Here is a 60,948-nt window from a genome sequence, read left to right as displayed (position 1 = left end):
TAGGGGTTGCCACAGCAGATCATCCATTTCCATTTCTTCCTGTCCTCTGCATCTTCCTCTGTCACACCAGCCACCTGCATGTCCTCCCTCACCATATCCATAAACCTCCTCTTTGGCCTTGCTCTTTTCCTCTTCCCTGGCAGCTCCATATTCCGCATCCTTCTCCCAATATACCCAGCATCTCTCCTACACATGTCCAATCCATCTCAATTTTGCCTCTCTCGCTTTGTCTCCAAACCGTCCAACCTGAGCTGTCCCTCTAATATACTCGTTCCTAATCATGTCCTCCTTCGTCACTCCCAATGAAAATCTTAGCATCTTCAAGTTTTCCACTTCCAGCTCCGCCTCCTGTCTTTTCGTCAGTGCCACTGACTCCAAATCATATAACATAGCTGGTCTCACAACCATCTTGTAAACCTTCCCTTTAACGCTTGCTGGTACCCTTCTGTCACAAATCACTCCTGACACTCTTCTCCACCCACTCCACCCCGCCTGCACTCTCTTCTTCACCTCTCTTCTGCACTCCCCATTACTTCGGACAGTTGACCCCAAGTATTTAAACTTATACACCTTCATCACCTCTACTCCTTGCATCCTTACCATTCCACTGTCCTCCTTCTCATTCACGCATATGTATTTATTCTTGCTTGGTAACCTCTAGAGCTATTTTTTTGTATTTTGCTATATGTTACTGTTGTCATTTTTTGTTGTGGGGAGTAGTTGCAGGATGGAGCCACACCCCTCCTATCCCCGATTCACCACCTATGTATACCTGCAATAGCACACTTGCTAGAAATTACAAAATGTCACTTACTCGGTCTGCATCACTTTTCAACTTTTAGAGCTCTCCATCTTTCGAAAGCAGGGCTTATATTAATTCAGTGGTCAGAATGGTCATGGGCTTGCTTGCACCAAACTTTGGCACGGTACGAATCAACAAACGATGCATGGAAAGAGGTGATACGGCACAACAAGCCACTTTTTTGTCCTGAGAGAGGTGAAATGTGAGAAATGGTCGTTCATTCAAGTTGAAAGATGGTCAAACTGAGCGACAATTCTACGTATGAACCAATCAGTACAGCTCCCTCTCAAAGTCATTTGGATTCCAAAGGTCTCGGTTGGCGTTCCCATAAAGTTTCATAGACTCACTTTGAGAACGTCAGCTTACCGTTGTTTTGACAGCTATATGAATAGATCGGTACATAATATTGTTCCTATCTCAAAATGAAACAGCAGCTTGATGTATCAACTCTTTCCATTCATGAACACACTACAAGTGTGGGCGCTTTCAGATTTTGCCATTATAGAAACTTTGTCACTCACAGCTTACACTTCCTCACAGACTGTCATGACCCCGACCAACTCCCCATCCACAAATCCAACCCATACAGCACAGCAAATTTAAATGGTCAGGTGTTATTGCACAGAGGTCGGTAATTCCCCACATTACACATTCTACTTCTAAAAACTTCAGCCAACATAATACAATGTTTCTGTGAGTCTGAAAAAGTATTAGGATGCACAATTTATCATCTTACTATTTTGAGTTGCTGTTTCTTTTTTTTTAACAGGATCAACATGCAGAAAACCTCCAGTATGCAGCTGTAAATTTAAAGAAGACCAACAGGCCAAGCAGACAGGGACAACAGCAATGAGCAGTGTGTGAACTCCAGTTGTGTTTACTCCAGTATAAGACAGTAGACCTGGACAGGTTTCTCTGCATTTGATTGTTCAGCTCTTGTTACAGTGTAACTGGTTGATTTTAGAATAATTTAGAACTTCCGGAAATTTATTTTTTAAAATCATCTTTTCAAAGTGTTTAGGTCTAAATCATTGCTTTGCCAAAACATAATATGGGTTACAATGTACAGAGAAAAACTACTCTTGTGCTCTGTGGTGGTGGCTGGCTTTGGCTGTTGTAAAGCAAGCTCCTTGTAATGAAAAATAAGTACTAGCAGACATTACATACTAGTTCTTCTTTCTCTGACATTGAAAACTGATACTAACATAGTTGGATGCTAACTGGGGCTCATACATACCTGTCAACATTGGGCTATAAAAAATGAGAAAGAATTTCCGCTGCATTAATAAACTCATAGCTCATCTTCAGCCGCTTCTCCGGGGTCAGGTCGCAGTGGCAGCAAGCTAAGTAGGGCACTCCAAACGTCCCTCTCCCCAGCAATGCCCTCCAGCTCCTCCTGGGGGATCCCAAGGCGTTCCCAGGCCAGATTGGACATGTAGTCCCTCCAGCGTGTTCTGGGTCTACCTGGGGTCTCCTCCCAGGTGGCCGTGCCCGGTAAACCTCCAAAAGAAGGCGCCCAGGAGGCATCCTAATCAGATGCCCAAACCATCTCAACTGGCTCCTTTCATTAATAAACTACTGCTTTATAATACTATAGCAAAGAAAAATTAATTCAAAGCTCACGTGAGTTTCTGACATTACATACATCATTAAAGGTTAACTGTAATCTGAGGAATGTGGCCAGGAATGGGAAAAATTTGGCCTGATCTCTGGATGAAATCCACAAGATATTTTAAAATTTTCATAACCTTTTGTAAAGCTGGTGTTTCTGTTTTTTTGTTTTGTTTTATTTTTCAATTCCTCTTGTGTGGGGCACATTGCATATTCAAATAAAGTTTACTTGATTGACTGAATAACAGCCAGTGAGCAAATCATCTAATATCCATCCATCCATCTATTGTCTTAACTGCTTATCCTGCTCTCAGGGCCGCGGGGATGCTGGAGTAGGGATGGGTATCGTTAGGATTTTATCGATACTACTACTCTTATCGGTACTGCTTATCGGTTCGGTACTTTATCGATACTCTTATCAGTTCTTTTTGATTATTATGCAAGAAAAAAAGACACTTAATTAAGAACAGAATCGACATTGCTTTATTATTCTATTATATAACTTTATATAAATATAAACAAATATTATTTATTCAGCAGAAACAGCAGCAGCAATGTTTTAAATGCGTCTGAATTACAGACTTTATAATCAACATTCAACAACAACAAATAAGATAAAAAATACAAGTAGATAAAGATAAAGAAAAAAAATATATTAAAAATAAATTTCTACAGCAAACGGCTAACGGAAGTTCAAACAAACAAGAACCTAGAACATTATCCTAACAGTTCTTCTGCAGAAAAATCAACATATCTGCCTTCTCCGGCAGGAGTCGTGATCTCTCCTGACTTATAGTGTCCCCGGCTATTAGCCTAGCTAACTCCGTATCTATGGCTTATATATTTGTAGCTAAACAATTAGCTAAGCAATTATATTTTATTTATTGGCCTATTCGTAATAATTCGTTATTAGCCTAGCTAACTCCGTATCTATGGCTCATAGGGCTTACCTGAAGTGGACGTGGATGGAACACTACGAGCAAAGCAGTGGAAAACGCCGCATTTCTGCAGATTAATACCATGTTTCGACAAAAGATGTTTCGACAGATTGCTTGTATTGCCACCCTTACTGGCAAATGATTTGTTGCACTTGTGGCAACGAGCGTTGTTGTCATCAACTTTTGAAAAATATACCCAAACTTTTGAACGTTTAGTTCTCTCCGCCATGATGAGCCCTTGAGCAGAGCTGTCTGTGCGTGTGTGAGCGAGTGTGTGGAGCACAGCACAGCCCCGCCCCTCGCGCAGTAAGAGAGAGAGACAGAGAGATGGAGAAAACGGCAAACAAGATTATGTTCGCGACGTTTAAATTCCTCGAAAAACACAATTGCCACAATATAAATCTCACTCCATGATTTCTCGAGTACCTACCGACTACCGATAGCAGAACCGAAAACGTCGGATCTTAAAAATGCTCCGGTTTTTACTAATTTAGAACCGGTTCCCGTTTAGAACCGGGTTTCGGGGGGCATCCCTATGCTGGAGCCTATTCCAGCAGTCATTGGGTGGCAGGCGGGGAGACACCCTGGACAGGCCGCCAGGCCATCACAGGGCCAACACACACACACAGACACACACACACCCATTCATTCCTAGGGGCAATTTAGTACCACCAATTCACCTGACATACATGTCTTTGGACTGTGGGAGGAAACTGGAGCCCCCGGAGGAAACCCACACAGACATGGGAAGAACATGCAAACTCCACACAGAGGACGACCCAGGATGACCCACCAAGGTTGGACTACCCTGGGGCTCGAACCCAGGACCTTCTTGCTGTGAGGCAACCACACTAACCACTGCTCCCCCCTGCCACCCAAATCATCTAATATACAAGTTTAAAAGAGGAACATATATGTCACCATGTCAGCATGCTTTTCAAAGTTGTACAAAATGTGCTGCCTTACTCTCTATCGATGGATCGGCAATAGATGCACTATGATTGTTGGTGCCGACTGTTGTTGTTTTTTTTAAGTGTAATTTTTGCCCCAGGTTTGAGCCCAACTGAACCCATTGCATAATTGTGAAAAATGCTAAAAAGCGGACAAGGGTCAATGTATGAAACAGCAGGAGCCAGGGAGATCCACGAGAAGGGCCTGGCACGTGTCTATAATCACCATTGCACAGCACTGTGGTTCCCCCCACTGGCCCGCCTTCCGGCATGGCATCACTCACCATCCCACAGAGATGCCTCAACCGTCACGACACATATGTGCCACAAACAGAAGGGGGAGGTGGGTCACCCACCTCTGATTAGAGGGCGTTAACTTTTTTATTTTTTTTATTTCATGATGTAGATAAGTCCCAACCGGTCAACTACAAGTCAGCATTGGCGTTGCAAAGTTCAGGGCTGATTTAAAACAGCAGATAGCGTGTTGAGCAATTTTAAACAATGGAATGCCGATTTTCATAAATTTGATAAGAAATGTCATTATTATCACCAGCATTAATGTGTTTCATCACCATATATTCATATCATTCAGTTTACATCTCAAAAAACACATTCAAGTGTTTAGTACCTCTTTAATAATTATAGAGGCTGTTTTGGGTTCATTAAGAGGTTAAGAAACTTAAAGGATGAAAATAAGCTATGATTCAGAATCATAACTAGTTTTATTAGATTATGAAGAGTGTACATGTCAAAAACAGACATTTTCTTTTCTTAAAGGTAGAATCTTTAATAATGTCAGAAAATGAGCCTGACCTAGTAACTGTACTTTCCTTACATTTTTTTGTTTTGGTCTGATTGTACAAGTAAAAATAAATAAATAAATAAATAAAACTAGCAATAATTATTTCAATTAATTAAATTCAATTAATGCATTATGCATCAAGAATAATCCACATTTTATTGCACAAAGTTATGGAAATCACTTCAAAATCTCGGAATTAATCTTTCAGATTCAGCTACTTATTAATGCATTGGCGCCCACTGCCACAGGTTTGAATTTGGAGAGGGAGTGATTGTCATTGTAAAAGGTTCAGATTTAATGACAGAAGCTATTATCCATCAGCCAACTTTTGAATTGGCCCAGTAAGGAGACTCTGTGACTCTGAGCTATACCACATACACTGAGACCTGTGATGGAAAAGTAAGTGTCTACTGGTTCACCAGCTCAGGAAAACCGCTTCATGGAATTGTTTACACCAATGGAGTCAAGAAAAATGTATGTTCCTTACAAGATCTGCATCTCAGTAACTATCAGCTATTGAACAAGGACCATGTAATCCAGGTCATTCATGTGCGTGAACACCTGCAAAGCAGCTGGCTCAGACAGCATTCCAGGCTAGGTGATCAGAGCACGCGCAGCGCAGCTGGCGGGTGTCTTCACGGATATTTTCAACCTCTCCCTTTCCCTGTGTGTAGTCCCCTCGTGTTTTAAATTATCAGTCATTGTACTGGTGCCGCAGAAGACCAAGGTAACATGCTTGAATGATTGGCGTCCTGTTGCTCTCACTCCCATAGTGAGTAAATGCTGTGAGAGGCTTGTTAAGGGACTAATCTGTAGCATGTTACCGCCCACCCTCGACCTCCACCAATTTGCCTACCGGCAAAATAGATCCACTGATGATGCAATAGCCACTACACTCCATAACACCCTGACCCACCTGGAGAAAAGGAACTCCTATGTTACAATGCTGCCTGTAGACTACAGCTCAGCATTCAACACCATAGTCCCCTCCAGACTCTACACCAAGCTCAGGGACTTAGGACTCAACCCCAGCCTGTGCAGCTGGATCCTGAACTTCCTGTCAAACTGACACCATGTGGTGAGGATGGGCTCTAACACTTCTGCCCCTCAACACAGGAGCCCCCCAGGGCTGCGTCCTGAGCCCCCTCCGCTACTCCCTGTACACCCATGACTGTGTGGCCACACATAGCTCCAACTTGGTGATAAAATTTGCTGACGACACGACTTTGATGGGCCTGATCACTGACGGTGATGAGACGGCATACAGGGGAGAGGTCAACAATCTAACAAAGTGGTGCCAGGAGAATAACATTGACAAAACCAAGGAGCTGATTGTGGATTACAAGAAGAGAGGGGGGAGGCTGGACCCCGTCACCATCAACGGGACTGCTGTAGAGAGGATCAAGAGCGTTAAGTTCCTTGGTGTCCACATTACCGAGGACCTCACCTGGGATGAACACACCTGCCATGTGGTGAGAAAGGCACAGCAACGCCTCTTTCACCTCAGGCGACTGAAGAACTTCAGCATGGGGCCCAGGATTCTACAGGCCTTCTACAGAGGCATGACCGAGAGCATCCTGACTGGATGCATCACCGCCTGGCATGGGAACTGTACTGCCCACAACCACAAAACACTGCAGAGGGTTGTGCGGATGGCCCAGGACATCAGTGGATGTGAGTTTCCTTCCATCCAGGACTTATACAATGGATGTTGTGTTAGCAAAGCCCATAGGATTATCAAAGACCCCAGCCACCCCAACTACGGACTGTTCCAGCTGCTACCGTCAGGCAAGCACTACCACAGCCTCAAAGCCCGGACCAGTAGGTTCCGAAACAGCTTTTCCCACCAAGCAGCCAGGCTTTTGAACAAAGAACATTAAAAGACACTAAGCCCAGTGCCGGACTGATGGTACTGACCTATGGTCTTCAGCGGATCATCAGTTTACACACACACACACACACACACACACACACACACACACACACACACACACACACACAGAAGTAGCTTGGCATACACAAACACACACAAATATGCAAACAACTACACACACATATGCACATTTATTAAGGCTGGGCCTACACACACATAGCACCTTACATACATCACACACTATTAAATATTATTACTGCTTTTTTGTTATGTTTTGTTGTTATTTAATTACTATTGTTGCTGCGGTGTTGAGGAGTTGAAACTCAAGAATTTTACTCTCATACTTTTATAATGAGACGTAACAAATAAAGAATCTTGAATCTTGAAGAGTTTGGAACACCAACTTTTTTTGCAGAAACCATTACACAGTTCAATTCAATAAATTATCTGGTAAATTATTTGAGTGCAGTGTGTTAATACTTATTCTTTGACTTCAAAGAAAGTTGGGAGGTTTGGCAAGGTAAGAAGGAAATGTGTCATCATACTAATTAGATATAGATATACACAAGTAAACCCAGGTTACACCCTTTAGCAAAGAGTAACACCCCCAATAAAGTCCTAGAATTTAACTTCAGTTCACAACCCTGTGATGATGGTGTGAGATGCTGTGAATGTTTCCACTGATGGAAACTAAATTCTTGCATACCATAACCACAGGAAGACTTGACCTGCATCCTCAAATGCTGTGTTATTATGCAGCTTCAAAAGGACAGAGACGTTCATAATCTCATGAAGTGATCCAAGTCAGTATGAACATTGCAGAGCACACATCCATTGACAGAGGAATGGCCAAATGGCCGATACTCAATAGAAATGGAATTTCATACAGACCTTGTTTTTTACCTCTGCAACTTGTTCCACAAGGAACTGCACACCCCACCAGTCATAGCGGTTTTTCAGCATCTTTTTACTGTGGTCTGCGATTGAGGAAGTCAATATGCTCAGGGCTTTTGACCTTTGCCATCTATGCATGGCATGCATGCATTGTACTAAAAGCTGCTGCAATCTCTGTGGTTTTAAAGGGGGGGTGTAGGCTAGCAGGAATAAACATGCTCCCACCCAGGCTACTTTCTTTCCACTAAGCATCTAAAACTAACACTTTGCGTAACACAAAAAAAAGAAAGAACGAGAACCCTCATTAAGCTACCTATCAGATCACTTCATCTAAGAAACAAACATTTTAAATTTGAGGTAACTTTCTATAGTATCCCACAGGCAAGATTCAATACTATTGGAACTGCCTAAACTCTTAAAACTGCATCTGACATTAGTGTGTATTTTCCTAATCAAGTACTGAATATACATGTTAAACTATGTTACAAATAAGTTATAATAGTGTTATATCTTTAGCTTCCTGACCTTTTTTCAGCCTTGGTTTAATTTAATGACCATTTCTAATTTGATGCTGATTAATTATGACAAGTTAACTTATGACTTAGTCAACTTAATTAATGTATTTGTTCTAATCTATTTAACTTGTTACTGTTGCTTTTAAAATTATTTAAAATATAATAATTAAAATAAAGCGGGCTCTATTTTCATGAAGCTGGGTGCAAGTGCAAGTGCTAGCAGACTTGGTAGTACACTTGGGCGTGTCCAATTTGTTTTTGTTAATTTGGTGACTAGAGATGCAAGCGCAACTGTAGCGCAGTGCAGCATAGTTGGATTAGGATGAATACATTTTATATTCTGGTAAAACTGGGGCATGCTTCGACTTGGCCAATCAAATCAGCTCCTTTCATACCCTTTAAATGGACTGTGCCGCAGCGTGTTGTTATTTTCAGATTAAGAAGGAAGCTGATCAGAACAGCTCCACTTTCCTCCTCCGTTAACTTGGAAGTATGAAATTTACCAGCAGCAGTAAATTCCCTCCCTGTAACGCCGCCTTATTCCAACTTTGCACTCTATAGTCCTGTGACACACGGGTTCCTGACCAGATGTCAGACTCCAGTAAAGACAGTTTGTACCAGTGGATGCATCTATGTGTACCAAACAGACATTCACTGCCAAGTTAGGTTGAACTTTCAGTACATCACGCCATCTTTAATTCACGTCAAATTCAACAGCCACATAATGACATTTTCAGAGCATTGCATTGTTGTTGCTACTGGTTTAGTGATTTATTCTGGTTGGGTGAAATGCATCAGCTAACATCAAAACACATTTGGATAGATATTCCCATGCATCCTCACCTGGACTGCTGCACAAAAAATAGCTCACTGCACCTGCATTTGCGTTTAAACTTGGTCTGAGCCAACATAGTCATAAGTGCAATATCCGGACAAAATGGACACAAAAATTGTACCATGCCAGCAGATCTGCATTAATACTTTCCCAGCTAGGCTACCCTACCCATCTCTGCACAGAAGGTTTCATTTCAGGCGACAAAATTACCAAAAAGGCACAGGGGGGAAAAAATTCACCTTGTGTTTGAGGAAAGTGCCAATTAGCCTGTGTTTACGACTCCACCAGCTCTGGGCCAACACGAAAATAGAGAAAATATATCTTGTTATATACACAAATTTTCTCCCTACTCCAACCTCAACACTTTCAACCAACACATATATACAAACCATTTAGAAGTTACACATCCCTAACTTGGTGCCACACACACAAACTCTAACCAGGGTTCATATCCAATCAGGTTAAACCAGACCCCATCCCCATCCAGCCTAACCTGGGTCCATATTGTGCTCCAACACGACCCATTAGTAAACTTGCACACTAACAAACATACCCAAACTTAACATTTTACGTATTTTACTTTATACATCTAAACAAACACACATACAAACATATACTTATCCACTGCACTGGTAAAAGTTGTTTTTTATATTTATATTTATAAGTCACCTTATGTACATTGCATTTTGATGTAAAAAGCACTCTGATAAATGAAAAAAAATTGCCCCACTGACTGAATTAAAGGCAGCGTGCAAGTTTTCGAAGTTCAACTCATGTCTTCATGCCAGCATACTTCTCAAAAATGAACAAAATGTGCTGCCTCACTGCCTATCTGTAGCTTAGCGGTGGATGAGCTATGACTGTTGGTCTCCACTTTCACTTATGTTAACATTTAGTGAGGAATTTTCTGATTCATTAATAACTTAGGTGACTTTGGAGGATGGGTAACTATTAAAGTTCAGAATAATAATTAGTTTTTATCTTGTTAAAATGGATCATATCAAACACATGAACAAAATGACATTTAATTTAAAATATCTGAATGCAGATCGATGTTTCAAGGGCGAAGACTGCCACTATGAGGACAAGGAACATGCACTCTATGCTGTCTAAATAAGGTATTCAAAGTCAAACACTTCTCATGGACCAATCATGCAAGACCCTTGTCTCTTAAGAGAGGAGCACCGTTGAAGAGCTTTTCCATTCAACACGGTAATCATGATGATGCCTTCAAAGTTTGTTTTTCATCTGATATTTCTATTCATGATCAGAAGGGGTAAGTTGTAACTCTGAAGACTGAATACTGACTTTTTTTTTTTACTTTAGATTCAGTCTTAAGGTTCTACATTATATTCAAATTATAAAATATTGTGACATATTGTTTAATAATACAGTACATATAATACAATACATCCCCTTTGATGACATGAAATTAAATGTTATTTATTGTTCTCTTTTTTCCTGCAGTTTATGTAAGAAATCTGGTGCAGTCCTCCCTTGTGAATCAAAAAAGCAATGTAGAGCTAGTTAATGTTGGGGAAAATGTGACTTTGAGATGCACCATTGAAATTACTGATGCCACACAGTTTTACTGGTACAAACAAACACCGGGACAGAAACCACAGCTTATATCTCAATTTCATAAGGGTAGCACGGTCATATTTCATGGTGAATACATAAACAATTCTCGTTTCACTATACGAACAGAAAATAATGGGAATCACTTGAACATTTCAAATTTGCGTCTTTCAGATTCTGCAACTTATAACTGTATAGTTGCCAAACAAAGTCAATTTGAATTTGGAGAGGGAGTGATTCTTAATGTGAACGGTTCAGGTTCACTGACACAAGCTATCGTCCATCGGCCGGTGTCTGACAAGTCAGGAGAGACTCTGAACTGCAACATACTACATGCTGAGACCTGTGATGGAGAACTAAGTGCGTACTGGTTCACCAGCTCACCAAAATCTCATCCTGGAATTATTTACACCAAAGGAATCAAGAACAATCAGTGTGAGAGGAGAGCTGAGACACAAACACACACCTGTTTCTACAATTTACCAAAGAACAAATTTACTGGTTCTGATGCTACAACTCAACTCTGTGCTGTGGTTTCTTGCGGAAATATTCTTCTTGGAAATGGGGCCAAGATAAGTATTGAAAGTAAGTTACGTTCTGGCAGATGTTGTCTCACTTAATAAATAAGAATGTACCTTCACTTCACGAGAACAATTTAAGATGTACTTAAAAAGGCAAAACAACTGGAAACTAAGCTAGGTATCTCAATGGCTTAATTTCTGCAGGTGGAGTGGAAAATCTTTCCTTGGTGTATTTCATGAGTGTGGCGTTGGTAGTGACATCTATTCTGGTGGTTGTCCTGTCTTACTGTGCACTCAAGATGAGGCGGAGAGAGTGTCGCTACTGTTTAAGTAATTCTTTGTATTTGACAGCATGTATTTACAGATCATGGTTTCAAAACAAGGAGGTAACAAAGCTGTTTATTCTGTCAATTATTCAGAACCAGATTCTCAACCAAGAAGTTTTGTTGCTGCAACAAGTGTACGGGTAAGTGTTTCAAATTTAGACAAACGATTACAATTGAATGTATATATTACATTTATTTTACAATATCAACCAGTCCTTCAACTTCAATCTTTGACACACTTTTCAATCCAACAACCTTTTACCACTTTTTTTTTTTACATGCGAGCCAGTTAGAAGTTCAAAATAAAGATAAAAACAAATGTTTCCTTAAGACTCACCCTCTTTAAAATTGCTCGAAAATAAACTTTTTTCCCAAGCACTTTGTAACATTGTGCTTTGAAAAGCTTTAAAAATATAAACACAATAACTATTCTTATTGTTATAAAAACAAAAGCTGAAGAAGAAATTTTAAGTAAAGTAAAGGACAACACACACTGGTTCTAGCCGATACAAGAAAAGGACACTACTATTTCATTTCTATAAAACCCTCTTAGTGGTGGCATCTAGCCTTGACTCGACACACATCTACTTGACGAGCCAAAACCTCATCAGGAGACTTCTACTCCAGGACTCAATGCTCCTGCAGACTCATATTTTCAATGGAAAAATGTGTTTGCTGGTTTTGCAGAGCAGGGGCAAATATTTCATATTTGACATATATAGTGTGGCGCTTCCTGTATTGGTAACAGGCATGGGCGCAAGTCCATGAATACCGGGATGGCATCATCCAGCGCTTTACCTGTGCCCCTGTTCATAGGGTTAGTGGTTGTGTCAGGAAGGGCATTCGACATAATAATTTGCCAAATCATTATGCAGATTGATAAGACCATACCGGATCAGTTGAGTCTCCATTCCAGATCAGTCGATGCCCAGGTTAACAACGACCGCCATTGGTGCCGTGCCCTAACAGGGTACTGATGGAAACTATAAAATCTGCTGTGGCGACACCTGAGAAACAGGAAACAAGCCGAAATAATAATAATAATAATAATAATAATAATACGAAGAAGAAGAGTGGCGCTTCCTGTGTGCGCTACATTTTGGAGTTCAGTCAAATCATTTGTCTCTTTGCTGCTTTTCTTCTGTGCCATTGTGTGCTGGCCTTAAAAGAGAAGGTATACACCAAAGTAAAATGATATAAATATAAGATTAGTTAACCGCCGCTACTTAATGAAGTGTTTCTGTATTCCTCTGATACACAGTTTATTATGTTATAACTGTGGGTTGCTGTTTCGTTTTCTTAACAGGACCAAAATGCAGACAACTTCCAGTACGCAGCTGTAAATGTAAGGAAGAACAACAGGCCAAGCGGACAGAGAGACGACAATAATGAGCAGTGTGTGAACACAACCTGTGTGTACTCCAGTATAAGACAGTAGACATGGGCATGTTTTTCTGCACTTGATTGTTCAGCCCTATTTACAATGTAACTGGTTAATTCTGAAATTATTCTAGAGCTTCCTGAATATATATTTTTGATGTGTGTGTATGTGTGTGTGTGTGTGTGTATATATATGTATGTGTGCCATTTAGAACTGTCTTCTGTACCATGAAATGAATATAAATCAGGATGTATAATGATTTTAAACCATATGATGAACAAAAACCATGAATATAACCGTATAATTATAAACCATGAATAACTGTTTTGTCATGACTGCTTATAAGTGCACTGTCTTGTGTAGGGGCAATGAGAGGCAATATCTCAACGAGTGCTATGGGTTACAATATGCACAGGTAAAACATTCACCTGTCCTGACGGTAGTGGTCAGGTTATGCTATTATAAAGTAAGAAGCTTTTAATGGAAATAAGTACTAGCAATAAGTACAAGCAAAATTAATTTCACTGTCCTGTGGCACTCAATCAGTTGAACTGACTTGCACCACACACACACACACTTGTATTTACAAAATACATCTTCCTCACAGCTCTTCTGCATAAGCACACTGATGAACATAGTTGCACACAAACTCTCTAGTATCCAATATTTCCCTCAACTTATTCGACTTGAGAAATTAACTACAGGCTGTATACTTTAGGCGACGTCTATTCTATTTCATACTGTATCTTGAGTACAGCACACTGTGGTGCATGCTGCATTTGTTTAAAACCACAAACTGAAGTTAATACTCAGTAATGCATGCAATGTGTCAACATGTTCCCTTATCAGTGTTATAGGATGTTAAAGTCATTATCAAATTGTGAATACTGTATAGCCGAGACACACAAAGCATAGATTTTATGTGAGGCACATTTTCTTTTGGTTTTCATTGATACTACACACATTGAAGAAAAAAAAGAGTAGTTTGCAGCTTTCCTCCTTTGCCCACTTGATATCCCCTGGTACACATAGTATGTTTGTAACAGTCCTGCCGAACTAGCCTGCAGCATGGCGTGCATGTGCTGCCCCGTGTCCTCCAGGCCAGGTTTTCCCTTCTGCCCTGTCTCCTGGTTGATGGTCATGTGAGACAGCCAACTATCAGCTCTCTACCACACCTGCTGCCACTCTCCTCGTCAGCCATGGCTTTTTAAATTTATTTCTGATTTTTCCCTTTTTTCTCCCAATTTCGTGGCCAATTGATCCCTATTTTAATTCAAACACCCACCCTCGTACTGCATGCGTTCGCCAACCGCATCTCCCCGGCCGGCAGTCTCGAAGGAGTCGCCTTGCCACTTACTCCGGGCCGAACCACTGCTTTTTCCGACACACACAGACACGCATTCATGTGACGAACACAAGCCGACTCCGCCCCCCTCCCGAAGACAGCGTTGCCAATGATTGCTGCTTCATCGAGTCCGGCCATAGACGGATCTGACGAGACCGGGGCGCGAACCCCGGTCCCCAGTGGGCAGCTGCATCGACACAAAGCCGATGCTTAGACCGCTGCACCACCGCGGAGCCCAGCCATGGCTTTTTAAGCCATGCCAGGAGCTACACTCCTTGCTAGATTGTTGCGTCTCTCGGAGGGAGATCTTGCTCATGCTTACTACTTTTGGACTCCTGATTTTTGACCCACGCCTGTCTCTGGATTGTGTTTTCGCCTATTGTCTTGGGCACTTTGCTCTGCCTTGTCTCTTGTTGCCAATCTCTGCCTGTTTAGCCACGTGAGTCTGCCTGATCCCTGCCTGTACCATTGCTAGGATTTTCCTTTTACTACCTCATCGGTTCCTTAATTCCATGTTTGGCTTCCAAGTTACCTGCTCCCCTGATTAAAACCACCTAAACCTATTTTCTGTCCCTGAGTCCCTGAGTCTGCTTTTGGGTCCGCAGTCTTTACCCGGCCACACCGGCCCTGACAATGTTTGAATTCTTGGGTTCTCTTATCTAGATATACTTATAGTCTCTTCATCTTACAAAAATGTAATGTTATATTATCTTGTGGCTTTTATGTGAGCATCCCACTAAGCCCTAGTTTTTTTAGGTATTAACTATATTGGTGGCTTATCGAACTTGAAAATGAGCTTGAACTTAATGGGAGTTTGGATATACTCAAGTGAAGATGAGCCAAATTTGATACACCAGAGAGATGGTTTGAATCACTCTTACTTAAAACCTTGGATGTTGTAAATGGGATGTAAATTCTACATTTTTAGAGCTGAAAATATTTTCCTAAGGTAATAAAACTGACTGTACTGCTTTTGATGACCTGTTTGAGGGTGAAAAGCTATACTGTCTTTCTTCAGGGGTAAAATGCATATTACTATTCCTCCCAGTAATCCACTGGCAGATGGGGGCTGGTACAGTGAGCCGGGTGAGTTTGGTGTTGAATGCTGAGCTGACGACCACAAACGGGACCCTTGCTCATGTCCCTGGGGAGTCGAGGTGTTGGGAGGTGTATTGCAATCCATGTTGACTGCATCCGCCACTGACCTGTTTGCCCAGGAGGCAAACTGCAGGCAGTCGAGCAGGGGGGCTGTGATTTCCTTCAGGTGGAACAACACCAGTCTCTCAAAGGATTTCTTGACCAAAGACATTAGGGCAATGGGCCTGTAGTCAATCCTGTGATACAGGGTTTCTTGGGGACCAGGATGATAATGGAGTTCTTGAAGCAGGAGGGATCTTCACACAGCTCCAGTGATCTATTGAAGATCAGTGTGAAAAGTTTTGGGGTCTTTTTTTTTTTTTATTTTAACTTTTTGATTCCTCTTGTTTAGGGCACATTGCATATTCACATTATGTTTACCTGACTGACCGGGAAAAAAAAGCCGGTGAGCAAATCATCTAATATACAAGTTTAAAAGAGGAACATATGTCACCGTGTCAGCATGCTTACAAAATGTACTGCCTTACTGTAGTGGTTGTGTCTGCATAAAAATTTTGCCAAATCATTATGCGGATTGACAAGACCGCCATCGGTGCTGCGCACTCACAGGGTACTGATGGAAACTATCAAATCCACTGTGGCAACCCCTGGGGGAAAAGGGAACAAGCTGAAAGAAGAAGACTGTCTATCTATGGATCAGCAAAAGATGAGCTATGATTGTTGGTCTCCACTGTTGTTTTGGTTAAGTGTTGTTTGAGCCTAACTCCACCCACTGCATAATTTTCAAAAATGCTAAAAAGTGGACAAGGAGCAGGGAGGGGCTGAAGGGGGGCGTGGATATGTGAAGCAGGAGTAGCCAAGGAGATCCGCGAGAAGGGCTTGGCGCATGTTGCCTTTGCGGCATTAGCATTAACAGCTTCCCCTGGTAGATGCCCTGACCGTCGCGACGCATATGTGCCACAGATGGAAGTGGGAAGTGGATCGCCCACTTCTGATTAGAGGACGTTAACATCCTTTTTTTTTATGACATAGAAAACAGTTGAGCCATTTTCAACACATGAAATGCCATTTTTTTATAAATTGATAAATGTCAATATCACCAGCATTGTGTTTCATCACCGTACATTAATATCATTTATTTTACATCAGAAAAAAAAAGTTTTAAGTGTTTAGTACCTCTTTATAATTATAGAGGCTGTTTTGGGTTCATTAAGAGGTTAAGAAACTTGAAGGATGGGAAAATAAGCTATGGTTCAGAATCATAACTAGTTTTATTAGATTATTAAGTTTGAACATGTCAAAAACAGGACATTTTCTTTTCTTAAAGGTAGAATCTTTAATAATGTCAATGTCATTTAATGTCAGTGAAGCCTCAATGGTTTACTATTAAAAGCAAACACTGGGACAAACTACAGCTCATAACTAGGTTGTACAAATAAAAAAAAATACTAGCACTAATTATTTCAATTAATTCAATTTAATTAATGCGTTATGCATCAAGATTAATCCACATTTTATTGCACAAAGTTAGTGTTTAAATCACTTCAAAATCTCAGAATTGCATCTTTCAGATTCAGCTACTTATCGATGCATCGATGCCCATTGCTACGGGTTTGAATTTGGAGCGGGAGTGAGTGTCATTTTAAAAGGTTCAGATTCAGTGACAGTAGCTATCATCCATCAGCCAGTTTGTGAATTGGTCCAGTAAGGAGACTCTTCATCTCTGAGCTATGAAATACACTGAGACCTGTGATGGAAAACTGTCTACTGGTTCACCAGCTCCAGTACCAGTACCAGGTAAACTTCTTTGTGGAATTGTTTACACCAATGGAGTCAAGAACAATGTATGTTCCTTACAAGATTTGCATCTCAGTAACTATCAGCTATTAAAAAGGGACCATGTAGATACCTTGGAATTAATATCACCCCATGTACCACAAAATTATACAGTGCAAATTATGAAAAGTTAATAAGGGAGATAAAAGCAAACCTCCAACGATGGGCAATTCTTCCCCTATCCCTGATTGGAAGAGTGGAAGCTATTAGAATTAATATTTTGCCTAAACTTATTTTTTTATTTCATTCTCTACCAAAAGGAGTACCTGTAGCTAAACTCAAACTCTTGGACAAGCTTTTCTCTAAACATAAAGGGGGTCTTAATTTACCCCACCTCAAATACTACTGGGCAGCACAATTAGAACACTGGTAGCATGGATAACAGAAGATAAGGAAACACGTTGGGTGGATACAGAACAAAATTCATGCTTGGATGTACCGTTGGGCATGCTGCCCTTTTTGACCCAAGCACAATGCAAAGAAATTAAAACACAAAATGAATGGATCACATTTACCTTGAAGGTCTGGTCAAACGTAGGAAAACAATTAAACATCCCAACTATTTCTAGGGCCCTTAAAATAGCTAAAAATATAATTTTTTGCCAGCTAAAAATTATATGGGTTTTAAAAAATGGAGCGACAGAGGCCTGTCTAACTATTTGAGGGGGAGATCTTACGATCATTTGACCAACTCCAATAAGAATTTAATCTAACTAGAAGCCACTTTTACAGATTCCTACAAATAAGACACTATTTACAAACACTCAGAATGGCAACAGATATGTAAAGTACCATCTAACCTTGAAGCATTTTTCATATCAACAGTAAAGGGAACAATAAAACAATTTAATATCACATATATATATAAGATACTTCAAGACACATCAATGGGTAACACTCTGGATATTAAAGAAAAATGGGAGCTAGAAATTAATATTATAATTGAAGACGAAACCTGGGAAAATTCATGTAGAGATGGACATAAACTAACAAATAGATGGAAACAAACTAACCAATATGGAAAGAGTTTGACTGGAAGGTCAAAATTAGGTTTTTCAAAACTCCCCTTTTTATAGCAAGATATAGTGGGGCATCAAACTTATGCTGGAGGAAGTACAGATTTAGTGGAGACCACACACACATTTTTTGGGACTGCCCTAAGCTATTTAAATACTGGAAAGATGTCCAGATGCAAAGTCAAAATATTATGGGATTTGATTTACCACTAAACCCAGCGTGCTATATTTTAGGTGTGGTTCCAGATGAACTTGTAAGAAACCAAAAATATCTTCTTAGGGTACTACTGCTAATTGCAAAAAAAATGAATAACTATTAACTGGAAAAATACAAATGCTCCAAAAATACATGATTGGAGGGTGAAAGTAAAAGAATTATATATTATGGAAAGCATAACTGCAAAATTACAACTAAAAACAGATAAATTTTATGTTAAATGGGCCCGTCATATCCAAACTCCCAAGACTGTGTGAAAATGTGATGTACGTGAGTATGACCACAAGCCTTACCTCTCATGAAAGAGATATATATAGCTCCATATAATGTATGTTAACATGTCGACCTCTCTATCAATGGTAATGCCACACTTGATTGACAATGAAGAAACTGTTAAATGTGAATATAATTTCTATACCTTGTAATGCCTCTCTATATATGTAATTATATCATAAGCTGTAACTCTACTGTTTTGATTGTATAGACATAAGTACTGTCCAATCTGGCCTGGGAACACCTTAGGATCCCCCAAGAGGAGCTGGAGGGCGTTGCTGGGGAGACGGACGTCTGGAGCGCCCTATTTAGCTTGCTGCCACTGCGACCCTACCCCGAAGAAGCGGCTGAAGATGAATGAATGAATGAATGAAGTATTGATGATGTAAAAGATTGCTTAAACAATAAATAAAGACTGTTCCAAAAAATAAAATAAAAAAGGGACCATGTAATCCAAAGCATTTGGAACACCAACTTTTTTTGCAGAAACCATTACACAGTTCAACTCGCTAAATTATCTGATAAATTATTTGAGTGCAGTGTGTTAATAGTTATTTACTTATTCTTTGACTTCTAGAAAGTTGGGAGGTTTGGCAAAGTAAGAAGGTAATGTGTCATCACACCAATTAGATATACAGGTAAACCCAGGTTACACCCTTTAGCAAAGAGTAACAACCCCAATAAAGTCATAGAATTTAACTTCAGTTCATAATGGCGTGAGATGCAGTAAATATTTCCACTGGTGGAAAATAAACTAGCAGATCATTACCACAGGAAGACTGACCTGCATTCTCAAACACAGTGTTATCCAGCTTCAAAAGGTCAGAGATGTTCATAATCTCATGAAGTGATCCAAGTCAGTATGAACATTGCAAAGCACACATCCATTGACAGAGGAATGGCCACATGACCAATACTCAGTAAAAATGGAATTTCACATAGACCTTATTTTTTGCCTCTGCAACTTGTTGCACAAGGAACTGCACACCCCACCAGTCACAGAGGTTTTTCAGCATCTCTTTACTGTGTTCTGCAATTGAGGAAGTCAATACGCTCAGGTCTTTTGACCTTTGCCATATGCATTGCGTGCATTGTGCAAAATGCTGCTGCAGTCTCTGTGGTTTTAAAGGGTGGGGGTGGGGGGGTTGTAGGCTAGCAGGAATATACATGCTCCCACCCACACTTGTTTCTTGTCATTATAGTAACTTAAGCTAACACTGCGTGACATAAAAAAAAGAATGAAAGCCCTCATTGAGCTATCCAATCACTTTAACCTAAAAATAAACATTTTAGATTTGAGGTAATTTTCTATAGTATCCCGCAGGCAAGATTCAATATTATTGGAACTGCCTAATATCTTAAAGAGAGACTGACATGCCCTTTCTGAACACATTTTTTAACATTGGGAGTTTGAATCATAACCGAAAATAGGTGTAGTTTTATGAATTCAAAGCTATTGGCTACTGTCTTCCTGGGTGGTCGTTTGAGTGTGGCTCGGTGTTCGCATGGGTGGGGCTCAGTACCGCTCGTCACTTTTCTCCAATGGCTTCACGCCACTGTCTCAGTGTTTCGGGATCTCTCGGAAGGGAGAAAAGGCTAACACCAGGGCTGGCACCGGTGCTCGGGCATCCAGGGACCACGCATTTCGCATGTGACCACGGCATGGTGGTAGGCCTACGGCATGGCAGTGCAATACAACTTGGCGAATAATATGTTCAATGATACAAATAACTGTTAGATAGATAGATGATAGATATTTAGATAAATAGATAGATAGATATATAGATACACAGCAATACGTCGTAGCAAAATCGATAATAAAGTCCCAGCAAAATAGCACAAACTCGAACCAAGTAGCTAGCGGGGGGGGGGGGTGAAAGAATGGCTTCTCCGTGGTTTTATAGCATCTCGCTATGGACACACCCTATATGCAAATTGACTACGTATCCACTGGCACAATTTGTCATTGGACACCATCTACAGTCAATCACAGATCTCTCGGGTGGCCACAGACACGCTGTTTTGGCCACTGAATTTCCCTGTGGTCACATTCCAACTCAGAACATAGCCTATCAATAGGAATTTTCAGATTTTGATGTCAGTATCACTTTAAAAACTGCATTTAATATTAGTGTGTATTTTCCTAATCAAGTACTGAATATACACGTTAAGCTATGTTACAAATAAGCTATACTAGTGTTATATCTTTAGCTTCCTTACCCTTTTCAGCTTTGGTTTAATTTAGTGACCTCTTCTAATTTGGTGCTGTTTAATTATTATTCCATTATCCATTATCAGAGCCACTTATCCCAGTCGGGGTTGCGGGATGCTGGAGCCTATCCCAGCAGTCATTGGGTGGCAGGTGGGGAGACACCTGGACAGGCCGCCAGGCCATCACAGAGTTGACACATTCACAGCCCTGTTTAATTATGACAAGATAAATTATGACTTAGTCATCTTAACTAAATTTGCTGATAATAATGGCAGATACGTATTTGTTGCTGGTTAACTTTTTGGTTCACAGATTGTTTTAGCTAATGTCTATGTTCCAGACTGAGACAACCCACAGTTTTTCTTCTACTTTATAGCTAAAATACCAGATCTCCACACACCATCTAGTTTTGGGAGGTGACTTCAACTGCGTGCTGCACCGAGGCCTGGATAAGTCCAGACCTAGACCCAAAGGCGCGATTTCCAAATGTGGTAAGGTTCTTCTGTCATTTATGGATTCATACAAACTTACAGACCACAGGAGAAACACAAATCCTATTGCTAAACAATACTAATTTTTCTTGCCAGTTCACCGCTCATATTCATGAATTTATTTTTTTCTTGCTCAATAGCGGATCTCTCCCATTAGTCACAAACTGCCAGTACTGTTATGTCTGACCACAGCCTAGTTCAGTTAGACATGCATTTCCCCAATAGTGTAGCGCCGCAGCGCATTTGGCAACTAGATCCTTTGTTGCCGTCCAGTAATAAATTCATCAAGTTTATAAATGATCAAATTGATACTTACCTAGTCATTAACTCAACCCCAGGTATGTCATACACTATAATCTGGGAATCCCTCAAAGCCTACCTTAGAGGACAAATTATCTCTTATTCTGCTTTTGAGAAACAAAAACGCACAAAACATCTTTCAGAACTGTCTACTCAGATAACAGAAATAGACAAAAGATTTTCTACTGACCCAAAACCTGAATTATATAAGGAACAGCTACTGATACGGACTGAATTTGAAAACTTGTCAATCCGACATACTGAACAGCTTTTATTTAAATCAAGACAAACATTTTTTGAACATGACGACAAAACAGGTAAACTGCTATGCCACCAACTTAAAGAAGTGGTGGCTGACATACTGAACAGCTTTTATTTAAATCAAGACAAATTTTATGAACATGACGACAAAACAGGTAAACTGCTATCCCATCAACTTAAACAAGCGGTAGCTAACAGAGCTATTCAAGAGATACGTGTGACACCTGATGTGACTTCCATACATTCTAAAACTATTAATGATAGTTTCAAAGAATTGTATAGTAATCTCTATGCAATAGAGGCAAATGTAGATACTTCCGAGGTTAACACTTTCCTTGACAAAATAAATATTCCAATGACTGACCGGAGGGTGTGTTCCAATTATCAGGACATCACACTGCTCAGCCTCCTGGGAAAGTCTACTCTAGAGTGCTGGAAAGGAGGCTCCGACCAATTGTCGAACCTCAGATCCAGGAGGAACAATGCGGATTCCATCCTGGTCATGGAAAAATGTACTAACTCTTTCCCTTGCGAGAAGTGCTGAGGGAGTCATGGGAGTTTGACCAGTCAGTCTGCATGTGTTTTGTGGATTTGGAGAAGGCTTACGACCTTGTACCCCTGGGCACTCTGTGGGGGGTACTGCAGGAGTATGGGGTACCAGGGCAGTTGATACAAGCCATCCAGTCCTTGTATAACTGAAGTGAGAGCTGTGTCCGCATTCTCAGCACAAAGTCAAACACGTTTTCGGTGGGTGTCGGACTCTGCCAAGGTTGTCCCTTGTCTCCGATTCTGTTTGTGATATTCATGGGCAGGTGTCAAGGGGCAGCCAAGGTGAAGAGTGTGTCCGTTTTGGGAACCTCAGAATTGCATCTCTGCTCTTCGCAGATGATGTGGTTTTGTTGGCTTCATCAGAACGCGACCTCCAGCACACACTGGGGTGGTTTGCAGCAGAGTGTGAAATATTAAACATGTCAATAATCCTGTGATAGAAAGCTCTCTTAGAATTTGGCGTCAATTCAGAAAACACTTTAATTTCAATAGTAAATGCAGCCATATGCCCTTGACACACAACCATCTTTTTCCTCCCTACCAGACTGGCGCAACATTTCAAATGTGGCATACCAACGGTTTGATCTTTTTTAGTGACCTATTCGTAGATGGCAATTTTGCTTCATTTGAAATTCTCCAGCAGGACTACAATATACCAAAGACACACTTTTTTAGATACCTCCAAGCCTGCAGCTATGCCAAAGAACACTATTAATTTCCTGTCCTGCAGGAAAAAAGCATGTTAGACATCATATTGGACTGAGACCCGGACATCAAGGGAAATGCTTCTAAAATATATAAGATTACCCAAGCTAATGGTTCACCTTCCTTAGACAAAACAAAATCAGCCTGGGAACAGGATTTAAACATCGAGCTCACTGAAGAGATGTGGAAACATTCCTTACAGCGCATTCACACCACCTCTCTCTGCTTAAGGCATCTCCTTATCCAATTCAAAATGTTACATCATTTACATTACATGAGAGAGAAACTGTCCAAATTCTATCCCAATATTGATCCTACTTGTATTAGGTGCCACCTGAACCCAGCCACAGTTGGGCACATGTTTTGGGAATGCCCATCTTTGACTACATTTTAGCTAGCTTAGGTTAGCTATCTACTACTAACAATGCTCATTACATTTTAGTCCGGTTCCACCAAACCTTATACCTAACTTTGTATGTTATGAGTTATGTTATCATCTCAGTGCCCCAAAGTCTTCCATCATCTCAATCAGCAACATCTTTTCAAATGTAGAGAAGTTGCTAGCTAACGTTATATCTGAGAACCCTAGTCTCTTATACAGATGCCGATAGTGCTGCTAGCTAGCTAGTTCAGAGAAAGGGGAAGTATCATAGCAAATTTAGCACATAAAAGAAACTAGCTGGTAACGTTGGTTGCGAAGGTATGTATGCTCTTAACTATCAATTGAAATCTTTTAGCATTTTGTGAATGGGCAGCCTACACATGAATATCCGAATCCCATAGCTGCTATCCCTGCAACTGTCCAAAGGAAGGAACATTATGGAGGTTGCCGAAAGCCTTCAACAAAAAGGTGACGAGCAATCAAAGTAACATTAACAATTTTATTGAGTTTGAAAGGACATGACATTTCTTTCTATCACGCAGTTTACACACAACTTTTAATTTCATAGATTGATCAAGGAATATGTACATGAATGCATTTGGATTGCTAGGCTACACTGAATGAATGCATTTAATTTTGTATCAGAATCCACCCCAGGATTCCCGCTTTCTGTCTGTTTAAAATGATAAATACAGCATTTATTAATTAATTTGTGTTTTTGTTTCTAACTAAATGATTGTCAAACTGAACTTTTTTACAGAACCAGAAGAGAGGAACAGGATGCTCCGCAAGCCTGCAGCTCAAACCCTACTGAGGACACTGCTTCTTCAAACCCTGCCGAAGACACTGCTTCTCAAGCCTGTGACAGTGATACAGGTAAGTGTTCAAGTGCATCTATGTAGTTATGTGTCTATTTATTTCTGTTCTACTGATGGCATCTGCTGAGAAAGTAGTCAAAGAAAAACAAATCTAATTTGTTTTTCATGTTACCCCACTTTACTGCATCAAAATATATACGCTGTATGTGATAATCTTCAGTGCACATTACAAAGAAGTCACACCATGGCATGCCCGTAAATCCCAGCTGCCCCGTTATTTGGTAGTGATAGGAGTGGCTCTCCTTTAGCTTGTAGCTACCATCTGCCTGCCTCACGAGATAGGTACAGTCTTTGAAACTGTCTTTTGATGGGCACTTGATCTCCAAAAGTCCATAGCTTGTACTATCCCCCCTCTCTATCACCTTCCTGTCTGGTGAAGTGCCAAGGTGTGGAGCATGAGGATTAACCACAAAGCCACATGGGAACACTAGATTGCCTGTGACCTCAGAGTACTGCATTGCAGCTATAGGTTCTAGATCTACCCCTCTTTTCATTGCCTTGGTCTGTCTTGGGGCCTTGGTTTTGATACTAGCGGCAAGGATATCATGGTTGGCTCTCCTTATGCATATTCTATGAAAGGAGCTTGATGTGAGTCGGGGAGACCTTTCAAGATGTCAAATGTTACTTGTGTCCTGTTGTATGGTCTCACGTTCTACAGCTACAGATTCTGCCAAAGTGACTGTCATTTTACTGTAGCTACACATTTCATTTCGATTGAGCACCGTACAGTTGTGGCGGCAATGGGAAATCAGGGAAATCGCCAGGCTGGTTTGTAGGTGGTGTTGGTCTTGCTGGCCTGACAAGAGGAAGCTGTAAAAGGGAAGAAATGTGTACAAATTATTAACTAATGTTTTATCATTTTGTCATTTACAGAGACACATCATGACCCAGACAACCATGGAGAGGCATTGGAGACTCTAAAGGAGACACTAACAGAACAGAAGCAGGAGATGTTGAACCTGAAGATGGAACTTCAAGCCAAAGACAGCCAAATCCAGTTGCTTGGGAAGGAACGTCATGCATACACTACAAATGCATTAACCCCAGAGTGTCTAAACAACAGTAATGTACCTGAGTACTTCCACTACTGCATAGGTCAACAGCTTATGTGAATTTTTCAAAGTACCCAATGATCCCATCCCTCCACAAACAAACATTCCTCTCTCTTACAAAATGCCAGACATCGAGATCCAAAAACTTCCCGTGCGTAGTCAGTTTTTACTCACACTAATGAAACTAAGACAAAATTTTGACCACAAAGATTTAGCATTTAGATTTCAGATTCGTGTACAGAGTGTCAGCACACTGATAAACTCCTGGGTAGACTACATGTATGACAGACTTGGCCAACTGTCCATTTGGCCACATAGAGATGTGATTTCACAGAACATGCCTGTTAACTTTAAAGAGGAATTCCCAAATACATTTGCAATTCTGGACTGCACAGAACTGAAGACACAGAAGCCCAGCTCATTACTGTTGCAGAGTCAAACCTATTCAACCTACAAGTCCTCCAACACACTGAAGTCACTAGTTGCTTGTGACCCACGAGGTGCAGTTATGTACGTATGTGTCTGCTCTATTCACTGGATCTATTTCAGACAAAGAGATCTGTAATCAGTGTAATATCATAGAGCTACTGCAGGGTTGTATTCGGTGTGGCTACCTTAAAGTTGGAGATGGATTAATGACCGACAAAGGTTTTCTGATTGAAAAAGAAGTGGAAGAGATTGGTCTCAGGCTGAACATTCCACCTTTTGCTAGATCTAACCGTCAGATGCCACATGCAGATGTTGAGATGACCAAAAAAATTGCCAAACACAGCGTTCATGTGGAAAGGGCAATTGCCAAAATTAAAAAGTTTAAGATTGTTTCTGGTAGAATACCAATGTCCTGACTTTCCAACATAAATCAGATATGGTACGTGGTTAGCATGCTGTCCAACTTCCAACCACACATCATCAAAGACCAGTGATCAGGAGGCACCCTGGTGGCTAAGGGTCCCCTCCTCTCGTACCTTTCTGTCTACAAGGTATTACTGTCCTATAATACAGGTACATGTCCATTACATCCTTTTTCATGTTTCTTTAGTCATATTAGTCCTATGTAATATTGTATGATACTAACCTACTTGAAATTACTTGTACACTATTGCCTACGGAACAAGTAACTTTTGGATACAAAATAAATACGTATGTTGACTCAGTCAAATCCTTTTTCAATATCTGCTGGCTCAAACCACTTCCAAGGGGGTACTTGTTTTCCCCTATAGTTATATCGATAGGCGGTCTGTTAGCCAAGTAGCTGATGGGTGCTGCCGTCTGCCGTCTCAGTAGTGCCAAGTCCTCGTCCGTTATTGAGGGGGTCCTTGGAAAATAATATCAAAACATTATTAATATCAATATGGACTACTGCTGAATATGTAAAGTATGTCATTTTGGGGGGGGGGGTATGACAGGTCATTCCAGGTAGTCAGTGACAATCCAGTTAACTTACCTGCTCCCGGTGTAGTGACAGTCAACTGTTCTCCGCTTTCGATCCTGTCTAGCCTTTGCGACCACCACCGATGATACGGGCACAGCCTTTATTTTACCACCTCTTGGTTTGTGCCATTGTTGTGGCAAACTTGTGCAGGACTTAGCTGACTCTTCTGTTCTTGCCTTTATAAGATCCAGTGTATGGATCAAGCCCACGATGTGTGAGCAATATCCTGGTGCACTTTAAACAAACGGGAAAGTGCATGTAAGCTCCCCTGATCCAGCTGGCTAGCCTGGCTAGCTAAAACATAGCCTAATGTTAGCTAGATCTGAAAGCTAGCTAGTAGGCTATATGGACTCATAACTGTCAGCTTAAAATACAACTTAAAATACAACTATCTATATTGTCTTACCCTGCTGTACACCAGCATTGTTGTTCATTTATCTCCTTGTCCTTAACGTGAATAGTTAAGACGTGGGGTGCCTGGGTCTTATATTGGGACCTGTAGGCTTTAGCCTCGATTTTAATTTCCCCTTCATTCACACGCCGACAAATTATATCATTGATGTAGCTTTCAAATGCATATTGCAAGCCTTTCTGTCTACTTCTCTCTGATATCTCCTTGCTTTTCCAGAAATTGAATGTCAATTCACCTGGAATATCCGTCACTGACATGACAGTAAACGCCATGTTTCAATTTCGCGGACGGACGATAGCTTGCCAGGCATAGCAACAGTAACCAAGGGGGGTGGGGCTTAGCGAAGGGTCAATTGCAATTTCAGTCTAAGAACGCTAACCTGTCGTTTTTCACATCCTCCCTGGGGAACTTGATGTGATTGTCCATAGAGTCAATGTGGTCGGTGAAATGTGGTACATCCTGAGGTATAATGTTAACCCAGGTGTCGTCCACAAATCTGAACCAATGGCTAGGTGGTGTCCTTGGATAGGATGTCAGAGCCCTCTTTTTCACTTCTTCCATACACAAGTTGGCCTCTACAGGTGAGACTGGAGAACCCATAGTACACCCATGCCTTTGTCTATAGTATTGCTCCCTGTATGTGAAGTACGTGGACTGAAGACATAGTTTCAGGAGCAGACACACTTGGTCAGTGTTTATTGCTAAGAGTGGGGTCGTTTTGTAATTTCATATGGACTACCTCCACTGCTTCATCAACAGGAACACATGTGAAGAGAGACTTAACATTATAAGAGACCATTGTTTCATTCCTCTCCATAATGATGTCCCTCACCTTATCCACAAAATCCAGTGTTCTGAATGTGATGTTCATTACTGCCTACCAATGGGTTAAGAATAGATGCAAGAAACTTGCAGATGTTATAGGTCAACGAGTTAATCATACAAACAATAGACCGTAATGGCACATCCTGCTTATGTATCTTAGGTAACCCATACGGACTAGGTGTCGCTTCCCCCTGGGTATAATCTTTGGTACAAAATTATGTCAACAGCATTGTCCTGTTCTAACTGCTTCAGACAATCTAGCACGTCTTTTTTTTTTCTTGTAACCACTGCCTGGATCTCATTTCAGAGGCTCATAAGTATTTATGTCGCTAAGTAACATCATGACTTTCTCATGATAGTCTGATTGGTTTAATACAACAGTGACTGCTTTTGTCTGCTGGAAGGATGATGATGTTATTGTTCTTACTGAGAGTCAAGACAGCATTCCTCTCATCTCTACTGATGCTGGATGGTGGCGCCTTTGCATTGCTGAGACACGCTGATCTCGGTCATTATACATCTGTCGCCATCATGCAATGCTGTGATTGCAACAATCCCTAATCCTCTGTACACATGGCCTTGGAAACGCTAAAGGTCACACCCATATTTGCATATGAAACTGGTCGCTGGTTTCGGTTGTTGGGCAACTGTACTGCGTTGTTTATAAAGGGTGGGGATACCTGCAGTGAGTTTAGACTGAAGATGTCACTTAGCTGAGTGATGAAACATATCTGTCAATAAAGGTTGTATCCAGATGAACTGATTCAACCTTCTTTGATGTTTGTCTTGTCTTCTTTTTTCTCTCTGTTTTTGTTTGTTTGTTTTTTTGTGTCCAGGGGATGGGGGGGTTGTGTGTTTTAATGTTTGTGTGTATATATATATATATATATATATATATATATATATATTTATGTATTTTATTTTCAGTTTTTCGGTTTTATATTCAAGACACACAAGATAAAACAAAACAAAAAATAACAGACAAAAAACAAAAACAACAAAAAGGAAAGGGGGAAAATGCTGCCAGACATCTAGGTATTGTCAGGGTCTGTCATGTGTCAGTTTCCGGTTTTATTTCGATAGTCTTGTCTCTGTGTTCACTTCCTGTTCCCCATGTGATTACCTGTCCCCGCCCATATGTGTTTCCCCTGTGATTCGTTATCCCTTCCCTCCTGTGTGTATTTAACCAGTGCTCCCCTGTGTGTCAGTGCCAGATTGTCTTGTCTCCTAGAGCAGCATTCCAGCGTTTCATGTTAGAGAGTTTCCCTGTGTCTGACTGTTTTGTTCCTGGTTTCCGAGTCTCAGTCTCCTGTTTTGGTACCGTCGCCTGTTTGTTAGTCTGCCTGGTTCTTGAAGTCTTCTGCCTGCCGATTTTGTACCTCTACCTGTCTAATTGCCTTTCTGGATTTTGACCCTTGGACCGAATAAAAGACCCTGAGAACTGATTGTCTGCTTGCCTGCATTTGTGTCCGCCAGTCTCTGTGTTCCTGATAGGTATATAATATAACTTGGTTCACATCAGTTTTCAGAAAATTACACAGGTATTACAAGAGTACAGATAAAAGGTAAAGAGTACCAGGTTGCATCACTACAGACTGTAATTAAAAATTAATTATTTGTGAAAATTAAAAAAAAACCTATAAATGTGGTTTGAAAAAGGATTATATCAAACACATGAACAAAATTACAAACATTTATTTTAAAATATCTGAATGCAGATAAATGTTTTCAAGGGCGAAGACTGCCACTGTGAGGACAAGGAACATGCACTCTATGCTGTCTAAATAAGGTATTCAAAGTCAAACACTTCTCACGGACCAATCATGCAGACCCTTGTCTCTTAAGAGAGGAGAACCGTTGAAGAACTTTCCCATTCAACACAGTAATCATGATGATGCCTTCAAAGTTTGTTTTTCGTCTGATATTTCTATTCATGATCAGAAGGGGTAAGTTGTAACTCTGAAGACCGAATACTGACTTTTTTTTCTACTTTAGATTCAGTCTTAAGGTTCTACATTATATTCAAATTATAAAATATTGTAAAGTAATGTTTAATAATACAGTACATATAATACAGTACATCCCCTTTGATGACATGAAATTAAATGTTATTTATTGTTCTCTTTTTTCCTGCAGTTTATGTAAGAAATCTGGTGCAGTCCTCCCTTGTGCATCAAAAAAGCAACGTTGAGCCAGTTAATGCTGGGGAAAATGTGACTTTGAGATGCACCATTAAAAGTATTGATGCCACAAGGTTTTACTGGTACAAACAAACACTGGGACAGAAACCACAGCTTATATCTCAATTTTATAAGTATGGCAAAGTCAGATTTTATGGTGAATACATAAACAATTCTCGTTTCACTATACAAACAGAAAATAATGGGAATCACTTGAACATTTCAAATTTGCGTCTTTCAGATTCTGCAACTTATAACTGTATAGCTAACCATCAAAGTCAATTTGAATTTAGAGAGGGAGTGATTCTTAATGTGAACGGTTCAGGTTCACTTACAAAAGCTATCGTCCATCGGCCGGTGTCTGACAAGTCAGGAGAGACTCTGAACTGCAACATACTACATGCTGAGACCTGTGATGGAGAACTAAGTGCGTACTGGTTCACCAGCTCACCAAAATCTCATCCTGGAATTATCTACACCAAAGGAATCAAGAACAATCAGTGTGAGAGGAGAGCTGAGACACAAACACACACCTGTTTCTACAACTTACCAAAGAACAACTTTACTGGTTCTGATGCTACAACTCAACTCTGTGCTGTGGTTTCTTGCGGAAATATTCTTCTTGGAAATGGGGCCAAGATAAGTATTGAAAGTAAGTTACGTTCTGGCAGATGTTGTCTCACTTAATAAATAAGAGTGTACCTTCACTTCACGAGAACAATTTAAGATGTACTTAAAAAGGCAAAACAACTGGAAACTAAGCTAGGTATCTCAATGGCTTAATTTCTGCAGGTGGAGTGGAAAATCTTTCCTTGGTGTATTTCATGAGTGTGGCATTGGTAGTGACATCTATTCTGGTGGTTGTCCTGTCTTACTGTGCACTCAAGATGAGGCGGAGAGAGTGTCGCTACTGTTTAAGTAATTCTTTGTATTTGACAGCATTTATTTACAGATCATGGTTTCAAAACAAGGAGGTAACAAAGCTGTTTATTCTGTCAATTATTCAGAACGAGATTCTCAACCAAGAAGTTTTGTTGCTGCAACAACAAGTGTACGGGTAAGTGTTTCATATTTAGACAAACTATTTCAACTGAATGTTTAGATTGCATTAGTTTTACAATAGCCATAAGTCCTTCAACTTCAATCTTTAGCACAGTTTTTAATCCAACAACCTTTTACCACTTTTTTTTTTACATGCGAGCCAGTTAGAAGTTCAAAATAAAGATAAAAACAAATGTTTCATTAAGACTCACTTTTTTTAACACTGCTCTAAAATAGCTTTTTTCAAAGCACTTTGTAATATTGTGCTTTGAAGAGCTTTAAAAATATAAACACAATAACTATTCTTATTGTTATAAATACAAAAGCTGAAGAAGAAATTTTAAGTGAAGTAAAGGACAACACACACTGGTTATAGCCGATATAAGAAAAGGACACTATTATTTAATTTCTATAAAACCCTCTTAGTGGTGGCATCTAGCCTTGACTCGACACACATCTACTTGACGAGCCAAAACCTCATCAGGAGACTTCTACTCCAGGACTCAATGCTCCTGCAGACTCATATTTTCAATGGAAAAATGTGTTTGCTGGTTTTGCAGAGCAGGGGCAAATATTTCATATTTGACATATATAGTGTGGCGCTTCCTGTATTGGTAACAGGCATGGGCACAAGTCCATGATTACTGGGATGGCATCATCCAGTGCTTTACCTGTGCCCCTGTCCATAGGGTTAGTGGTTGTGTCAGGAAGGGCATTCGACATAATAATTTGCCAAATCATTATGCAGATTGATAAGACCATACCGGATCAGTTGAGTCTCCATTCCAGATCAGTCGATGCCCAGGTTAACAATGACTGCCATTGGTGCCGTGCCCTAACAGGGTACTGATGGAAACTATAAAATCTGCTGTGGCAACACCTGAGAAACAGGAAACAAGCCGAAATACGATGAAGAAGACAAAGAAGAAGAAGAAGAATGGCGCTTGCTGTGTGCCCTACATTTTGGATTTCAGTCAATTCATTTGTCTTTTTGCCGCTTTGCTTCTGTGCCATTGTGTGCTGGCCTTAAAAGAAAAGGTATACACCAAAGTAAAATAACATAATATAAGATTAATTAACCGCCGCTACTTAATGAAGTGTTTCTGTATTCCTCTGATACACAGTTTATTATGTTATAACTGTGGGTTGCTGTTTCGTTTTCTTAACAGGACCAAAATGCAGACAATTTCCAGTACGCAGCTGTAAATGTAAGGAAGAACAACAGGCCAAGCGGACAGAGAGACGACAATAATGAGCAGTGTGTGAACACAACCTGTGTGTACTCCAGTATAAGACAGTAGACATGGGCATGTTTTTCTGCACTTGATTGTTCAGCACTATTTACAATGTAACTGGTTAATTCTGAAATTATTCTAGAGCTTCCTGAATATAATTTTGATGTGTGTGTGTGTGTGTGTGTGTGTGTGTGTGTGTGTGTGTCTTTTTGAACTGTCTTCTTTTCAGATTACCATGAAATGAATAAAAATCATGTTGTATAACAATTATAAACCATATAACTAACAAAAACCATGAATATAACCGTACAATTATTTACAATGAATAACTGCTTTGTTACGACTGCTCAAAAATGCGCTGTGTTGTGTAGGGGCAATGAGAGGCAATATCTCAACGAGTGCTATGGGTTACAATATGCACAGGTAAAACAGTCTCCTGTCCTGATGGTAGTGGTCAGGTTACACTACTGTAAAGTAAGTAGCTTTTAAAGGAAATAAGCACTAGCTCTTCCGTCTGATAAGCAGTACCCAGCATTTAAAAGCCAAACAAACAAACAATAAAAAAACATGCAAAACTAATTTCACTGTCCCGTGGCATTCATTAATCAGTTGAACTGAATTGCACACACTTGTATTTACAAAATACATCTTCCTCACAGCTCTTCTGCATAAGCACACTGATGAACATAGTTGCACACAAACTCTCTACTGCTAGTATCCAATATCTCCTTCAACTTATTCGACTTGAGAAATTAACTACAGGCTGTATACTTTAGGTGACATCTATTCTATTTCATACTGTATCTTGAGTACAGCACACTGTGGTGCATGCTGCATTTGTTTAAAACCACAAACTGAAGTTAATTCTCAGTAAAGCATGTAACATGTCAATATGTTCCCTTATCAGTGTTATAGGATGTTAAAGTCATTATCAAATTGTGAATACTGTTAGCTGAGATGCACAAAGCATAGATTTTATGTGAGGCACATCTTCTATTGTTGGTTTTCACTGATACTACTACACACATTGGGGAAAAAAAATCTACTATTGTTGGCAGCTTTCCTCCTTTGCCCACTTGATATTCCCTGATACACATAGTAAGTTTGGATGTGGGGATTCCAAAGGTTCATCATCTCCCCTGAACGGAAGCCCCCTTTCACTCAAGAACTTAATGATAGCAACTACACCCCTTAATACCTCTTTCCAGTACTTTGATCTGTCTGCCAAGGGAAGCATCCACAGTGCCCAGATGTTGAGTGTGAGATATAAGTGAAAGCATGCATTTTCTGTGCTTGGTGCTGGGTATATTGAGAGAAGGATGCTGAATATGGAGGTGCCAGGGAAGAGGAAAAGAGGAAGGCCAAAGAGGAAGTTTATGGATGTGGTGAGAGAGGACATGCAGGTGGCTGGTGTGACAGAGGAGGATGCAGAGGACAGGAAGAAATGCAAACAGATGATCCACTGTGGCGACCCCTAACGGGAGTAGCCAAAAATAGTAGTAGTAGATGCATTTTCTGTGCTCGCCACTCATCTCATGTTCTGTTATTCTCTCAGGGTGTTTCCAGTCAGTAAACCCAGCAACAAATGCGTTGTTACAATTTGTCAATAAAAACTTTACAAGCAAAGCCATAAATTGCTCTGGTGGACGGTCAATATATTATCCATTCCCGTAGTACAATATCACCATTGTGAAGGTGTCTGATCAGTGCATCATTAGTGTGAGAATGAGTCTTGCCAGCCTCGTTCCCCCTCTGGCATGCTGGACACTTGGCAGCCCGATTCTGAAAGGCTGAAACCCCTTTACTCAGAATTTTCTCCCAGACCTCCTCTGTAATTGATCCCCATAATGCAGGGTTTTCACAAATGATGGGACCTGCCACTGCAAATTAGCTTGAAGTAACATTACTTTCCACTGTTTGGTCATCCCTGTCGTTGTCCATTTCTTCTCCTGTTTTTTTCATCATTTCCCTATCTTGTTGTACCCCTAGCAGAGGCAGTGTGTCGCTGCTGAAGCTGAAGATTTCCAGGCTAATGTTTTCGCTGCTAGCTAGGTGAGGCTGTGCATTGCTGCAACCGATGGTAGACACTTCCAGGCTATCGTTACTACTTGCTAACTCGACATCCTCCAACGGAATGCCCTCTTCTTCACATTGTTTAGCTTTTTTGAAAAGCCGCTTCTTTCACTTCCTTTTTCCTTTCTTTTCTTTCTTTTGGCAGCCCCGCTGGGCTTTTGGTTAACGTTGTCCATTTTCTGCTGCTTGGCAATTTTTCCCACACACTTCTCACTGATACAACCTAACTGATAGTAGATCAGGTAAAAATTAACTCCACTGTTTTTAACCTTGACTTGGCGTAAGAAAAACTGCTCTTGAATCTTTGCAATGTAAGCCACCTGCTCTATGCCCACCCACCTTGACCGTTAGCCAATCTATACAGTGTATTGCTGCTTGCTCACCAGTCACCACTTGCCCAGCCATCTCACCAATATAATAATCAACCATGAGACTTTATTTTCTTGGAAAAAACTTTTATTTCATTCTGATTGGATAATTATCAAGAGAATGGGTCAAGCTTTGTGTCATATCTGTGGAGCCTGAAAAAAAAATGCATGCTTTTTTTTCTACCATCGTGGAGGGCCCTTTTTATGCTCAGGGGCCCCTGGGCATATGCCCAGGTTGACCATATGGTTGATACGGCTTAGGTGCCACCACAGGTGAAGTGGAGACTCTGGGAGGGAAGCATGGGATGTAAACAGTCAGTCATGTGTAGAGGACTGTATGGTGTGCTGCAGGTTGGCTGCTAGCATCTGGCTACCCAGCCTGTTTCAGTGGACTCCGTCAAATTTGAAGGAGAGACTATCCCAAAACAGATTAAAATTGTCAATAAAGGATTTCCGGCGTAGTGATCAACGGAGTAGGTCACAACTCTCGGGGCTCCTGCAAAACATTTTAAAATCCTATTCCAGGCACACGTTTTGCATTTTTTCGGTGTTCGTTTTTTCCCCAAAACTCAAATTTTTGTCTTCTGGTCGACTAAAATGTCTTCAAAAAATAAAACTGCAACAGGTAACTCTAATAACTTCTATGGCAGATGGCAACCCTTTTTGATGTTTTTTAACTCTCTTCAATTTGTCTCCTGATTAATGCCCCCCTCCCCTCCCTTTTTTTCTGTTCTTTTTCTCTTCTGTCCTTTTTTATGGTTGTTATGGTTGGGTTGATTTATTAATTGATTTGCTTGCTTCATAAATGTGTTCTTTTTTTGTTGATAATACAAAATATTTTACTAAAAACAAAAAAAATTGTCAATAAAACCAACATTGTGAGCTCTGCAGGCGGAGATGAGCCATGTGTGCAGACTGAGGATTCTGCTGAAACACCCACTCTATGGGCCAGTGACAGAATAGGACCTGAGATAAAAAAAAAAACTTTATGCAAGTACTTATGTTATCCCCACCTGTTTGTTCATTTGGAGGCTGCAAGCGGGTAAGTCCCTCATCTGATGCCATTGGATTCTTTTTTATTTTTAAATCATGTCTGACAGCTGTTCAGCCTGTCTTTACAGCTTATTGTTTAACAAAGAGCTGAAGATGATTTATGTTGTTCAATTAAAGAAGAGTAGCCAATAGGTTATAATGTTGCAGTAAAATTAGATTTCCACATGAATGCTCATGCAAATAATTTGCAATTTTTTTGCTGGCAGTACTCATTTACAAAGATGGCAAATTACTCCTTTTAGGTCCTTTGGCTTGCAGGTTGCGTCTGGTTTAAAAACCAAAAGAATCCCAAATAGCGGATTTTGTATTCTTTTTCGCAACAAGCTCTTCCATAATTGTATTCCCTGAAAATGGCAGGTGCGTGGGGGTGAGATGGGGGGACGAATATATCAGCAATCGCCGATTTTTGGGCTGATGGTGGCCGTAGGACATTTTTGACATATATCACCTAACTCTACTGCGGCTCTCTCATTGTTACAGCAGCCTCTCAGAAAATGTGCACAACAGTGCAGTGCCTTTCCATCCTCTGCCTTTATACTGTTCCAGGTAAGGGCTTTTCCCATATAGGCATTAGCAATCTTCAGTTCCTCTCCAAAATGCGCCTTTAGCAGTCTCTTTGCCTTAGCAAAGCCCATATTAGCATCCATATGAAGACAGCTTCAAACACATTCTCGGCAGGGTCCAGAGGTATACTGTTCCATGTAATATAACCTATCTTCGTATATATCTACTAGTTTTCTCCTCAATACCATGCCCTCGTGAATATCTGCTAATGTAGGGGGTTGCCATCAAATACTGGGATTTCCCTAGCAGAAAATGATGTCCGTTTGTGTTGAAGGACCAGTAAATCAGCAATATCATTTTGTCTCTGTATTACTGTATTTGGCCAAGTACAATTGGGGAGAAAAAGGGGGGGTGGGTGGGGAAAGACTGACTAGAACCTCTTGGACCATTAGCGGGTTGTGATTTAAAACTAGGGCGGCATGTTCAGATGCTCGCTCTGTTTTCTGTTAATAGCTATAGGAGGATGCTTATGGGCGGTAGCCACAGTGATGAGAATTATAAACATATTAACACTAAAATCTCCACAAACCACTGCCACGGGTTTACTGTTATATTACTGAGACTTGAGCATCGAAACTGCAGCACCAGTGTCCAGTAGTGGAGGTAAGCCTACTTCCCCTAGCTACACAGTACAGGATTTGAATGCAACATGGTAGCTGGAAACATGCCGAATTGCAGTGTAGTCACATGGGTTCGCTTGAGACTTGGCCTGAACAGTGTTACTAGCAGGGGCTGAGCGGCACATTTTGGCAAAATGGTTAAATTTGTTACAGTTCCTGCATCTCTGTCCCTGAGCCGGGCAGTTCGGCGCCCTAGTATTGTGAGAGCTAGCCCCACAATTGCCACGACACTACCTGTTAAGTTGCCTGTGTGTCTGCTGCACGAGAATGTCACTGTCCGAACCCATGCTACGTGCAGAGGAGGATGTGCGCTGGCTTGGAGTTGCTGTGTGAGGGCAGGGGACGGCTGCTGCGTGCGCAGGAGGTTACTAGTTAACAGAGGTGCATTCTAGCGCTGACTCCACCTGAATCGCTATTTTGATAGCATCCTCAGTGACAAATCGTCCGATTCTAAAAGCAGTCTCTCCCTCATCTTGTCACACAACGTCCCACAAATTGGCTAGTCTCTGACCATTTCATCCCGCAGCTCATCCTAACAGCAATGGCCCACTAGCTCCCTCACATTAGCCACGTAGCTAGTGACCGACTCACCAGGCAACTGGGTTCTTTTCCTCAAGCGGTATCAGCGTTGCAGGACCCGCTGCTTACCAGCGAAATGGTTGTGGACCAACCGGACCAGGTCTGCATAGGAGGCAACTGAGGAAATGGTTCCTGAAATTGCTTTACATATCCTCTGTCCCTCCTAGCCGAGGCAGTGGCGGAGTATTGCTGTCTTCCGCTTGTCGGTAATGTCGAAAAAGTTCATAGCATCAAGATAAGTCTCAAAACTATCCAACTAGGCAGTCCACGAGAATGGAGGGTCGCCAGGCACAGCCAAGAATGGTGCCAGTGGCGTTAGACTAAACTCAGCCATCTCTCGCCGTCAATGTTATATTCAGTGAGCCGACAACAAAACTGGAGGTCCACACAGTGGTTTGATGCAACATAAAAATTCTTTACTTTGAGAGAGACAGTTAAAACCGGATGTCAATGTCTATGGCTACCTGGGGTTATTCTTAGGCAGAGAGGTCAAGTCTCCTATATTGTTAAGCTGACTGATGGACATGTTTTCTGCAGACATCAGGATCATGTGCGCATGCATCAGGATACAGGCTCAGATACCGTTTCCACAGAGTTGCCAATGGTGAGATAGACTGCTGTGGAAGCAGGTCTGCCAGTGACTATGCCGAGGAGAGAGACACAGGCAGAGGTGTCTGTGTCCCCTGAAGAGGATGGACAGACTCACACTGATATACAGACCCCTCTCATGCCCCCAACACCAGATCCACCCAAAACACCCTCACCAGTGGTGCCTGCTGGGTCCACGGGCGTATTGCGCAGATCACAGTGCACTTGCAAACCTCCACACAGATTGAATGTGTGACTGGACAGTTTTTGTTAGCCTGAATGTTGAATCTGTCATGATTTTCAGGTGCTTGGATTATTAAACTGTTGTGGAGACACTAGTATAACTTTAAAGTGTATGCAGGCTAAAGACACCACTGTTATTGGGCTGTGCATGCTCCAAGTTCATTTACATTTGGGGAATATTGGAAATTTAAAGGGGGAGAAGTGTTGTAATGTGAATATCATTGAGCATAGCTATAAATTGTTCAATCAAACTTTTCCACCTAAAATTACATCACATTACAGTCATTTAGCTTACGCTTTTATCCAAAGCGACTTACAATAAGTGCATTTAATGTAAGAAATTAGGAGAACTACTAGTCATCAGAGGTCATAAGTGCATCTAAACAAGCATCTAAGAGCAAAACCAGTGTTAAAGTAAAAGTGCAAGAAAGAGATTTTTTTTTTAAATGAGTGAATACAATAAGTGCTAAGAACAAGTAACAGGGCAGTAGTTCTTAAAGAGGTGAGTTTTCAACCTGTGCCAAAAGATGGGCAGCGACTCCGTGGTCCTGACATCAGTGGGGAGTTCATTCCACCACTGTGGGGCCAGGACAGAAAAGAGCCGTGACCGGGTCGATCGGCAGCAAGGGCCTCTGAGCGACGGGGCAACCAGGCGTCCCGAGGCAGCAGAGTGAAGTGGTCGGGCGGGAGTGTAGGGCTTGACCATGGCCTGGAGATAGGATGTAGCTGTTCCTTTCACTGCCCTGTAGGCTAGCACCAGAGTCTTAAACTGGATGCGAGCAGCTACTGGGAGCCAGTGTACGGACATGAAAAGGGGAGTTGTGTGGGAGAACTTAGGGCGGTTGAACACCAGACAAGCTGCAGCTTTCTGAACAAGCTCCAGAGGTGTGATGACCGACGCCGGGCCATCAGCAAGGAGGGAGTTGCCATAGTCCAGCCGGGAGATGACCAGAGCCTGGATGAGCACCTGTGCCATCTCGTTGGTGAGGAATGGGTGAATCCTCCTGATGTTATAGAGGAGAAATCTGCAGGAGCGAGCAACCGGTGCAACGTTTGCAGCAAACGACAGTTGGTCGTCCAGGATCACACCCAGACTCCTCAGTCCGAAATAATTACGTAAAATGATTGAGAATGTGATACAAGTAGTATTGTGTGAATTAATTGTAAAGCACTTTGAGTGGCTGGTGCAGCTAGAAAAGTGCTATATAAAATGCAACTTAATTGATTGGGGTTAAACGGTTAAGTATAGGAGTAGTACCTTTCCTAGATGGCCTATAGTGGCATCCTAGGCTGGTCTCCATACACCCCAGCATCATGTGAAGCGCAAAATATAGCCTCTCCATGATGAATGACCGTCCATGCGTGGCGAAGAGCCACACCCTCCTTGCGGTAATCATGTTAACGTTGTCAAGAGACACAGAGCAGATCTAGAGGAGTAAACCTCGATAATAAATTCTTCTACTCCTATAAGTAGCAGTAGTCCTAGGTGCATTCATCGATAGACTGATGTTATGGACCAAGGGACATCGTGGGTTTGCAAATGATCAATGCATCTTGACAATGGAAAGGCACAACATCTCCAGTTAGCGGAGAACCATAGAACTGCATGTGGAGTAGCGCCCCATGCTTCAAACATGCCCAACTGAAACCCTATTGGGAAGTCCTGATGGATGACCTAGGTGAGGGTGGAGGGTGAGGTGATAGATTGATTGACTGATTGATTGAGTGATTGTTATCTGCCAGGAGGAGCTGGAGGGCATTGCTGGGGAGAGAGACGTCATGAGTGCCCTACTTAGCTTGCTGCCACTGCGACCCGACCCCGGAGAGGCGGCTGAAGATGAATGAATGAATGAATGAATGAATGAATGAATAAAATTTGAAATGAGCCTGGCTGAATGCGATGCAAAACTGAAAATCCTGGAAAGTTTTAAGCCTGGTTCACAAAACCCACCATTGTTTCAACCACAAGCACACCAGGGTCCGAATTACCAGCCAAGGGGACTGGTAGATGAAAAAAATCTACCGGCCAAGCATATTTTTTACTGGCCAAAATAATTAGTAGTCTTTTTTGTGCCATACAAACGTTTTCAGTACATATACAGAGGTGGAAAAACCCGGTCCAGAAAGTAAAAACCCTAACCATGTCTTTACTCCATCCATGTATTAAACCAGCTAATTTGGGAAACTAGTCAGTGCAATCTGATGGTTTAGTACATGGGTGGAGTAAAGACACAGTTAGGGTTTTTACTTTCTGGACCGGGTTTTTCCACCTCTGCATATCAATGAGAGAATAAGGTATAGTGTTGAATAAGAGCTTTTAAAAATGTGCAGATTTCAAGCAAAAATATTTTTATGTAAAATTAGTCAATGGTTAAATGATAAAATGTTAAAAGTATGATTTCATGTACAGTGTTTTGAGGAATGTGACCTCTTTGGCGCATTGGAAATGCTGTCTGAGGTTCAATAGGCATCTGAGGGTCTATTTGATAACTTTACCAGATTTCCACATTCTTTAAGAAATTCCCAAATGTGGCCATTTTTGGCTCATACCACTCAATTCTCTCATTTTCCTTTATTTCCTCAGACAAGACCATTTGAACCAATCCATGAATCTCCTTAAAATTCATTGAATGATATTTGAAATATTGTAACACCTTCATTCAACTTTTCAACATTTCCACCATGCACCAGTAACACTTGAATTTCATTCATCTAGTGAGTGCATGCCTCAACTTCCCCTCTGTGGGATGCACTGAGTGATTTGAATTTGTCCTCTGCCATGGCAGCACCAACTGGAGGATTACACGGATCCATTAGTCTTTTATCCTCAATTTACCAATTCAGCTCAATTAAAGTCATGATTTGTTTTAAGAACTGTTCCACTTGAATTTCCTATGAGTAAAACTTCTGTTCAACATTCATTTCCTTAATTGCTTGTAGGCTTAGTTCATTTATGCATTTCATTTTATTAAATGTTTCATTAATAATGTGCACATCGGCCTTTCCATTGTTTGACGGAAGTGATTACAATGAATACAGCATTTCATTCCAGGGATGGACTAGTACTGAAAAATGGCCACCACCCCTGCCACATCGACACACATACAAACACACTAGCCCTTACTACCACCACTTATAAGCGTAATGGATGGATACTCTAGGCTACTGTAACATTAATAGAGCCATTTTAAAAGCAAGTGAAAGGTTTGTCACCTGCAAGCCACACACACACACACACACACACACACACAAAAGTTTGCGCAGCTATCCTTATTAGGACACTGGATTGACTTCCATTCATTGTGGACTGCCTAACCCAAACCTTAACCCTAACCATAACCAATTCATGCCTAACCACAGCCTTAACCTAACCTCAATTCACACCTTACCCCTAACCTCAACCATGACGTCAGAAATAATGTTTTGCCTCACTAGGATCAGGCTTTGGTCTCCATGAGGACTACTGGTCCCAACAAAGTTAGTCTTCATACCAGAAAAGGTGTCCAAAAGGTACCACAAACATGCACACACCTGTAGCATAGGCAGAAATCACAATGTGGGTGGACACAGAGAAAATCAGGTGCCGTCCGGTTTCTGACATGCATATGTTAACCAAACTAGGTCATTACAACTGTACTTGCCTGAATGCACCACATTACAAGCCTCATGCATCATCAGAGATAATGTTACAGACACCAAGATGTTAACATTAACAGCATCGGATAGCCTGGCATGGCGGCCACATATTCACACACACACACACACACACACACACACACACACACACACACACACACACACACACAGACACACACAAGTAAAATGTTGTGTGTGTGTGTGAATTAATTAATTGTAAAGCGCTTTGAGAGGTTGTTGCAGCTAGAAAAGCACTAGAAAAAAAAGCAACTTGATTGATTGAAGTGTATGGACAGAGGTACACCGACACCACATGCTCAGTAACGTTAAAGATGACCCTTGAACATAGCCTGGCATTGCGGCCACATAAACCGCGCGCGCGAGCACACACACAAACAATCCGCATAAAATTCAATTGTACATCCAACAAACACTAATTGTAATAGGCAATAGGCTACTACAGTCCGAAAATGTACATTAGCTTACTTTTGATGATTACAGCAGGAGACGACGGGGTTTGGTGTTGGAACACTGAACTTATTTCGCTATAGTCCAACGATTCAGTCAGTTCTCTCATAGGAGAGCAGGGACAAAGAGCTCAGTCTGCATGTCATCACTGATGCCCCGACACCAGCTTTTACCCGACTGACAGCTAAACACACTTTCAGCGGCGCAGCTGCTGACGGGGAAAGTCCTGACAAGCAGCTAGCTAGCTAACCGCGAGCAAGCTTCTGCCCCTCTCGGCGCAATGCGCTCGCGGGGCTGTACAGCGGGGAAGAGGAGGGGCTGCTCGCAAATCTAGCATTCGCGAAACGAACTGCCACTCAAAACATCTGACCTATCATCATCATCATGCCAACGAGCCTCTAGTTTTATTTTTATTGGTCGCGTAGTGACATAAAATGACAGTGTTGCCCGCTATTCACTCGAAGAGCCAGGAAGAAAAGAAAGAAAGCAAGCCTTCTGAGTGGGTGAGCCCGAGAGTGGCAACAGTGGTAGTGGGTGTGTTGAGGACGTTGGCTGGCGCATAATCGAAGTGGGCCGACGACGCGTCTCTCTCGCTCTCGTGTTAGTACGTCGCACTGCTCAAGAAACAAGAGGAGGGGAAGAAATGGCCGCTCAAGCGGCCCGCAGAGCGACCGGCCTACCGGGAATCCCGGCGCTCCCGGCGGCCAGTCCGTTTACGTCCCGTTCATAATTTGCCAGCACGGTTTACTCACGGCATCCACGTTGAGGGCGCCAATCGTTTCAAAGGCAGCTGTAATCCTTGGGAAACCTGCGGAGTTTTATGTAATGAAATCATTCACAGTTATGAATGAGTTAATTCATGTAATGAGTTATTCATAGTTTTCCTGTCCCGTGGAGTTTTACGTAATGAACAGTAGGTCCGCCCCTGCTGATCATTACACCACTTTTCATTCTCGTAATGCCTATCTTGCTTTGGAATTGAGAGCTTCGTTTTAAATAACAAGGTAACAGAGCAATGTCAAATTTCCTATTTACAGATTTGTGAACTTATACTGAAGATGTGCAAAAAATAAAATAAAATAAAATCTGACAATGGCGTGAATCCTGGTATATCAAGCAGTTTAACTTTATTTGTGCCTGTCATGACAATTTATTCTCAACCCCATCATAATCAGCTGAAATCATGTAATGACATTATCTTGAGCAGATCAATAGCCATTTTATCATGATCTGTGTGATGTTAATTTTTTAGTCATATAAGTATTTGTTAACTCTATACTGAGATTTTGCTTGACAGTGCCTGAGCAGTAATTGCATTCATGTAACATTAGTTATATGTCCACAGTGGCTTCATGTACATAACAACTACGCTGTATTAATCTGTTCAACAGTTCACAGGTAATCCAGCTGCATTGAAATATTTCACGGGGAGGACTCAACCTAAAGCAGAGTAAATATCCTGAATAGAGCGAGATCCTGTGACATCATGGTGAACATGACCAACTCCCCCAAAGCTGAAAACACAAAAGAAAAAAAGTTTCTGCGCTTAACTCTTGAGCTGTCAAAGCTGATAGAGGTTAGTATGTATGGACCTGCTGAATTGATACCCCCCACCCCCACAAAAAATAATAAATAATAATAAAAAAATCTATGTGGTTACTACCACCTCTGCACTGGGGAGTGGAGCCATATCCTGCCAATATTACATAACGTATATTTAAATCAGACTGAAAGTTGCTTTCTTATATGCCTTCCCTGCTGCACAGCTGTAGCTGTATGGTTGCTACACGTCATAACATGCACAGATTGCCACGTTTTCCCATTGTATTGTGCACACAGTTTGGTTTGGTTTAGGTACAATACCGGCTGCGTGCTGCTAAGGCACCCAGGCATATTTGGCATTGGCCCACTTTCAGAAGGCATCTGACAAGGATGTCATTATTTCACAAGCGACAAGCAACACACATACACCTGCTCCATATTCAGTCAAAATACCGAAAAGTGTTTAACGCTGTATCTCACTTATGGCAGGCTCAGTAGAGCTAAAACATGGTACTTGTGGCAAACGTCTGGTATTGAATGGTGAAAGGACACCTTTGGGAAAGTGTTGATTGATAGATGACAGCAGGCAAGAATATTGACTATCGATTCTAGCTTTGAGGGAGAAGTGATCATGTGCACAAATCTATACTAAAACATCAGAGACTATAGAAATAACATAAATTCTGTCATGGATACATTCTGACTTTAATAACAAACATTCAGTACATTTCCAGAAGGGGAAAAAAAGCTCGAAAAAAAGAAGTAACAAATAAATAGAAAAACGCAGCTGAAGTTCATGTGATTTCAAGTTGAGCCCACTCTATACATATTTTTTACAGTGTACCACAATCTCGTTATACTTAGTAAACCAATCCATAATTGTGCCATCATTGAATGATCATCAGTAGCAATAATAGTATTTATAACAATACATTAGTCATAATTGCTAGAGTATTTTATAACAACATAAAATATAAGCAAGGGGATATTCATTTGATGAATGAGCAGGGGTGAGGCGAGTCCTCTTCACACCAAAGGAAGAGCTGTGTATATGCAGACACGCCTTGGGTAAATAACAGATATTTTCATTTTTCTTATCATTCGAGTGGCGTCTTTGGAGGAAAAAAAACGGAGGCAAAATAGCCAGGGTTAGGCCAGAGCAATGGAAGATGAGGAAAGAAAACCAGAATGCCAGATAAGCGAACAACAACATATCCTGACAAAGTCTCTGTATGCGACTTGGTCCTAGGAATCTCTGATGGCCCTACAGCTCCCAATCCCTCTAGGAAAAACATGTAAGCAACGTGTACAACTCCAGCCAGGAAGCAGGTTTATTGGCAGTATTGCTTGGCAAGACATTCAGCTCCAGGAGGAAACAACCAAGATCTACAGTGGTTTACCATGACGACCGTACCTCGATTAGACCCCGATATCGCCCTGTGTCATTACTGTTAGCAATAACGCTCTGCTGCCACCTGGTGGACGGTATTCACTGTTGCTCGGTTTTAGGACGCTATATTCCGGATAGATTCATGTAAGAACATGGAAGCAATTGTCCAGTCAACTAAAAACAGACCAAAAAACGAAAAGAAAAAAGTAGCCATTTGTCATTCATTCCCTTTACACGTTCACCCCCGTGTGTTTTGCTTGCAACATCATTCAATCAGACTCATCCAGGGTTAAAATCAGATTTTTGTTCCAGAATAAATGTTTGGTTTTAGCAATACATTTCACCTGTACGGAAACAAGGTGTTACAGACTTGTGGCAGCCAGTATATGGCTTGTGTGTGTGTGTGTGTGTGTGTGTGTGTGTGTGTGTGTGTGTGTGTGTGTGTGTGTGTGTGTGTGTGTGTGCGTGTTCTGCGTGAGCGTGTTTGATGTGTTACTTTTTTGTTTTGTTGGGATTTCATTTTGACTTTTTTTGTTGCTTTTGCATATTAATGAGCCTGTTTATGTATTGGTGTTTGTCTGTGTGCGATGGTGTGTGCTGACACAGGAAATGTGGCATCAACTAAAGTCCTGAGGGGAAAAAAGTTAGCAACACCAAACACAAAGGCAACACAGCAGGATAGGAGGATGTTTTTTCATTATGTGTGTGTGTGTGTGTGTGTGTGACAGTCTGTAAGTGTGAGGCAATTATTAGCATTGGATTACTGATAATGTCTAGCATAAAATAAGATGTCATAATGTCTGCCTGAATACTGTGACTAATCATGCATGCATGTGCGTGTGCATGTGCGTGTGTGTATGTGTCTACCATGTTTTTCTATCCTAATGAGGACATTTGGTCCCCATTAGGATAGAAAAACCAGAAACCACCTACCTTGTGGGGCCATTTTATGGGGACCCACAAGTAAAAGGGTCTATTTTAGGGTGAGGACTTGGTTTTAGGGTTACGGTTAGAATTAGGGTTAGGTTAAGGTTAGGGTAAGGGTTAGGGTTAGGCATGTAGTTTGTGTGGTTAAGGTTAGGGTTAAGGGCTAGGAAATGAATGTAGTCAATGAGGGGGCCCCACAAGTATAGATTTGCGAGTTTGTGTGTGCCATGTTTTTCTATTCTAACGGGGACCAAATATCCCTATTAGAATAGAAAAAACTGGAAACCACCCTACCTTGTGGGGACTTTTTATGGGTCCCCATGAGAAAAAGGGTCTATTTTAGGGTTAGGGCTTGGTTTTAAGGTTAAGGTTAGAATTAGGATTAGGTTAAGGTTAGGGTTAAGGGCTAGGGAATTAATGTAGTCAATGAGAGGTCCCCACAAGTATAGGGAGACATGGTGTGTGTGTGTGTGTGTGTGTGTGTGTGTGTGTGTGTGTGTGTGTGTGTGTGTGTGTGTGTGTGTGTGAGAGAGAGAGAGAGAAAGAGAGGGGGGGGGGACATCACGGGCACAGAGCGGTGTTGTCTTGGCACTCCCATAGAGGCTGAGGTGGTGAGTATTACACGTAGAGAAACAGAGAATATAATAGCGTAAAAAAGAAAAGAGAGACCCCCCCCGCCCCCCAAGCCAACTAAAACACAACATCACAGCCAGGAGCAGAGCGAAATGAACCCACCTGACTGGATTACACCAATCTCAGTAAGACAGTCAGACGGCATCCATAGATTAATAAATCAATACCAGAATGGTGACGGCAATGCATGACAGTACCAGGAGGAAGCGGGTTGACATCAGAACAAAAACATCTCTGAAGGGAACAAAGGCATTTTGACTGTGAATTTATAGACATAATTTCGACAACTTGAAGAAGAAAAAAAGGAGCGCTTTTGGAGAATGGGAAAACAAAACTGCCAAATTAAAGTCTGTATACGAGAAGGAATCATCCCCTTTCACATTTTGCAGCTTCAGAAACCCTAGGTGGATATCTAGGAAGTGAATGAGAAGAGCCTCAACTGTCAGATGATGCGTTTCAGACGGGAGCGGGTGGCGGCGATTTATCTGCAGAGCACTACAGTGTATGTGGTTTCCAACTCTCATCTTTAACACAAAAACAGACCCACTGGCTACCCAGAAGCAAGCGTGGAGACAACCCAGTGAAACAAACAAAGTAGTGCAAATTAACAAAGGCGTGTGTTCAGTGCTTTAGAGTTGAGAGAACAGGAAGAGAAGATGTCAGACCGCTTAAAAGGCCGGGACAGAAATGACCTGCGTGGGAAACTGCTCCTCTTGGATCTCGTTGTCGTTCTCTTTCTCCATCTCTCAGCCTCTCGGGGGCAAAACTGAAACGCTTGTCCTGTAGTTATGCGAGAAACGGTTGTACCCCCCCCCCAATTCCTCTTATCTTCTTGGGCTTTCGTTCATCTAGTCCATTAATCTCCTCGTCCATCCATCAGTCCAACAAAGTATGGAGCCCCGTTTAGTATGGTGGTCCTCAAATCAGATGGAGGTCCGAGTCACAGAATGTGTGTGTGTGTGCATGTGTGAGTGTGTGCGCGCATGTCCAAACGAGGTCATCAACTGTGTTGTTTTTTTCTTTCTAGAAAGTTTCACTGGGAGAATTTTTCCCATGTCTGTCGAATCCTGGTTGCATTTGCCTGTGGTCACAGTAAATGTGTTGGCGTGTGTGTGTGTGTGTGTGTGTGTGTGTGCGTGTGTGTGTAAGCTCCTTAACACACGCACGTTTATTCAGTCGCCTGCGAAGTGTATGGCGCCGTGTTATTTTCTGTGCGACTCCTTAAAGGAAAAGGCTTCTCCGGAACTGTTTTGCTGTGCTTTGCTACTGATGCCCACGCCAAGCCACGACTCTCCCTCAGCTCAAATCTACCAGAGGTGACCTGTGAAGGGCGCTATGCAGAGAAGATGAGAAACTGTCGTCAAACTACTGCTGCCTGCTTCTAGCCAACAGGTAAGTGTGCTTTGTCATGCTCTATATGTATGAAAGCACTAGGTCTTATTTGCAGAGTGATGCTCCTTGGACCTTTTTTTTTTTTTTAAATAATGAAAGCGTACCCCTTCAAGAAGCAGGCAATAGAGGTACGTCTCTACTGACTGGAAAACATCACTCATTAATGGTTTGGTCCGCAGGAACGTAGGGTATCTAAACTTGTGTGAGCCAACCAGAAATGATCATTTGGACGTTGTGGTTCGCAGCGGCAGCCATGTTAGCTCACATTAACTGTGGACAGACGGCCCCTGCTCGACGGCAGCATGCAACTCTCTGCACCTGCTGAAATGTGACCCCGAGTCGGTGTTACCAGTTTTGCAGGCAGAACCTGACAGATCAAGAAGAAGGGGGCGCCACCTAAACGAGGCTAAATCTCAACGAGTACCCACCCCGAAATGCTTATCAGCCCTACCCGCACACTCAGCGCCCCTGTCCGGGGGTGTGCCCATGCAGACGTAGCCCAGCAATTGATTTGCTCTCCGGTGAAGAGTCAAAATCTGAACCATTATCAATAACGTCGGTCTGGAGCCACAGTTAGACGGGCATCTCTGCAGCTGCGTGGAAACCCTCACCGCTGAACACTGCAGGGGGACATGATCCTTTATCTCATGGGTAAAGGACCTTGACCTTACGCACTCACAGCTACACGCCCTGTAGCTTTAAAATGCATGAACGTCTACACATCCTTTACCCTACAAAAAAAAAAAGAAGCAGCTCTGGCATATTTATTATCTGAGCATCTCTAAGAGCAGAGAGTTATGGGCGGGGGGAGAGAGAACAGGGGGAGGGAGAGAGAGAGAGAGAGAGAGAGAGCGAGAGAGAAAGGGGGGGAGTGAAAGAAAGTGGGGAGAGAGAGGGGAGGAAGGGAGAGTGGGAGGGGGAGGGAGAGAGAGAGAGAGAGAGAGAGAGAGGGGAGAGAGGAGAGAGATGGGTGTATCAGATAACCACCAGTTTGTCTGTCTCCATGTATGAGGGGAGAGATGCAAGGGGAGGAAGAAGGAAGAGGAGGAGCGATGCAGGAGCAGAGACGATGGAACAGCTGATGTGGAGATGACGTGATTGTTATAGTTTTCTTATTTTATTCATTTATTTATTTATTTTTTTACACAAAACACCCATCATGCCTGACTTTACAACACCATGTGTGGATGCCATAAAAGGAGCTGAGCAAATAACTATTCTCTGTACTGGGTTTAAAAACACCCCAAGATGCACTGCTACGAACCGCGTTCACTTATTTCAAGGGTCTTGGGGGGGGTAAGCGAAGGGGTAATGAGATAGAGGGAAAGGAGAGGATGGGGAGAGGGGAAGCGGAGCAAAATGGAGGAAGGGAGGGAGGGGGGCGAGTGTTGATAAGAAGGGCAAAACCCAATCAGTCTCCTTCTGTATGAAGCTGCTTAGTAGGCGTCCATCAGCAATGGCTGGATGGTGTGTCAAGGAAGGGCGATGAGGCAGTGATGGAAAAGGAGGACGAGAGATGGGAGGGATGCATTTAAATTAGAGGGGAAACAGTGTTCCTCCATCTCTCTAACGCCAATATTTATTGCTCATCAGGTGTGGTGAGAATAAGAGTCAAAGGACAGACGATTTCCAAACTTCAGTCTATTGAGGAAACGAGGAGGTGGAGAAGAGAACCTACTTCATTTGTCTGGAGCGGCGTTTGACAACTTTAATTGGGGGGGTGTAATTTAGGGGTTATTATGCGTAGTTAACATCGTACCATTTTCTGTTTTGTGTACTTTCTTGGTCCGTATCTTGCCCGCCTTGGTCATCTGTACCTTCACTCTCTCCGTCGACGTCTCTCCTTGTAGTGCTCTAAGACTCTTATCGCTCCTCTTTTCTTCTCTCTCCATCACACCTGCGCAGCCTGTCGTCCCCCTCATCCTCCTCTGCCCTGTATTTCATCCTCAGCCACCTCATTTTCATCTCTTCCCCCCATCCTTCACCATTGTGAAACGTGTGCAGGTCTCCTCCTCCTCTGCGTTTTTCCGTGTAAGAGTGCCACCTCACGCGCGCCTCCTCTACTGTCTCCATTTTCTTTTTTTTTTAGCAAAAATGACGGCTTGCCTTCCGTTTTTCCACTTCAAGAATATCGTTTTAACCCCCTTTCTTCCCCTTTTCCGACTTGAATCAGAGCTGCTACAGGCCGCAAATGGCTATCTTTAGACTCGTCTCTCCTCCCACTCCTGCTCTTGCATAGATATTTCTGGAAATAAGACATTCCTAAGTTTTCCGTCTCTCAGCCCCTCCCAAGGATCTACCTGAATATCTTCTCAACAACAGGTCTTTCATTCTCTGTCTGACTCCGATAGCATTTTCTGCTCCTTTCCTCTTTCGTGTCTGATTTCAGTCCTTCCTTCGTCTGTTTATTTACTCTTATTTCCATGATGAAATCCTTCTTTTCCTTCCCAGCTTCTGGTTTCTTTCACCCGTATACGAATCTGTCTATCACAGGGCAACGCTTTCCTCTGTGTCTTCTCCCAACCTAGTCCTTTCCTAGGTTTCTGTCAATCATATCCTCTCTATCTCGTCGACCTCATCCTCCCACTCCTCCTCATCTTACAGCATCATTATTTTCTTCAACCCTTTTGTCTCCCGTCAACTCTATTACTATCTTTCTTTCCTCTCCCTGTGTCCTCTGTCCAGGTGTGACACCCTCCCGCTCTCAATGCGTTCTGGTCTGTGTGTCTGTCACATGTCGTCTCCAGCATGGCAGCTTTCCTCGCCGTGCACGATGAGGACGGGGAAGAAGAACGCGTCCTGGTAGGGCGGAGGCCTGTCCCGCTCCCCATCCCTCACCTCCCCACTGTCCTGCTCAACCTCCTCATCCCTTTCCGCCCCTCCCCTTCCCCTTGCCACATCCTCCTCCTCCTCGTCTTCATCACCCTCTACCTCCAGCACTCCCCTGCTCTCCTCATCTTCCTGCCTCGATCCCAATCCCAGGAAGCCCCCACTGCCGGTACCTCCTCCCCCTCCTCCCTCCTCCCCTCTTCCCCCCAGCCCTCCCCCAATGCTTCGGGAGTGAAAAAGGCTGGCCCGCCGCCCAGCTCCTAGCCTCCCCAGTGAGAACCCGCTCCGGCTGAGCACCAGCCTCCCTCCTCCGCCCTGCGCCACCGCCGCTGCCCTCATCCCAGCTACGGTGGCGTTCAGCAGGGCCGTGGTTCCTGTCGGGGCCCTAAGCCTGGAAGGCAAGCTAGAACTGGAGGTGGTCCTACGACACCGGGGGCAGCTCTGGAGGAGGTAAGCCGAGTTGAAGACCACAGGCAGGGTCAGAGGAGTTGGGTTGGCCCCCTGGCCAGGGATGGCACCTGGCGGTCCGGACAGGGGCGTGGTGGCAGTCATATTGGTGCTCCCACTCGTGTCTAAGTCCATGAGGAGGGCCTCTGAGTAGCTGGGCACCATCTGTTGGTTGCAGCGGATGTGCCACTCCAGCTCTGTCATATCCACCGTGTTGACCCGAGAGATGGCCCTGTAGCTCGTCCCGTTTAGCCCCGGCCCGCCCCCTCCTCCATGGATCCCATTCTCAGTCCCTCCCTCACTCCCTTCTCCCCGCCCAATCCCTCCACTGACTCCTAACCCCCGTCCTACCCCTCCACCGCCACCTCCTCCCGTGGTGTCCTCGTCCTCACCAAACAGCTTCTCTACGTGGTAATGGACGTACGCCGTGCGGTACTCCGACACCACGCGCAGTGGCCACGAAAGCAAAAATGCAGAGGCCAGCCAGAACACCCGGTGCCTGGCATACCAGGGCTGCCGTGCTGGATCCGGGAATGCCAGGATGTGCTCCCGGAAATCCACGTTCTTCAAGTGCATCCCTTCCCTGGCCTCCATGTAGTCATCCAGACCTTCATTCTCTCCAAAAAAGCGTGCCCGCTAGAGAGATAGAGAACATTAGAGAATAGAATACAATAGAATAGAACATTTATTTCCTGTCTGTCCTTGAATACAGCTTACCTGGGTGAGGTAAGCAGCCTCAGCGCGTGCACTGGAGAAGCTGTAGAAGAAGAAAATTATGTTTTACATGAAATATAGCTGATAATCTTTGTCAGGTATCAGATGAAAACACACTTGACTCTCCTTAGAGTTAACGCAAAATGTTAAACTGGGATGTGGGCTAAAGGAAAGGAGTAAAATGTGTTCATTACATGTAGATTCAGGATCATCGCCATTACTGAAACTGATCAAATCAAATTAGTAAAATCTTCTCATAATTCGTCCAATGTTCAAATCAAATACGAGGTTATTCGACATTTCATTTGGTTTGTTCAAAGCTCCCTGCAGTATAAGAGCATACATGGGTGACCACTGTGGGAAGCAAACCCTGAACTGTGGCATTATGAGGGACTTTCTTAACTCAAAAAATCAATTTTTCTAAAAAATGACAGAAGAGTGGACATTTTGCCCACCATATCTTCTCTTCATTGCTGAAATTGAACTTGAACAACTCATACACTATACAAACCAGAGCCTTTAGGGATACTGGTTGGTGCCTTTCTAATGCCTAATTTATGCTCAACATTAAATACGTATACGGATATAGACGGAGCCTTCTGTCCGCACCCTGCATTCATTTCATCCGTATTTGTGCACATTATCTGAAAGCTTACAGATACGGAAGAGACGGAACAGTACCACCGGAAATCGTGTGGGCAGTATAGCCAATAGTTCAAGCCAGACCCGGCGGACATCCAAAAGTATTGGAAATGACGTTCGTCATCACTTTCTCTCATCGGTAATATTAGGGAAAATAATTCTCCGTTTACATATCGCAATGTATTTAATGGCCTCACAGACCACCGCCGTCTACAACGCTGCCTCTGTTTTTGCCTCTTTCTTAACAGCTACATTATAACGACTTCCTCCACCGTCACCGTGTTTGTCGTTGTCAGAAACGTTCGACTCTGAACTGCCCTCTAGTGGATGTATTGCTTAACATCCGTGGCAATGTAAAGGACGTATGGAAGTATGTGGGCAGTGATGGTTACACTGTTTGAAATGGAGGTATTTATGTACATACATAGAGGGAGCATAAATGAGCCTTAACCTGAAACACTTGGTGAAGCGGAGGCGGACAGCAGGGTGGCGCTGCAGGTCGAGCAGCGCCTTGGAGACGTCTTTGACTCCGTAGCGGGCGTAGTCGAACTCTGAACTGGAGGCGTGAGTGTTTACCCGCTCATGGTAGACCTGGGGAGTTGGGTGAATAGGGATGGAAGGGAGAAACACAGGAGGGGAGGAGGTTCATCACTGAGAGATTTTCAGATTCATAAACGCCTCAGCATCAGTGAATCATGGTCACTTAACTGTAAGCAAGCTTGTTGTTCAGTATGTATGTAATATGAAACATAAAATGTTTATTTACTTGTTTAGTAGTGTATGCATACCTTAGTGTGTGTGTGTGTGTGTGTGTGTGTGTGTGTGTGTGTGTGTGTGTGTGTGTGTGTTACCTGTGTGGTAGTGTAAGCATCTCCATTGCGGTATCTTGTCACCTGTCTGGTCCTTCTCACATAATGGTAGCTGATGGCTTTCCACCAGATGCAGGGTGTTGCTTGCTGGAGTCTCTGCACACGCTCAAAGACTTCCTACGGTTAGGTAACCAAGGAAATTATGAATCATTAATAAATGAAACGTTTAATAACATTTTAACACATGTGAAAATGTTGATAATATGGCATCCAGGTAGCGTAGCGGTATATTCCGTTGCCTACCAACACGGGGATCCTGGTTTGAATCCCCATGTTGCCTCCGGCTTGGTCGGGCGTCCCTACAGAAACAATTAGCCGTGTCTGCGGATGGGAAGCCAGCTGTGGGTATGTGTCCTGGTCGCTGCACTAGCGCCTCCTCTGGTTGGTCGGGGCGCCTGTTCGGGGGGGAGGGGGAACTCGGGGGAGTAGCGTGATCCTCCCACGTGCTACGTCCCTCTGGTGAAACTCCTCACTGTCAGGTGAAAAGAAGCAGCTGGCCACTCCACATGTATCGGAGGAGGCATGTGGTAGTCTGCAGCCCTCCCCGGATCAGCAGAGGGGGTGGAGCAGCGACCGGATGGCTCAGAAGAGTGGGATAATTGGCCGGATACAATTGGGGGGAAAAATGGAGGGGGAATGCTGATAATATGACAAGATTATTAACAACTGGTTGACATAAAACAGGGCGCACCACTCTTTGAGAGCTGTCTATTTCTGGCATTGTCAATAACAAAAAGGACACAACTAAAACCCACCAAATATGAACTAGTCTACTCCGACTGCTTTCACATGACTGGCACAATGCTTTTGTTCCCCCTACAAAGAGTGGATTGAATCTGTGTATGCTTTCTGTATTTACTCTCAGACACAAATTCTTTCTGACTGTGCTGAGCTGAACGTGAAGCTGTTTATCAGCTTTAGGTTTCTTCTTCCCGGACACTACCTCTGAAAACCCCCTCGCAGGGCAGTCATCGTGTTCCAGGGTCACCCCGTGAAGTGATTTTTTCCCATTTACATTTATTTTGGTATTTTGCCGATTATGTTGAGGAAAAAAATAAATAAATGAGTAAAGAGGCGGAGATCCAGTGTAGGGCTGTCACCATATCGAATTTTCACCATTATTATTAACATGACAAAACATATTATCTACTACTACTTTCAGCTGCTCCTGTTAGGGGTCGCCACAGCGGATCACCGGTCCCATTTCTTCCTGTCCTCTGCATCTTCCTCTGTCAAACCAGCCACCTGCATGTCCTCCCTCACCACATCTATAAACCTCCTTTTTGGCCTTCCTCTTTTCCTCTTCCCTGGCAGCTCCATATTCAGCATCCTTCTCCCAATATACCCAGCATCTCTCCTCCACACATGTCCAAACCATCTCAATCTTGCCTCTCTTGCTTTGTCTCCAAACTGTCAAACCTGAGCTGTCCCTTTAATATACTCGTTCCTCATCCTGTCCTCCTTTGTCACTCCCAATGAAAATCTTAGCATCTTCAACTCTGCCACCTCCAGCTCCACCTCCTGTCTTTTCATCAGTGCCACTGTCTCCAAATCATATAACATAGCTGGTCTCACAGCTGGTCTCTCATAGCTGGTATTTTGTGTGTGTGTGTGTGTGTGTGTGTGTGTGTGTGTGTGTGTGTGTGTGTGTGTGTGTGTGTGTGTGTGTGTGTGTGTGTGTGTGTGTGTGTGTGTGTGCATTTCAGTCACAGGCCACTTAAAGTACCGTCTCCTACATCACATTTCCTCCTCGCTATTTTCGGAGCTGAAATCTCCTTGGGACATGTACCTGGAATTCGGCGTGGGCCAGCAGGGCGGTCTTTGAGAAGCAGTGCCAGCACTCCACCAAGTAAACCACATACAGCATAGCGAGGAAAGCCAGGGGGATGTACACATAGCCGCTGGAACACGGACTCTCCAGGTGCAGGATGTCGTTGTAGTACGCCGCCGAGGTGGCGTCGTCATAGGCAACGGGGTGCTCGAGGGTCATGGAGGAGGAGCTGAGGACGGGAACACGGCAGAGGGCACACCAGGCCAGTGTGGCGAAGCAGCCGTACATGAGAAGCGTCAGGAGGAGACACTTCCAATGGGACTCCCTGCACAGTGAGGAGGCCAGAGACTGTTGGACCGGCCTTTGCTATAGAGGATGCAGACATAGAAGAGAGGAGCAGGGAAAATTCAAGGGGGTAGGGGGGGAGTAGGAAAGGGGGGGGCATAAGAGAAGTTAAGACACAGATTGTGGGAGTGGTCGTCACTGAAGGGAGAAGAAAGACTGAAGATGGGTTGAGAGGAGGAACAGGAAAGAAAACAAGAGAATAAAGTTTAAACAATGAGGCTCAGGATGGTTCTGGGGGCGGGGGGGGTTCACATCCTGGGTCTTATTTTTGTACTTTTTACCATATACCATCGGTAAGTATTGGTAGACTATTATTTTACTCACCAGATGCATCATGGGGATTTTGGATATGGGACAACATTTAGACACAACTTCACAATGGCATCTCATAGGTAAACCTAACACAAGTGACAGACACATTCAACAAGCCCAATTTGACCCTGTCATCTAGACCACATATTTGGGAGTGAAAATGAAAGTGAAAGTTAAGAGTTATTGCCTGAAATGTAAATATTATCAACCAATATTAATATGCCAATATTATCACACAATGGTTCATTGCATAGCTGAGTTACTTCTGGTTGAACTTCCAGAAATGACCAGCCTATACTGAATGAAGGTATCCATACACACACACAGTTTCATTTACAGTGCATGTGGCTCTTCTTTCCATATGCTACAGTGTAACATCCACCTAGTAAAAGTTGATTTAACTGACTATTATGATGATAACTGGGTTAAACTGGACTTGTTGAAACACATCTGACACAGTTACCCCCGCGGTGCTACCACTACCCAAATCTCCACAATGTAGCTGGGGATTCAAATAATATCTGAACTGATATGCATGATGACAAAAACTACAAAAATAAGACCCAGCTTGTAAAAAGCAAAAAACAAAACAAAACAAAAACAGATTTATCATTTAACATTTGCTGAAATGCCACTCCACTCACCCCCTAACACACATTCCAATCTACTTTGCAGTGCACAGGTATTTTGTGAGTATAGAAACTAATGAACTGGCACTTAACAGATTTAATATACTTAAGTTAATCCGTTATGATGAAAAAATTGAAGAGAAGCTTTGTGAAATATAGTGTCAGTATCACGTCGGCCTGCTTAGCCGATGAACGGCACTTGAAATGAGTTGCGCTCCAGCAGCAAATGTCAAGGATAGTCGTCACCGTCCACTGCATCAGCTAACATGGCAGAGGAAACATCCAAACGTTCTGAGGTAGTGCTCCTCGCATGTTTTGGTAACCATTGAAGGAATTTGTGGCTATAAACAAGGAATAGGAATGATCCAAACCATTTGCTTTCATTTATTTGTAAAGTAATATAGTTTCCAATTAACTTCTAGCAACATTGCATTGTAGTGACAGCTTGCATGGACTGTGCAATCTTACTTTTAATAGGAAAAAAACTGTCTTCGCTGTATGATACGTTACTCTCTTTCTTTCCCTTCCTTTTTTGGGAAACTGACTTTAATTTCATTGCTTCTGGATGGAGCAAGATACCACTGAGCTACTACCATCTTGTCTTGTCATTCATTATATATGCCCAACGAGCAATGTTGCTGCTGCGGGGCCGTGGAAATAACGAATTTCTAAAGTGAAGGGTATACCAGGACTTTTTTTTCCTTTTTTACCATATTGCCTGGCTGATTTTGCCATTTCTAGACATGATTCTAGGCGTAGTTGATATCGAGTTATGCAGTTTTAAAGCCACAGTCAATATGCTGAACCCCATCAATTGGTGATAATCAGTCATGTGCCACAGAGAGCAATGTGTATGGGAGTTTTCTTTCCAACAAAACACTACACATCTGATTGTTCATTAGTGAAGTCTGCTGGTTTATAGCTGTATAGGCTAGATAATACCATACTATATACTTCAGCAATAGGTGCTGCATACTGTCTACTCACATGATAATTAAGGATACTACTAATAATGATCGCTGACCCCACTTCCAAAAATCTCTCTCGTTCCTGGCTATGTCCCTTACCGAGCTGGATCAACAACAAATGACACAAGAAGACAGCATAGGCAACTTGCTTGTCGGTGTAGATTTGTCTCAGAGGTAATTATTACCAGTCAACTAAGTGGTTTGCTCCCAACTCAAATGCAACTTACAGATTTCTTGCAAGAACAATCCCTCAAAATCAATCCCAAAATTGCATTAAAGTGGTCATATCATGCTCATCCCAGCTCTATATTTTATTCTGGGGCTCCACTAGAGCAGCTTTGCATGATCCACAGTTCAAAAGAAATCTTTATTTATCTTATGCTGGCACTTTATGCAGCCCCTCAGTTTATCCTCCGTCTGAAACTAGCCGTTTTAGCTTGTCTTAGCTGTCTCTTTAAGCCCCCCCCCTCACTAGAAGCCAACTGCTTTCTTCTGATTGGCCAACTTCCGGAAGCCTGCCGAGGGGAAGCACTCAGTCCATGTCTTGCTGGTGTTGAGGGCAGTTTAAACTAGCCGCTAGGCAGGCATTATGAAAATGTGTTCTGTAGTGACGTAGATAAGTAACGGGAGAAAACGCTGGACTACAAACGGCGACGTTTCAGGCAGTGTTTTGATTATAACTCCCTTTGGCGTGGACTTTGGGTTTTGTAACTCTGCAGGCGTTTTACATGCACCTCCCAGCTATATAACACACTACAGCGAAAGGAAAACCCCAAAAAGCGTGATTATGACCTCTTTAAACTCACCTTTTCTCTCCTTTCACATAAAGAAATGGCTGACTTCAATGCTGCTTAATAATTTCAAACATAAGAAAAGACAACTTTGATAGAATGACAGATAATATAGGTAACACACAGATACTAGTTGCAGCTAGAAAAGCGCTATAAAAATGCAACTTGATCGATTGCTTGATTGATACTAACATAGATACTAACAGACTAAATCATTATAATGCACAGAATTAAATTTAATTTAAACCTTTCAGCTCTAAAAACTGCTTTCATCATCAGTCATTTTTGGAAAAACTCAAGAGGATTGTCAAGCAACAATGAATATGGACAGAGTTGCATTTGATGGACATTATTCAGATGCAATGAATTATGGGGCATCTATTCATATTGGCTGCATACTCCATAATCCTTGCTGTTATAATGTGCACACATAAAATCAGAGCGCTACACAGTCTAAATGTGCTACATACCCATTTTATATCAAAGTTAGGCCCCAGTCACACTCGGGGACCAATGCCAGTTCACCTTGCCATGCCTCAGTCAAGTGCAGAGGCAGGAGTATTACCCCTAACATGCATGTCTTTTTTTCTTCTTTTTTTTTGATGGTGGGGCAAACCGGAGCACCCAGAGAAAACCCACCGCAGACACAGGAATAACATGCAAATGCCACACAGAGGACAACCTGGGGTGACCCCCAAGGTTGGACAACCCCGGAGTTCAAACCCAGGACCTTCTTGCTGTGAGGCGACAGTGCTAACCAGTGCCACCGTGCCACTGTGTTATGTTTATGTTACATTACGTTACGGTGTTACGTTTGATCCCAGCATTTTCTTTGATAAGCACATTAAAGAAATCACCAAGACTGCCTTGTTTCACTTACACTAAAACATTCACTTACCCTTTTTTCACTTTGTAACGTAGCTAAAATTCAGTCTTTCCTGTCCATGGCTGACACAGAGACTCTAATACATGCATTTGTTTCATCCAGACTTGATTACTGTAATGTTCTGGTTTCAGGTCCGCCACATGCAAGTACTAAAAGTCTTCAGATGGTTCAGAATGCTGCAGCTAGAATCCTAACTAAAACTAGGAAATGTGACCATATTACACCAATTCTTGCCTCCCTTCACTGGCTTCCTATCCATGTCAGATCAGACTTCAAGGTGATTCTGCTGACTTATAAAATCCTAAATGGGCTTGCCCCATCATACCTGTCTGATCTCCTTAAATTGTACATTCCATCTCGAGCTTTCCACTTTCTTAATACAGGGCTCCTGTGTGTACCCAAAGTTAAAAAGAAGTCAGCTGGTGGCAGGGCCTTTTCCTATCGGGACCCGTTCGTGTGGAATAACCTGCCTGCTGCTGTCAAGACAATCAGTCTGTTGAGTCCTTTATATCCAAACTTTTTGCCTTAGCCTACAATTAGTTGCCTTTAAGTTGAGTGGTTCACAGCCTGTACTGCATGGTGGGTTGGTTTCTGGCTCAATGTATTTACCAAACACTGTTCTGTCGACGAGATTATAAAGTATAGATTATTGACAATTGCAACTGTTGTCTTCTCTCTCATGTCTTTTCTCTCTCTCTGAATGTCTTCTCCTTTCTCTTTTTCTGTGGGTGAATGGTGTGATGCGAGTCTCCCCTGTGTGCACGTGCAGTCTGTCCTCCTCCCGGGTCTCCATGGTGATGGTGGTCACCACCTGGACACTGCTTGACAGCCCCCTCATCACATTCTTTATATTCTTATAAATCCATATGATGTTGTTATCCTGTTTCAATGTTGAATCCTTCT

At 42.4% G+C, this 60,948-nt stretch overlaps 3 protein-coding genes across 3 annotated transcripts in view; 2 read left to right on the top strand and 1 right to left on the bottom strand.

Moving 5' to 3' along the window:
* Positions 1-10,456: 10,456 nt before the first annotated feature.
* Positions 10,457-13,309, top strand: LOC130130829 (uncharacterized). The gene is made up of 5 exons (XM_056300667.1): positions 10,457-10,496; positions 10,973-11,383; positions 11,524-11,649; positions 11,739-11,785; positions 12,952-13,309. The coding sequence occupies exons 1-5, from the start codon at positions 10,484-10,486 to the stop codon at positions 13,081-13,083; spliced, it is 729 nt and encodes a 242-aa protein (XP_056156642.1). The 5' UTR covers positions 10,457-10,483; the 3' UTR covers positions 13,084-13,309.
* Positions 13,310-24,148: 10,839 nt separating this feature from the next.
* Positions 24,149-32,858, top strand: LOC130130451 (uncharacterized). Its single transcript, XM_056300161.1, has 8 exons — positions 24,149-24,195; positions 24,472-24,587; positions 25,463-25,684; positions 26,191-26,466; positions 30,447-31,142; positions 31,283-31,408; positions 31,498-31,547; positions 32,701-32,858. The coding sequence occupies exons 1-8, from the start codon at positions 24,149-24,151 to the stop codon at positions 32,830-32,832; spliced, it is 1,665 nt and encodes a 554-aa protein (XP_056156136.1). The 3' UTR covers positions 32,833-32,858.
* Positions 32,859-51,572: 18,714 nt separating this feature from the next.
* The window catches only part of LOC130130450 (transmembrane protein 151B), a 31,874-nt gene continuing 22,498 nt past the window's right edge, over positions 51,573-60,948 (bottom strand). The window contains exons 3-7 of the mRNA XM_056300160.1: positions 56,133-56,480; positions 54,326-54,460; positions 53,926-54,065; positions 52,836-52,875; positions 51,573-52,754 (exon numbers count right to left, since the gene is read on the bottom strand). Coding sequence (XP_056156135.1) covers positions 51,573-52,754; positions 52,836-52,875; positions 53,926-54,065; positions 54,326-54,460; positions 56,133-56,480 — 1,845 coding nt within the window. The remainder of the gene's footprint in view (positions 52,755-52,835; positions 52,876-53,925; positions 54,066-54,325; positions 54,461-56,132; positions 56,481-60,948) is intronic.

This window comes from Lampris incognitus, chromosome 20 (assembly GCF_029633865.1).
Source record: "Lampris incognitus isolate fLamInc1 chromosome 20, fLamInc1.hap2, whole genome shotgun sequence".
NCBI lineage: Eukaryota > Metazoa > Chordata > Actinopteri > Lampriformes > Lampridae > Lampris > Lampris incognitus.
This window is presented reverse-complemented; position numbering and strand designations above follow the sequence as displayed.

Coding starts and splice junctions, on each gene's coding strand:
- LOC130130451 (XM_056300161.1), top strand. CDS start 24,149: ATGGAGGTTGCCGAAAGCCTTCAACAAAAAGGTGACGAGCAATCAAA. Junction 24,196..24,471: donor AAAGGTGACGAGCAATCAAA/GTAACATTAACA, acceptor ACTTTTTTACAG/AACCAGAAGAGAGGAACAGG. Junction 31,548..32,700: donor CTGCAACAACAAGTGTACGG/GTAAGTGTTTCA, acceptor TTTTCTTAACAG/GACCAAAATGCAGACAATTT.
- LOC130130829 (XM_056300667.1), top strand. Junction 11,650..11,738: donor AGAGTGTCGCTACTGTTTAA/GTAATTCTTTGT, acceptor TCAATTATTCAG/AACCAGATTCTCAACCAAGA. Junction 11,786..12,951: donor TTGCTGCAACAAGTGTACGG/GTAAGTGTTTCA, acceptor TTTTCTTAACAG/GACCAAAATGCAGACAACTT.